We start from the raw sequence: 54,116 nt of genomic DNA, 5'->3' as shown, positions 1-54,116 counted from the left end.
CAAAGGCACATTTCTGTCTCTTCTGGAAGCCTTGTGTGAAATGTCAGTAATTTAAAGCCAGAAGAAAGATGAGGAAAACCCAAGAGATCTCACCCTATATTCTGCTTCGAAAACAACAATCACTCTGGTTTAATATAGCCCTTTCAAGAGTTCCAAGCCAAAGATAGACTGGAAAGGGCTTGAGGAGCTGAGGAAATGTTCTCTTTGTCTCTCCACTCCACTTGCCTTTACTTGAAAGGCTGGCAGCAGCAAGAAGCTGGATACCAGCCCAAGAGTGTGCAAGGGACATTCTTCCTGTTGCCTGGGCCAACAGCTCTCAGGCTGACCAAGAAGGATGGCTTCTTGCGATGGAACAAAATCAAGCCCAACCTAAATATAATCAGATGCTTGTGGAAGAGCTGCACCATGGGACTTATGGCCATTTCATTCATCCCAAAGTGGTAAACTTTGTCTTGCTAGCCAGCAAGATAAAAAAGGTAAAGGACCCCTGGACGGTTAAGTCCAGTTAATAGGGTTGCGCTGCTCATCTCACTTTCAGGCCAAGGGAGTCGGTGTTTGTCCACAGACAGCTTTCCGGGTCATGTGGACAGCATGACTAAATCGCTTCTGGCGCAACGGAGCACCATGACGGAAACGAGAGCGTACGGAAACGCCGTTTACCATCCCGCCACAGTGGTACCTCTTTATCTACTTGCACCGGTATGCTTTCAAATTACTAGGTTGGCAGGAGCTGGGACAGAGCAACGGGAGCTCACTTCATTGCAGGGATTCAAACTGCCAACCTTCTGATCAGCAAGCCCAAGAGGCTCAGTGGTATAGACCGCAACGCCACCTGCTGTGCCAGCAGACACACCCAAGTCAGGCTCCCTAGTGAGCATTTTTGTATGAAGCTGTAGCCTGAAAAGGCAGAGGGATTATCCATTGCGCTGAATTTTCAAGTCTGGGACATGGAGAAATGGTTTGCCATAGTGGGAGTTGCATTCCCCTGGAAAAAGCAGTTCTGTATATCCTGGGTTGAACCTTGTCCTTGGAGGATCAGGTGGCCTTGATGGCAAGGAGAGGTTTTTCCCCCAGCTCCAGCTGTTCCACCAGTTTTGGCCTTTTTGGACAGAGGTGACTTGGTCACAAGGGCTGCCCTTGAGGACAACGTGGAAACTTCAACTGGTCCAATATGCAGAGGCCAGTTTACCAGCTGGGGTTCCCTTTAGAACTCATATCACCCATTTTATTTTTTAAAAGTCATGTTGGCTGCTATTTTGTTTCTGGATCCAGTTCAAGGTACTCACACTAGTGTTTAAATCCCTAAATGTCCTAGGTCCCAAATAAATAAGAGGTGGCATCCTTCCTTACAGACCCTCTTGGGTGTTGTGATCAGCGGTGAGTGGGTGAGCTCTTGTTGGTTCCACTATCTTCAGAGATTTACATGGGTGACCCCTAACCTTTGGAATTCCCTCTCCACAGAGGTGCATCCACCGCCTTCATTGGACAGCTATTGTTGTATGCTGAAGATACACCTCTTTGTCATGACCTTTGGCTACACACACACACACACACACACACGGAGCCATTCTAGATACATTTGTAATTTTATTGCTGTAACCCACCCTGGGAACTTCTGACAAAGGACAGGTAATAAATATCATTCTTATTCTTATTCTTATTCTTTGATAGCCAGCCCACCCCTCCCCAAAGCTGCAACCCAGACAGAACTAGGTTCCCTGCTCCTCCTATCTCTCCCATCTACCCAGCTCTCTTCCTACTCACCCTTGCTCCTTCCTGGTAACAGACCCTGGGTTTGCCACCTGGTGTGCTTTCACTCCAGGCTCCCTGACTGGTACACTAGCACGGCCCAAGCTTTTTCAAATACCTGCTTGCCATGTTCATTTTGCATTTTTAAAAGCTACACTTAACACATCCTCACTACATCTAAAACCACATGGTTACTGCTGCCTCTCCCCACGATATGGCTGCCTGTGGCATTCTCCAGCTTCGCCTTTGCAAATCTAGCCAGCCACTCTGCCAGGGCCAACAAACAAGGGAGAGCATGTCATGGTTACTAAGCAACCATAGGAGATGCTCCTCAGTCACCTATGCGGCTGGAAAGCACATCCTGGTGTTGCCTAGCAACCGCAACACATAGTCCTCCATTTTCTGGAGTCATCAAAATGGTCACCAAATAAGGCAGCGGTGACGGTGTCAGCCCTGGCCATGCCAACAGAACCCCAAAAAGGGCTAATGTTAGAAAAGCAACAGGATGCCAGTCAGATTGGCTGGGGTTTTTTGTTTGTTTGTTTGTTTTACTGCTTTCCAAATCTGTACCCTAGAACATCTGGGGAGACACCCTATTAGACTGATCTGTAGTGGGTCATCTCTAGCAATTGCAAAGGGATTGTTTGCATTTGTGGAATTTAAACAACTCCAGGTGATGGATTTAGAGTCTTGAAGGTTCTTCCCCTGCAGCCAAATAACACTGATGTTGGGTTTTTAACATACCTTGAAAACCACAGGCTTGTACTGCATTAGGGACTTACAGTTTAGCATGTTTTGCCAACAAATAAATCAATAAGCAACACTTGGGATGAAGAATCTAAGGAGGGTGCAGGTTTTTCTTACATCAGCGTCTAGCCGGTCTGTCGATTTTTTATTTCATTGGCCCCAAACTGAGACAGTGGCATTTCATCAATAGTACTGTGCAGTTTCCTTCAACAGCCTTTGAGAACACGTTTGAGCAATGAAACGGCAAATGTCAAATGTAATTCATATTGGCTCTTACAGCATGGACGTTAATTGCATGCAAAGGTTCCTGGTGGATGACTGAGATGTTCTTACAGAATGAGCTATCCAAGTGATGTTGGTGTATCCCATCCCGTCAAGCCCCACCCACCAATGTGGATGAGAATCATCATGTTTCAAGATGCATAAAATGGAACAAGCTCATGTGTGGATGATGGCACATAAGCACACACCAATTGATCCAGGTGTGTGCTTAAATGCTCTGGTGTGGACACGACCTTTGTATGAAATCACCAAGTGCATCGAAGCCTTGGGAACCACAGAAATCCATACTCTAAATAAGATAAATGCAAAATTCAGGGTCATTGCTAGTGTCAGCTTCTTCTGATTCATCCCCTGAACATGGTAAAAAGTGCTGAGTGTCAGCCACCACACTGGGAGCATCCCACCGACCACAAATAGCTGACTCATCCATCAGCAACTCAAGATGTTGCTTTATTATTTGCTTAGGATTGCAGAAGCAGGATTTCTGAAGTACCTGGCAGGGCGCAATAGAATAACAAAATTGCAGAAGGCATCCCCAAAGGTCATCTAGCCCAGCCCCCCTGCAGTGCAGCCATCACAGCTAAAGAATCCCCTGACAGATTACCCCCTAACCTCCGTTCAAAAACCTTCAATGATGGAGAGTCCACCGCCTTCCAAGGGAGTCCATTCCACTGTCATATAGCTCTCAGCAGCAGCAAGTTCTTCCAAATGTTCAGAATCTCTTCTTGTATTTTATTTTTTATTAATACAGTGGTACCTCGGGTTACATATGCTTCAGGTTACAGACTCCGCTAACCCAGAAATATTGCCTTGGGTTAAGAACTTTGCTTCAGGATGACAACAGAAATCGTAATCCGGCGGCGCGGCGGCAGCAGGAGGCCCCATTAGCTAAAGTGGTGCTTCAGGTTAAGAACAGACCTGTGGAACGAATTAAGTACTTAACCCGAGGTACCACTGTAACTTATTTACAACGTAGTCCACAACAACTCATACATACAAACAAACCCACCACCACTGACAATTTAATTATCAAAATTACACTCCTATCCCCTTACATAAAGAAAACCTAACATAAAAATAAAAGACTTCCTTTATCCTGTAAATGGCCTCCTTATTTACTTCTTGTATGCTTTTTTATATATATGTGATTATTACAATTTTTCCTAGTTATGACTTTTAAAAAACCGCAAAGTCTCCTGTAGAAATTAATCGAAACAAGTCCAGGTATATATTTTGGGGCACTGTTTGGTAAAGTATTCTCTGCCTTTCCCCCATTCTTTTTGAAATTCTTGTCTGGGTTGTCCCCTAATTGTCTCTGTTAATCTTGTATTTTAGACCCCACCCTCTGGAGCAACAGAAAACAAGCTTGCTCCCTCTTTTGTGTGACAGCCCTTCAGATATTTGAAGATGTCTATCATGTCACCTCTGTGTCTTCTCTTCTGGCAGTCTGCACTCAGTTCAAAAGATCACAAGGTATTCAGATCTGATGCAGAAAAAACCACAGAAGTTAAAATGAACTTTGAGAGTAGAGCTGTTATTCTAGGTTAACTGACTGCATCCAAATATGTGCTGTACTGATGAGAGCCCACAGCTCCCAGACAATCAAATGCAGGGCCGCTTCTTCCCATTTAACAGTGCATGCATCTAAAAGTGTAATTGACTGATGAAACAAAAGGGTGTTGAAAGGACAATGCATTAAGGCCGCAAATATGTGTTTGCAGACACATCGTAGCACATGACAAAATGAGTGGTAGCCTCCTGCTTTGTGCAAACTCAGCAGCACACCTGGGTTAGTGGCCTAAAGTTTAGCCTGGGGAGGGGAAGCATGCAGTATTTGGTGGGAGGGGAGCAGATCTCCTACCCCTGGGATGGGGAAAAGTGCTTAGAGCTGGGTGTGAACCTCTGAGAGGTGAGCTGGGCCAAAAGACAGATTGGAAATGTTTGGCAAGGCTGTTCTGTTTTTGCAGCAAAACAGTCTCCCACACATTGGGCCTGGGACTGAGGTTTAATAGACAACCCCGGAGCGTCCAGCCAATATTGATATAGCATTATATTGCACACACTTGTTCAGCACAGGGTTCATTCCAGATTAATAAGCCTCGTGCTGAGTGTCCCTGTTGGAAGTGCGTAGGCAGAGCCCTAGTTTGGGTTGGAGGAAAGCTTGCCTCTCCAGTATTGCAAAGCAACAGACCACAAGAGGTTGCTCAAAGTTTACACATCTGGAATAAACCTGGCTCTCAGCATGTTTGCAACCCAAATACCAAGGATGTACACTTACGGGCCAGGCCAATGGTTTTACAGTTCATTCCTTTTTCTGAACAGCCTGTAAACACAGCAACCACACAACCCTCCAACTTTCGGAGCGGGCTGAGGATCATTAGGGCTACCCCGGCTGCTCACGCCCATAGAAAATCTTGGATGTCTGAAAATGAGAGCAGGCCTTTGCACAGACAGAAGGCTCCAGTGGTCTCTGGATGACTCTGCTCTGAACATAAGGTTGGTCCAGTGTCACCTGGTGCCTGTTGGACTGGTGGGGTGGAAGGCTGGAGGCCCAACAGTGGGTGGCGCCAGAGCCAATGACAGGCAAAGCCAACAAATTCTAGTTTTGTCTCCATCCTCCTCCTTGCTGTTCCCTACAATGAAAACCATGAAGCTAAGAAGGAAGAAGAAGCTAGCAGGCAGGCAGGGCCACCTCCTGGGCTGGTTCTAAAAAAGAAGGCAGACAGGTGGCAGCGGACTGGGGTATGGGGGCAGCACCACACTATACCGCCCAACATTTGAAGACCTAAAACTGGGACAAACGTCTTCCAAGATGAGCTTCTGTGTGAGTCATGTGATTCAAGTGTCGCTCTCGCCCCCCAAAAACCACTTTTTCAGGGCAAAAGTGCAGAGCAAGAGTGTGCGAGATGACAACACCCAAAATGGCCACAAAAAAATGGATGTGCCACTTTTTCCAGGGCCCTTAGCACACGTGCCCCACGTGCCCTAATGGACCAGCCTTAACTGGGTTTGTCAGAGGTGATCAAGGAATGTGCAGCAGTACTACAACCAGAACACACATCTCCTATATTTTACGATGAGGATTGGCAGCTGACAGCCCTGGGGCTTAATCTGTTCCATGACCTAGCATAGACACCTCTGATCTCAAGGAGAATCCCTTATTTTGGACATCAGCTGCCTGCTAAGAGTAACAAGAATGTGGAGAAAAGTAGTCCAGTAACCATTGTATAACTGGCCCTTTAAACCAGATTTTGACAAGATCCTTCATCAAAGGCTCCTGAGTAACTTAGCAAACAGGGATAAGAGGATGAGTTCTCCTAAAGATTCCTGTCTAGTTAAACAACAAGAAGCAGAGAATAGGAGTAAACAAGTCTTGAAATAGAAGGAAGTAAGGAGTGGGGTCTGTGTTGGTTATTGGTGCTTTTTAACTTGTTCATTTGGAATAAAGTGTGAGCCATGAGACAGCCAGATTTGTGGATGACACCCAATTATTCAAGATGGTGAAAGCCTAAACAGACTGTGAACTTTCCAGATTGGATGAATAGGGCCCCCCAAAAAAACAAGTGGTAAAAGATGCACATTGCGACAATAATAACAACAATTCTGATTTCGCAACACTGATGGGGTTTGAACTGTTAGGGAATATGCAAGGCAATTGGTGACATTTTGACTGCAATTTTTAACCTTGTTGTTTTGATCGTAATAGGGCTTGCACAGCATTTATTTAGGGAAGTGTGCTGTTACACATGTGCAGAATGTCTTTGTCTCCTGGCTGAACAAAATATATTTTTCTTTGCACATCTATGGGCAGGTGAAGAACTTCCATATAAGAGAATCCAATAAAGATTTTCACGAAAAGATTGACTCCATACCTCTTATTTTTAAATTAGGCCATACCATGTGACCTAAGTTTTTGAATTCATGTTGATTCCACCTACACATCCGTTGCATTAAAACTAAGCCTACAAAAACGCACAATGTCAGGGACATTTGCTCCTAGTTGGATGCAGTTTTCTTCCCCTCCCCCCCAAAATCAATTTAATACTTCCTTATCCAAAACATTCTTTTCTCTAAACTGACAAAAAAAGTATTCCAACCAACAGACCAAAAAAAAGTAGAAGTTTATAAAACAGTGCACAGTGTGGAGATAGATGGAAATAACTTTTTTCCTCTTGCTTTCACAATGCAAAAACTCTGGGCTCATCTGATACACTCACACAGTGGCAGGGATAGCAGGCAGGAAAAAAAGACAGCACTTCTGTGCACATTACATAATTCAGTTATAGCAGGAGTGGAGAATTGCATCCAGCCAGTCAGATCCATAACTGGTCCACCTTCTGTGGGCCATTTTTGACAGGTGGGCATCTGCAGGTAGGTATGGAAGTGAGAGATGGACCATAAAGAAGGCTGATCGCCGAAGAATTGATGCTTTTGAATTATGGTGCTGGAGGAGACTCTTGAGAGTCCTATGGACTGCAAGAAGATCAAACGTCTCCATTCTGAAGGAAATCAGCCCTGAGTGCTTGCTGGAAGGACAGATCCTGAAGCTGAGGCTCCAATACTTTGGCCACCTCAAGAGAAGACTCCCTGGAAAGACCCTGATGTTGGGAAAGATGGAGGACACAAGGAGAAGGGGACGACAGAGGACGAGATGGTGGGACAGTGTTCTCGAAGCTACTAACATGAGTTTGACCAAACTGCGGAAGGCAGTGGAAGACAGAAGTGCCTGGCGTGCTCTGGTCCATGGGGTCACGAAGAGTCGGACACAACTAAATGACTAAACAACAACAACAACTGGGAGGGACCCCTGTTGAAGATCCACTGGTGGTCAGTATATGCTGTGCTAGATGGACCTATGGTCTAGCTTGGGATAAGGCAGCTTCCTATGTTGACCATGGAACCAACTCCCTAAGAAGGAGGCGCTTTGCAGGGCGGTTGGACTTTGGGTCCCTTCTGTACAATTCTCCGAGGTGGGCTCTCCTTCGCTGGAGGAATTTTTCGCCAATGTTGGGTGGTCATTCTGCAGGGATGCTGTCATTCCAAGGTTCCTGGGATAATCTCCGAGGACGCTTCCCAACTCTGATAATCTGTGTCCTTTACACTTGCACACATTAGCCTAGGCAGGGCAAAGGGAGAAGCATCCACTTCGCTGCGTTAACAGTGCAAACGTTTGACAGTTTTCATCCCTTTTGCGTTTCAACTTTCGGCTTTGTTGCGGAAGCTGAACCAGTGGTGAATGAGGGGGCAGTAGCCGAGGGCCACGATAACTGGAAGACTCTTCCAAAGCATGTGGCTGTGCCCACCAGGAAGGAGGAGGTTAAACAGCCCTTTTGCTTGTCTCTCCTGAGTGTGAGTCACTGGGCTAAGCAGGTGTTGCTGTGGTCCTCTTCATTTCAAAGACCCTCTTAAAAATTAGTTGCAGTTGTAAGTCGAGGGATCCCACCAGGATTTCCTTTTTCAAAGGAACATCAAACCACATTCTACTAAACTAGAATAAAACAAGAGTGCCCCCTGGTGTTTACTTAAATATAAGTTTATTGACTAATTTATTCTTATTATTATTGTTATGACCCACCTTTCCTGCAAGGAGCGCAAGGTGGATTACCCAGTTCTCTCCCTACAACAAGGCTGCAATGTGGGTTAGGCTAAGGCAGTGTGGACCAAGCCCATGAGCTTGAGGGCCAGGTTGGGGATTTGAGCCCTGGTCTCTCCCAAGTCTTAGTCCAACCCCATAACCACTGCACTACACTGGCTCTGTTAATTGTGCAATTAAGGCTGAACCTCTATGCACACTCATTTAAGGAGTCAGCACCATCAAACACAGCGGGTCTTACTTCAACAGAGACTTGCATAGGTTGTCCTACGAGTTGCTTTAAGGTCACATCTCTGTATCTGCAGCAAAGCAAGTGAGAGCAAGGAGAAACACCCCAGCTGTTACAACTGGGGAGAGTGCTGCGTTGCATATCTGCAATTCGGCTCACCATGAGAAATTAAAATTCTGGGTGTTTGCATGCCATTCTCCTACCCCCTGCCCCATTCCTAGCAAAATGTCCATCTTTGTGGCAGGTTGGGTCCCTGGAGAGCTGCTACTCCATCAGTTAGAGCCAGAGCACACTACCTGTTGCAGTGGGGTGGGGGGCCATGTTCTGCTCTTCTTTTATATTTTATATTTTATATATTTTATATTTTATATTTTATATTTTATATTTTATATTTTTTATATTTTATATTTTTTATATTTTATATTTTATATTTTATATTTTATATTTTATATTTTATATTTTATATTTTATATTTTAACAAAACTTAGATGCTGCTTGATTGTAGTAAAACCTCTAAGCAGTTTACAAGAAATACTACAATTATCAACAAAGCAGTTAAAAACAATAAAGATAGTAAGATAATTCAGATTAACAGTATATATATATATATATATATATATATATATATATATATATATATATATATATATATATATATATATATAAAGAATCAGATCAACATCTGCATGTTTGGATACACTCACCAAAGCAAAAAATGTATTAAGCGGGCACTGAAAAAACAACAGCAAAGGCGCCTGCCTCATGTTAATAGGCAGGGAGTTCCAAAGTGTAGGTGCTGCCACACTAAAAGGCTGATTTCTTACAACTGTGAAGCAAACCTTACATGGCCCCCATAACACCATCAGTTCTGCAGATCGGCTGTGGGCACATGTGCTACACCTACATTTCACAACAAAACAGAGAGACAACACTGACATCTGGTGGTGGCTTTATGAAAGGGCAACAACACATGGGCTCTGTTATCAACGGGCGAAGTTGTTTAAAAATAAAAAAAAATTGTAACAGTCACTGGACAGGGAAGGGATTAAGTTAAGGTCTTAAAATCTGGGTGTTTTAGGAACTGTCTTGCCAGAACATTTGGCAGGCTTCTGTGACAGGGGAGAGCTGTTCTGTTCCTACTGACATTTGCATTCCAGGCTGAGAGTGCCATCAATACAGGAACAGCCAACTTCCTGCGACTGGGGATTTCAGACATCTGTGTGCATGTTCAATGTATCTCAGCCGCTTTGCGAGTGCAGGTCCTGGATGACTTTGTGCACCTGGAAGGAAAAGAGCTCACATGGTAATAAGCTAATGAGACTCTAAGCCAGCTAGTTTGGACTCATTTGAGAAAGAGGTGAATGTAAGGAGAGACCCACAGTGGAGCAGGCCAAATACACATCTAGTCCACTGTTTTTGCAGTAGCTGCTCAGATGCCTCCAGGAAGTCCACAAAGAGGATCTCAGTGCAGTAGTGTTATCCCATCAGTAACCTCCAACAACGTATACAGAGACATATTGCTTCTGGTATTGATGATAATATAGCCATCATGTATCCTCCCTGAAGGGGACACGGATGGTGCTGTGGGTTAAACCACAGAGCCTAGGACTTGCTGATCAGAAGGTCAACAGTTTGAATCCCCGCGACGGGGTGAGCTCCCGTTGCTCGGTCCCTGCTCCTGCCAACCTAGCAGTTCGAAAGCACATAAAAGTGCAAGTAGATAAATAGGAACCGCTCCGGCGGGAAGGTAAACGGTGTTTCCGTGTGTTGCTCTGGTTCACCAGAAGCGGCTTAGTCATGCTGGCCACATGACCTGGAAGCTGTACGCCCGCTCTCTAGGACATTAAATCAATATGAGCGCCGCAACCCCAGAGTCGATCACGACTGGACCTAATGGTCAGGGGTCCCTATACCTATCCTCCCTGAATGTGGCTAATCCCCATTTATTGCTGTCCAAGATGGCAGCTGTCATTCAACTTTGTGCCAGCAAAATCCATAGTTTAGCTGTGCGGTACATGAAGAAGTATTTCTTTTTGTCTGTCCTGAATCTCCCACTGTTCAGTGTCCTTGGTGAATAAGGCAATGTCTATGGGGAGAAAGCCCATCTGGCCTGAAGGTTTCTCGTTCTCAATTCCACTCTATGGGGATATGGCACATCTTCTCATCTACTGCTACAGACTGGGGTTGTTTTCATTTCCCAGTGCTACAAAACTTCTTTTTTTAAATAATAATAATGGTCTTATATTTTTAAGTTCTGCATTAACAGAAATAACTTAGTGACAATTACTAACAGTCATTTGGAGTACATGGAAGACCTTTACAAAAAATAAAAACATGAGTTCCAACATCAAAGGGATACATTTTGGGCAAAATGCAGATATTGTCATTCTCAAGTGTATTACTTTTCTATTTTGTTTTTGCAAAAAGGTTTGTAGAATGTACTTTGTACACAGGGCTCCGTAGAAAGCAACCAGAATGTTATCACAAAGATCCTGCAAGCTGATGTCTTAATGAGAGCTTCCTGTGCAACTACTAATGGTATCCCTGTTTTCATATTGAAATGCAATGGCCTAATGTCTGGTTCCCAAGTTACATTAGGGTATGATTTTTTGCGTGAGGGAGGCAGCTTGTGTGCTGGCAGATAGCAGCTGCCAGAAGCATCAACTTTTAGCATGGGTTGTTTGTTTGTTCAGAGACTCATATCATTCAGTATGTCAAAGTTGACATTTGCGAGAACCTGGCCACCTTGCTTCTTGCTTCCATGGGTGCGGGTGCAGGAGAATGGCACCAATGTGTGCAAAATCCCATTGCAGAAAAATGTGGGAACTAACCTCAGAAGCAACGTTCAGTGTAGCATAGATTAACCCAAGGATGGTTGTGCTGCATTCTACAAAATGCAAAGCAGTGAATCAATGCGCACAGGGCACTTTGTGTGAATCACTTCCTGTGATTTCAGGAGCATAACAGGGATAGGATATTTGAAAGAGCAGGAAGGACAGTGTGGTGTAGTGGTTAAGAGCAGTGGACTCGTAATCTGGTGAACCAGGTTCAATTCCTTCTCCTCCACCTGCAGCTGCTGGGTGACCTTGGGCTAGTCACACTTCTCTGAAGTTTCTCAGCCCCACTCACCTCACGGAGTGTTTGTTGTGGGGGAGGAAGGGAAAGGAGAATGTTAGTCGCTTTGAGACTCCTTCGGGTAGTGATAAAGCGGGATATCAAATCCAAACTCTTCTTCTTCCAGAAGGGGCAAGTCAATTTGCCCTTCCAGTTCAGCTTATCTCAACAAGGATCTGCAGGGGCAAGGCGAAACGAGTGGTTTTCTGAACACAGTGGGGAGACCATGAGTTCTTCAGGGTTAGACTTAAATTAACTTACATTAGCTAGGACCCTTTTAAAATATGATCTCTAATGATGACAGGTGAAGGTAGACTAGACCCAACCCTTACACCCTTGGAACATTTCCCATTCACGTCTTCTGCTCTTCTGATTAAAGGAGATCCTGGAAAGGTGGAAATCTTCATTGCCTGGGATGCCTTAACATAATTCTTCCAAACTTGCTTTAATAAGCCCTTGGAAGGCTGGCTGAAGCTACCAGAAATTCCAGGTTTCCTTTTATTCAACCAGGAACACTTAATGAAAACCAGGACGACCTAGAATCAACAACTACCAAAAAGTGTCTTTCTTCTAAGGTCAAAGGTAAAGGGAAGGCATGGGAATGAAGTGTGTCTCATTCCAAAGCATTGTCTTTGGACTATTACAGGCAGCATTCTGTACTTGGTGATGCTTTCAAGAGCCAACAAACTGATTTACTTACTTGCAAATAGTCCAGTGGCTGCAGAATCTGTACAGGCAAATCTCAGCCTTGGCAAGTCACAGCAATAGCACTGCTGCTGTTACGGCAGGGAAAGGGGTTCAATCCAGCAGACAGAGGCTTCCCATCTGGTGCTTAGGACAGTCCTCAGTCCCAAGGACCTCTCCCTTATTTATGTACCTCTACCACATCTTTCTGCAAAAGGTGGTGCAGACAAAGGAGTCTGAAAGAGGTTCTGGTAGAACCCTTTGCCTTGCAGATAAGTGAGTATTGTTGACCCTTCAGCACTTGCAAAGTTCATGATACAGCTCCACTGAAAATGAGTGGCCATCTAGAAACTGATGGTTCTGTACCAAAGGAAAGCTGTTTCTATTCTACCTAAGAGTTTTGCAGAGAGGCTAGTGTTCCTCAAGAGAAAGTTCCCCCATTTCTGCAATAAGAAGAGGCCAGTTCACTGTAGTAGAAAGAAAGGCTCTGCCACCTTGCTAGATCTATGATCCTTATATTTAGACCTCAATGGCAACATCACCATTAGGTTGGTCACTGTGAGAATGCTGGACTAGATGGGTCTTTGGCTTGATCCACCAGGCTCTTCCCATGTCCATAAGTGCTTAAAAAGAGGTTACAAGGAGCACAGCATTCGCTGCTGCGGAATTCCACACCTAAGACCTCTGCAGAGTAGCTGCTTTGGGTTTTAGGAAGACAGGAAAGGTAACAAATCCCATAGCTGTGCTAGGTTGCTTTGACACTCGCCCATTTATCTGGAACCGCCATGCTTGCTCCATTCTTATTTTACAGACAATGCCCAATTGTTAGGTTTCCTCATTGCAGGTTCCACCCATTTTATTTCCTGTTCAGAATGTCTGGGGCAGTGTGGGGTGTAATGAATTGGTGCCTGGACTAGTAAGCTTACGTTTCTGGTGGAGGGGTTGGGGTGGGCTCTAATTGCTGGCTTCCTTGCATAAGTTAAAACTGTCTCCTCCCAGAGCAGATGCTGACTTAACTAAGGGGAAATTCATCACTAACCTCCAGCAAATCCAAACAGGGAGTGATAGCGCAGCCAGAACCTGCAAAAAGGAAACTTGCAATTAACATTGCAGGGGGCTTAGGGGTAAGTATTATTACTGCCTTCAAAGGAGACCAGGGCAGTTTTATGTTTTCGACTGAGACTGAATTCTATGTAAAAACTGTAGGAGGATCTTGGCTGTAGGGAAGGGCACTGCTGAACTGTATAGCACTATATTAAATGCTGTGTGTAACTGCTGTTTTAATTCAATCCCAGGCATCTGCAGGTAGGATTGGGAGACACCTCTGCCTGAAATCCTGGGCAGCCACTTCCAGTCAGTGTAGACAATGCTAAGCTGGATGGACCAATAGTCTGACTCAAGTATAAGACAGCTTCCTATGCTCCTTTGTTAAGTACCAGTCGCTTCACTTTGCAAACTGAACATCTGATAGGACTGAGCAAGGACCTTTGCTGCCCTATGAACAGCAATCAGAATTTCCACAAATCCTCTTGTTCAAAACACCAGCAGAGGGCCTCTTTCCCTGGCATCATCAGACCACAAACCAGCTTCAGGACTGGTTCTCTCTAACCTCTGCTGGTTCAGCTCCCAGTTCAATCCTCCTGGCCCCCTCCCTACATAAATGGCTCTTCACTAAGTGATCTGCTCCTGATTCAGCCCAGAACTCCTGCTCTGTCCATTCAGATCTTCTGCCTGTCTCCAATCCTATTCTCTTTCCCTTTACCAAAAGACCATCTCTGGCCATCAACCGGTTTTTCTCTGCAACAGTTTATGCTGGGCTGCTGACTGTCACACCCCATGGATCTTATCCTGCCATCACTTATTGCATCACTGGAGCCTCCGCTGACAGCATATTTGATATAGGACTGTTTAGAACATGCATCAGCGAATGCTCATCACGCTTCATTTCTTTACAGTCAAAAGAATCACACTTTATAAAAAGAAATTCGGTAATCAGAAACTTTGCCCACCCCCCAACCCCGGAAAAGATGCAGTTATTTAGAGACACAACTAGTGTGTGTCTGAGTAGAAGGAGGTGGCTTTTCAACAGAGCCAAGCAGATGTAAATAATCCCCCTCAAACGGACGCACAGATATTTGTCCAGAGTAAACAGCCTTTAAACACTGACCCTCGTCCTCAATCATTTAACATAAAGCTGATTTCCCAGGTTCCCGGGAGGAAGGTATCTGGAACCTCAAAACACTGCTTATATTATCCTTTCAAATAGTTTGAGGATTAAAGCTTTCGGACAGCACGTTTTAAGGGGGAGGAAAGGGGATTCCTCTGTGGCGCTTTGAGAAAAAGGAAATTACTCTGATCCCTGATAACCTACAACTCCCCTAAGAACTAATGGGGCAGCTGTGGGTCCCTTTCCACCATACAAAATGCATCACTTTGGGTGTGTGGGACTTGGACAAGGCTTGGCAGAATTCCATTGTGGAAGTTACTTCCAGTGTGCATGGCATATGGACCTTTTAAAAAGATTTCTCCTTTCTCCACAATTAGCTGTTCCTTATTCAAATATTTTTCTCCATTATCAATCGGTTCCTTTTGCTCAAGCACAATGGGATTTCCAGAATCTAGACCAATCATGGTGAAAGTAATGCATCATATGTCCTCTACAGTTAAGAAGAGATACCAGCTCAAATGTTTCCAAACTGTCTGCATCCATACGTATAAGCCTGCCCAGTTTAAGCTGGGCTTCAGAGGCCCTTGTTCTCTGTTTGTGCTGCTGTCATGATCTATTATATTGACAGTTATCACAGACAGGGACTTTTTAGTGATGGCCCCACATCATTGGACTTCTCTCCCCTAGGGAATAATAGGCACGGCCCCATCAATATTGGCTTTTAAAAGAACCCTGTACTTGGCTAAGGTGCTAATTCTTGAACTTGCTTTGTTGTTGCTGCTCATTAATTAGAGGATAGTTTAGAAAGTTTGTTTTATGTGATTTTTATAAACAAGTTCATTGTAAACTGCCTTGAGGGGCCTATGCATGGGGAAGTTCAGAAAGTTTTTTTTGGGGGGGGGGGTTGAAGAATATTTACTAAAATGAAATGAAGGGATGGAGGATTATACACACGACTATTTCATTCTGCCCAGAGCTGAAGTGTTTGGAATGTGGAGAGCTATGTAGAGCAGCAAAAGTCCACTGAATGAAATGGAAGGCCACTTTTGGTGTTCTGCAGTGTCATGATGTATACAGGAAGCGAGGCTGCTTAAAATAAAGCGTATCTAGCAGCTACATTAGCAATACACCAGAATAAAAAATGGATATTTTTGTGCAGTGGGTGGTTTGTGAGTAATAAAAGACATGTTGTAAATAAAGACAGTCATAAGACAAAAAATGGTTTATGTTTGGGGTGCTTGTTTTTTGTTTTTAAAAAACCAAATAAGCACAAAATCCATTCTCTATGTTTCCTTTTATTTTTCCTTTCCAAGTTTATCACATACTTGGAGAAGGGGGACGGAGCTGAATTCTGATTAAAACATTCCTTTTTTTAAAAAAAAAGGAAAGAAAACATGACCAGCTATACTTGTGTGGAAGAACTGAATGCATTGCTTTTCTAATTTTCCAAATGGCCCTGTTAATGCTTTCAATTAGGAAACCTCCCTATGCTTCCTTCTGTATCCTCTGAAGAACATTCTCAGATGAGACGCCCAACTCCCTGGCACAATGATAAGATTCCTGATTTTAGATAGCAGCAGCTCCTTTAGGGATGATGAAGATCTCGTTTGGGAGGACCCGGATGTATGCTAGCATCTGATAAAATGGAGTTTTATCTCTTTAGGATTTGGAACTTTTTCCCATGGCAGACTTATTCCCCTTCCCCAAGAGCCCCGGAAAAAGGAAGGAACAAGTGGAAGTCCTCCTCTTCTTCTTTTACCCCGTACAGTGCAGAATTAATGCAAATGATGACAAATCTCTTGGAATGCAGCCTTTTCAAAGTAAATTTTAAAAAGAATGTCTGATTGCCAAAGGGTGATCAAAGTCCTGGAAAGAGTTAACACAAAGAGAATAAGAAGGGGGGGGGATGTTTGAGTTGACACTTAAACAAGAGAGGCGTGTCCTCCTAGCTCCTGATTGGCTTCAAGTTCTATCCAAAAACCTCCCCTCCCCCCCCCCTTTTCATTCCTCCTCCTCCTCCTCCTGCTCTCTAGGTCCCAGGGGAGAATGTGGAATAGTGAGAGAGATCAAAAATAAACCTCTTATGTCAAAGCAAGGGGGGAAGAAAAGTATAAATACCGAGGACTCTGCAGCCAGATTTGGTGCTTCAAAGGCTTGGGAAGAAGCAGCCCAGGGAGAGAGCGGAGCAGCCCAGGGAGAGAGCTAGAGGGCTTCTTAGGAAGGGAAGGGAGGGAAACTCAGAGAGGCAGAGAGAGAGAGAGAAATCAGGATTCCAACACCCACCCAGCCCCAGCCTCTTTCAACTCGACACACTTTTTTCCAAGTGGACAGCCCGCTTTGCTGCTGCATCTTTTGCCCGGAAAGGTGCAAGAGCTACTTTGGAAGCTGGTAACAGAAGGAACCCCACAAAGCAGCCTTTGGGGAGAAAAAGGATTTTCCCGGGGCCCCCCTCAATTCTCCCTCTACGCTGGGCAAGTTGCTGCTAACTAAACCTGGCATTAAAACCCCAAATTTGTTCACTCCTCTCCTATCAATTTCAAGCCACAAGTTTTTCCCTGGGGATCGCGGCTTGCCAATTTGCAGCATACACAGCTGGGGACTTTGCTGTTTCTTCAACCGAGCCTGCTCTTCCCATCCCGTCACTGGCTCCCCGATAGCATCAATGCCCCTTTCTCTGCAACCACCGCAGCCCTCGGCTGGCAGGCTGGCCGCTGCCCGCACGCTCTTCTTCCCTCTGCTGCTGGTCTTGCGACTGCTGGGCAATTCCTGGGCACTGCCCACCCAGGACAGCGACTCCCAGGGGGTGGTGCCAGTCTGGATGGTCCCTCCGGGAGGCGAAGGGCAGGTTTCCTTCTCCATCCGTGCCTTCAGGAAGGAGTTTGTCCTGCAGTTGGAGCCAGATGCCAGCTTCTTGGCACCTGGGCTGAAGATCCAGCACGTGGGTAGGAAGGAGCTCCTTGCTAAGGAGGACGTGGGGCTCCGGAGCTGCTTCTACTCTGGGACTGTGAACTCCCAGCCAGACTCCCTGGTGGCTGTTAGCCTGTGCCAGGGCATCCGTGGCTCCTTCTTGGTGGATGGAGACAAATATGTCATCCACCCACAAGGTCATGAGAATGGGGATCCTCTGCTGCAGGCCCACCAGCTCCAGAAGAGGGGGTGGGCAAAAGAAGCTGGAGAGGACATCCCAGAAGAGGAATCCCGGGTAGCAGAGTCCAACAGCACCGGCAGAACCAAGAGGTTCATCTCAGAAGCCCGCTATGTGGAGACCCTGCTGGTGGCTGATGCCTCCATGCTCCAGTTCTATGGGGAAGACCTGACGGTAAGCAGCACTTCAACTCTCCTTCTCTTCCTTTTAGATGCTCAGAGCAGGTGCAGGTTGGGCGGTGCATGCCAATATGCGTGGAATCTTAAGTGGGAATCTTTGAGCTGTGGGTGGGGTGGTAGATCTGGGGTGATGCAGTCAGGGGCAGGTCATGGTAAAAGCATGAACCCTGAGCAGTACTTCTCCAAATCTCCCTTGCCTTCAACTTCTGGCTGCGTACACACCACACATTTAATGCACATTAACTCCTGGTTGTGTTCACGCAACACATACAAAGCACATTTAAAGCACACACATACCCTAAGAATTCTGAGAACTGTAGTTCACCCCACACAGCTACAATCCCCAGCAAACTACCATTCCCATAATTCTTGCGGGGGTGTGTGTGATGTGCTTTAAATGTGTGGTTTGTTCATTGCTGTCTTTCAGCCTCCTGTCTGTAATTTTATGGGGTAAGGGCCATAATAATTCTGGTCCACTTTGCAGGGCTCCTTACTGTGAATAACACTTGTGAAGCACTGTGAACACTTTAAGGCACATGATAGCAAAAATGATCATAGTGGAAAACATCTGGGGGAATGCAGGGGTGTGCACGGGGTCGTTGTGGGACAACGCACTTCTTTGAGACTGCTCACTGTTGAAGGGCAGATTTGTTAACAAGGAACTTCCGCTAAACAGCATCTCTGGGTAGAGTTGTCCCCTGCTTGCCACCCCACCCCCATAACACACAATTAACACATCCCTCACAATGTGATGTCATCACGTTCTGCATTTCCCCGCCCCAGCTTCACATCATCGAATATTGCACAGTGTGATGAAGTCATATATCTGATGGATGTCCCTAGATGTTATGGGGTGGGGGTGGGGAGCTCGACACCCAGATGACATTTCTGGCAGCTGCCTGAGTCTTCAGTAACATGTAGTTGCACCTTGTCTGGTGGAGATGAAACATCTGTATTTTAACTCATTGTTTTCTTTGTACCTGGTAAAGTGCGCTGCAGAACTTGAAAGCTGGTATTTTTCAAAGCATAATTTTGTCCAGAGAATGGCAAAATTGGACTACGTATTCTGTGGTTTTTTAAAAAAAAATATTGTGGGAAAGGAGCACAGCATCTTTTGCCTATGCTAAGCTGATGACATGAGAACTGTAAAGCAATTTGATATTAAAGTCATTAAGCTAATCTGTGTTCCTTATTATTGTAAGGTCTGCCTCTTTGGTATACTGATATACTACTTTTGGAGACTAATGGGGGGGGGGGAGTTGGGGCTTTGTTTAGTAGGAGAAGGGGAAGAGGCACAGTCTCTATTAGTAGCCACATAAGATTAGTAAAAGTTCTAGAAGTCGTGTTTTGATGGGAGCCTCCCTCTCTCTTGGGCTGAATCCCCACCCCCACCCCCAAGCCGTGGTTGAAGAGAACCACTTGAACCAGGAGACCCACAGACTTCACAAGTACCATTTACATGAGTAAATTTATGTTCGCCGTGTTAAAGTCTTACTCAGCTTTGTTAGCTCTAAAAGGGAAGTTTCTATCCTGGAAATTGTATGCAAGGAAAATCCTAACTTCTGCTAGGACAGCGGCTTTCACAGTGGTGAAATTAAGCAAGAATTATATTAAGGACATTCTATTAAAAGGAGAGGGGAACAGAGGTGCAAGGGGTTCTGCTAACTGAGTATTTGGGGGGGCCATGTTCATCTTCAGTCACTGCTTTTCTAGTGGGGAAGTTACAGTATTTTATTTGAGGTGCTAATAGCAGAAATGGGCTCAGTACAAGTCAGGATTATTCGGGAGACCTCTTTCTTTCAGCACATAGCAGGTGGAACTTCAGAAATGTTAAATGTGAATATTTATTACCCAATAAGATGTATGAAACATTTCCATGATAGGCAGGGTGCATGTGGAATCACACTTTGGTCTCTTCCAGACTTTTGCTCTTTTGGGGTGGGATTCAACCACATGCCAGCAAACTCAGATTGCACAAATAAAGCTGGTTATTGTTTTGTGCAACAAACCACTCTCCCCCCCCCCACCTCAAAATCAGATGTTTTGTGATGAGGGAAATGATTGGGAAACGCACCCTTGGAAAGCGAGGGATAATAGTTGCTTGGCACAGGCCGATATACCCTTCCAACAAACAAATCTGAATGTGTACTCAATGAACAGCTGGCAGAAATGACATGGAACTGCTGAACTAAGGAAACCTCGACTCTTAGGGCAGGAAGAGAGAAAAGTTTGTAACAGTTAGAGACTTTTGCTTCCTATGGTGTCCACACGCGCGCGCGCACACACACACACACACACACACACACACGGCATACGTACAAGTGTAACTTTCCTTTATCCCACTTTTGCTCTCAATCAAACAGATTTTGCAGATTTTTAAAACAATGAAAAACAACTTTCCAGCTCTATTTACCTGAGGTGAAAACCGCATGGCTGTACATATGCCACAAGCAGCTATCACTTTTTCAAAACGATTTCAATAAAAATAACACTCTAGTCCTTTGTCTCGAGAAAGACTAGAGCTGAGTCAATTACATCCATCATCTCCCTATAGAAAGGATTTATTTCAAGCCTTTGGCTTAACCCTTTAATCCTTATCCCCAATTGCAAAGAAGGCTATGTACACAGAACTGCATTTTCTTCTTCCCCTTCTCCATCCTTTTCCCTCTGCTGTGTCCTCCATTATTGGAGTTAAAATTGCAGGATCCTTAAGGGTAGGGACCTATATTATTATTATTATTATTATTATTATTATTATTATTACTACTACTACTACTACTACTACTACTTTTTACTCATGTAATCGCTTTACATGATCACTGTGCCCACTCGACAGTTTCAGTCTGTAGAACTGGCAGTCTTACGCACAATACCCATTCCAAACATTTCAGAAATTCTTCCTTTAGCTTGCCATAACTTGCACTTTGGAACTCCCTGCCTATTGATATTAGGCAGGGACTTCTACTATTTTTTGTTTGTTCGTGTGCCCGCTTAACACATTTTTTATTAGGCCTATCGAGATGTGTATATGTTGCTGTGCTTTTAATCAGTTATTAGTTAACTGCTGGTTTGATTTTTTTGATGTTTTACTTATTTTATCTGTTTTTCATTGTTTATTTTAATATTTTATGTCAACCGCGTAGAGGTTTCGTGACAAACAAAAGTGGTATATTAATTTTGTAAAGTAAGTACCTAAATAAATAAATATATGAAATTGCCATGTCGCTTTGAAAAATGGTAGACATTGGATGGTGCTATACAAATACATAATGCTTCAGTAGACAACTCACTAGGCTGAACTCTGGCTCAGACGATAGACACCCTGCTACAGTGCCAAACCTCTGTAATACTAATAACCCCCTTATATCCAGACGTCATGCGGATCTGGGAATCTCGCCAACAGCAGTAGAATGTCTAAACTGGGTAAAATATGAATCGTAAATCTGTACAGTAGTCAAGAAATACAATGGATTTCCCAAAATAGGAAGATATTGAACGACAATTGTTGTTTTCCCTAGAAGTGATTTATTTTGGATAGTTGTTTGTCTGTTTGCTATGCCTTTAGACACCTCTTAAGATATTATAACCATATTTGGATGATGACTGCTGAGAACAAGCATCAGGTTTTTCTCTCTGTTTGGCATTTTGAATCAAGATGGCGGGCTGAACTTTTCAAAGCTGCACTGATTTAAACTTCTGGTTTCGAAACTGCACTTGTGTTTGGTTGTTTTTTGGTTTTTCTTTTGTTTCTTAGAATCCCTGAGCAGGGCTGGGCACAAGTGTGCTGATTTCTTAACAGTATTGCCTTCATAGCTGTCAACTTTTCCCTTTTCTTGCGAGGAATCCTATTCGGGAAAAAAGGGAAACATTGACAGCTATGATTGCCTTTCAGAGCAGCACACATCACGTCCCATGCAGCCGCACATCCAAACAGTGGCCAAACCTATGCACTTCACAGTATTCCTAGCCTGGGATTCTGATCTCAAAGCAACAAATGGGAACAGTATGTCCATCTGGAAGCTCCCCCCACCCTTACAGTCCTTCAGTCCATACATAGTCATAGGAATCCTCTGCACACTGGGAATTTTGGATCTTGCTCAGGTGTGTTTCCCCCTGTTGGACCTTAAAGACTTGGGATGATGTTAGAGACAGCCTTGGGGCAGATCTACATCACACACTTAAAGACACACATTTAAAACACATGACTTCCCCCAATGAATCCTGGGAACTATAGTTTGTTAAGGGTGCTGGGAATTGTAGCCCTGTGAGGTTGGAATAGCAGCTCCCAGGATTCTTTGGAGGAAGTCATGTGTTTTAAATGTGCATTGGATCTCGGGCACCTGGGGCGGTGTGCCCAGGGGTGGTGAGAACCATCCATAGGAGCAGGGTGAACCACCCATAGGGACAGCATGGCCTGTGCCTTCCCTATGGGCACCACGTGCCCTGTCCCTATGGGTGCCACGCAGCATCCATCGGGACGGCACAGAGCGTGGGGTGCCCTTAGGGAGGGACTGGGCATGCTGTGGGGCCTCAGCCACCCTACAGATGGGGGGTGTTAAGTTGTGGGTGAACATATCAGACTACACAGCGATTCTTCAAACAGCTCTTATTTATTCACAGGCCAGAACTGAACTGAAGGGTTCAGCCAGCCTGCTTATATAGAGCTCCACTACAACGCAACTGTAACAACTTTCTGTAACTATCCAATCACTGTACGTCACTTTCAATCCCTTATTTGCATATGTGGACTTGAGTGAAAACTATCTACAGTATCCCCCTGCTGGCCCAGGGTGAGAACTTCAGTACATAACAGGGGGAAGCAGCCAGTAGACAGTGCGGAGCCTGCAGGTGCCAACACACATGGCTCATGCGCGCTGCAGGCCCCGTGGTGAGTGCCACTGGCCATTTTGTCACCCCCCCAACAGGGTAGCACCCGGGGCATACTGCACCCCCCCTTCCTACACCCCTGCACTGAATGTGCTTTAACTTAATAGTGTGGATTGGTTAGGCATTTGCAACAGGTGCTGGGTACCTGTCCCCAGTCTTGCTCCCTCTACCACCCAACTGACACTCAAAAACTGTGCTAAGCAGCTGACCTATGGAGTGCAGGTCTGCAGGGCCTGATGCTCTCCAGATGCCTGGGACTATTACTCTCATCAGCCGCTGCTGGGTGGCATCTGGAAAGTATCAGGTCAGGGAAGGCTGTTCCAGGCTACAGATGTCTAATGGAGAATGCTTATCTCTCTCTCAAACTACAATTTCCAAGATTGCTTTCTGGAGAAGTCATGACAGATGAGAACGCAATGCTGTGTAGATCCCCATCAGGCTGTGGAGGGCTAGCCTACAATAGCTAGGTAAAGGTAAAGGGACCCCTGACCATTAGGTCCAGTCGTGACCGACTCTGGGGTTGCATTGCTCATCTCGCTTTATTGGCCGAGGGAGCTGGCATACAGCTTCCGGGTCATGTGGCCAGCATGACTAAGCCACTTCTGGCGAACCAGAGCAGCGCACGAAAAGGTCGTTTACCTTCCCGCCGGAGCAGTACCCATTTATCTACTTGCACTTTGATGTGCTTTTGAACTGCTAGGTTGGCAGGAACAGGGACCAAGCAATGGGAGCTCACCCTGTTGCGGGTATTCGAACCGCTGACCTTCTGATCGGCAAGTCCTAGGCTCTGTGGTTTAACCCACAGCGCCACCCACGTCTCAGCCTACAATAGTTACAGAGCTCTATTTCCCAGACTTCCATGAAGGGAATCCATGATAGCTAAGCTCATTTAAAGCTAAGCAGGAATAGCCAAGGCTGTGCCCTTCAGATGTTGGGCTCTATCTCTCATCAGCCCCAGCCGACATGGCCGGTGGTCAGGGATGAGGGGAGCTGAAATGCAGCAAACATCTGAAAGGCTCCAAGTTGGCTTCCCCTAGTCTATAGTGTTCAATGAAAGCCCTTTGCCATCTTCCTCACATTTCAGAAGGCCTACATTAGCAGCAGTACATCGTTCCAATCTCCTGTGGAAGACTAACCAAACAAAAGCATCCATGTATATCACTTGCCCACAGCTGTTTCTGAAGGCACTAGTGGTGGGGTTAGATGGAGGGGAAATACGTGTGTGTCGGTCTGGTCTGCCTGAAAAGGTACACACATGTCGCAGAAACATTGAGTCAGAACGGTCCATGTTTACTTGGCTTCCTTACAATCCTTGCAGCCACATTTTCATCACTAAACATTAAAAGGTCAGGCGCGTCCTTTGCAAGTTGTTTTCCGACATTAATTGTGGTAGAGGAGGCCCCCGAAATAGCTCAGATTCACACAGATGGACAAAGAGGGAGTGGCTTCTGTTTTACCTCCCAAACAACCATCACAAGATACCATATTTTTCCCTCCTAAAAAGTAAGGGGAAATGTGTGTGCGTCCTATGGAGCGAATGCAGGCTGTGCAGCTATCCCAGAAGCCAGAACAGCAAGAGGGATCGCTGCTTTTGCTGCGCAGCGATCCCTCTTGCTGTTCTGGCTTCTGGGATTCAGAATATTTTTTTTTCTTGTTTTCCTCCTCCAAAAACTAGGTGCGTCTTATGGTCTGGTGCGTCTTATAGAGCGAAAAATACGGTGTCTTCCTGCTCTGTATCGTTGCCTAGGCTGCTCTGTCCCCTGCTCTGGATAGAGTGAGTCATACGCTAGCTACACTCAGAGAGGACCCAATAATCCATTGCACAAAGGGAAAACGTATGTTTGTCATTGCCCCCACTTTGGCTTCTGGCCCTGCCCACCACTGACATGTGGCTCCCAGAGGGGTCAAGCTGCTTAGACAGATAATGGGGAGGGGCACAATCTGCAAGGCTCAGCTCAGGCCACATCTGGAGTCTGACTACATCCTTGGAAGAAACCCAAAGGATAAGCAAAATGAGGGTCTAGTTCCATTTGGTCAGGGGTGGGGAACCTTTTCCGAACCACTCCCTCCTGGGCAACCTTCTGCCATCATCAAGGTGCCAGGAGTGGGCAGAACAATGAATATACATTTCTCCTTTGTGCAGTAGGCTGCTTTCTACACACACCCCTCTCTGTCCCAGTCTGGCAAGAAAGAGGCATCATCAGAGTTCAAGGACAGCGGCAGAAACACTCCAGGAAGGAAACGGAAGGAAGAAACAGGGGAAGAGAGTGTGACCTGAGGAGAGTCCCAAGGGCCAAACAGAGAAGTCAGGCGGCACATTTTGCCCCTAGGCCTCAAGTTCTGCAATTCTGATTTAGGTATTTGCCCTTCTCTCTTCCAAAGCACCTGACTAGATGTGTGCTCTCATGCAAAGCAGCTTGAACTGTGTTTGGTATCTGCTTGGAGCCATAAGCCTGAGGAGTTAATATGCAGATTCTGAAACGTATCTCCACACAAAAGCTGTAGGGCTCTTTCCAAGTCTGCAACACACACACACACACACACACACACAGTGGACTGCAGGATTCTTCTCCACTTCCTCCTCTACCTTCTATGTAATGCTAAACAGCTGCCACAGTCCTCCTCTAGAGCAAACATTGGCAAAACAACTGCTGATTATGAAGCACTCTGGTATGAAAAACGCGCCACACAAGTGAACATTGTTATTCTGGAGGCGATGGCTGAGGACCCAGCGTGAGTAGCTTCTGAGGGCTGGGAGGAAAGCAGGCCAGCCCTGGAATAGTATTATGGTTATCAGGTTGTCAAACAATTGCTCATGTCCCACGCTGAAAAGAAACAGGTGACGTTGCTTCAGAATTCATTGTGAAATGTCCCCTGTGTGTCAGTGTTTCCTAAGACTTTGATGGAGGACACACTCTCCTCCCCCCAACTCCCATAAAAATTGAACCTCTCAAAAAGGATACTCAAAAAGGGGGCAGGAAAAGGGGAACTGAGATTATCAAGGAGGCTGCAGTGTCTTGGCCTATGAGGAGAGGCTACGGTAATTGGGACATTTTAGTTCAGAAAAAGAAAGGTAAGCAGCAGGTGATGTAATCAATCTAGTAGAATTATGCATGTGTTTAAGAGAGCTTTTTCTCATTCTGCCATCATACCAGAACTCAGGCGGTTCAGGTACGTTCAATGAGGAGGTACGTCCAACTAAACACAATTATGGAACTCCCTGCCATCCATTAGTTTGAAAAAGTGATCAGACAAATTCATAGAAGGTGAGTCCAGCCATGGCAGCTCTAGTCAGCCTCCAGGAGTACACCAGTTGTTGGAAGTGGGGATACTGCTTTCCGTTTTACTTGTGGGTTTCCCAGCGACTTCTGGTTGGCCATTGTGGGGGAAAGATGCTGGATGTAAACCGACCTTTGGTTTGATGCATGAAGGTGCTTCATAAGGTCTAATGATGCATGCCTCATTCTCACCCCAAAACGGCATACGAGTAAGGGCTCATCCAGACTTCCTTTTGCACTGTGCTTTCAGGACACAGTTCGGTGCCTGACTCATGCATATACACACAGCACACAGCCCCATCTGGGGCTATCTGATATTATTTCGAGTGACTGAATACACCAGTCTCCTCCTAGTGGGACAGAATTGCCAGCTCCCAACAAATGGCAGGAGGCAAATCCCAAGCAACGGATAGTGCAGAGATAAATCAGGCAGCCGCCCTGAGGGGAAGAGGGTTGTACTTTTTTACGCCATACTAGCAACTGGATGGCATCCAGCTTACAAATAGCTGGTCTACATATTTTAAATGGACAGAGTCAGGGACTCCAGCATTCTGCTTGTGGCAGGAAACATGATCTAGAGGAAGGATGCCTAAGTGGAGGGTCAGAACAGAATCCCCAAATGAGTTATGGGGAGCAGCTTCTGTGTGTGGCTCACGGGATATGGCAAAAGTCCACTAGACCATGTTGCATACAATGCAGATAGGCAAATAAGGGTAGAGTCCAGATTTAGGTCAGGGAGAATGATGGACGGGTATGCCCCAGTTTCTGAAGACTCGCTGGTGATTTCCAGCGAGATTTTTTGAGGAACCAGAGAACCATCGTTGCAGCAAAAAGTTTTGGAACTGGTCCTCCTCTCGCCTGCTCAGCGGGAGATTTTTGCCAAGATATGCTTCCCATTTTGTGCCTCCCTTTATTCCTGCTGTAATAAGATAGCTTTAAATTCCCTTATAGGACTCTGGGCCAAGCTCAGAAGGAGAACTGCAGAAGGAAAACACGTAACGTTCTCCCAACACTTTTTTTAAACAATGAAATGCAGTCGCAGGGGACAGACACCGGAAATGGAAAAGCAGCCGTAGGGAGGGATGCCACTTTCCTCCCACAAGTGGGGAATTGGATTATGGGGAGGTCAATGTTTGAGCCAAAATACTACAAGATGGGGAACTTCCGGGTTAGCGCCATCGACTAATGGCGGATTCCCTCCGAGCTCCGGAGGGAATCGGCTCTGCAGGATTTGGGTCTTGCCGCTGCGGCGACGCAGGGACCCTCAGAAATCACAGGCGCTGAAGCCTGTGAACCTGGTGACTCGGCGGGCACCATTTGCGCCCCCGACCCGCGAAGGAGCCTTTTTAAAGGCTTCGGAACGGGGGATGGGGCGAGCGGCGCGGTGCTGAGAGTCGACTGCTTCTCCTGCGGAGTGAAGCCGCATGCCATGGTCGGAGAGCGCTGACTACTTCTTGTGAACAATTGGGTTTTAAAAGCAACAACCCGTGAGTAGTACGGAAATTGGATTTGCAAAGAAAAAATTTTTTTGAATTAGGCACGATCGGGGAAGGCGCAAACAGGAAGTCCGTCTCCCCGTCTTGTAAATAATTTAAAGCAAGGACTAGTTAACTAAGGTCGAGAGAACTTCTTCTTCTTTATTGGGTAAAAGACATTAATTTCACGATTTGGCAGTATAAGTAATTTTACTGGAGGATAAGAGTTAATTTTGAGAGCTGAAGTGCCACCCCCCCCGGACCCGGGAGTGATCCGCGAGAGAGCCTGTTGAGGAGATATAGAAGAGTTTGACAGCTGTCAAATTAGCTGTCAAGAAGGAAAAAGAGAACTTTGTTTCTGCTGTCTCTGCTGGATATATTTGTTACAATTTGGTTATATTTTGTTGAAAACAAGGAAGAACTGATACAAACTAACTTGATTTTTGGATTTGAACTGGAAGGAAGATTAAGTAACCAAAATCCCTCTAGAGGGGGTTTTGGGACATTACAAGAATGGCTGAAGGAGGAAAAATTCAAGCTAAATTGGACAGAGTGTTTCTTCTCTTGGGAAAGTTACAAGGCCAAATTGATGTTTTGGCTACCAATGTTGCAACTCTGGACTTAACAGTAAACAAATTCATTGAATTTGATAAGGATTTGACTCAGGAAGTTCATGCAGCTGGACAAGAAGAGAAACTTGAGAGATTTGAGAGTGTGGAGAAAGAGATATATGTTGTTTCTGAGGAAAAGAAAGGAGGAGATGTAATGTTGCAGATGACAAAGGAGAGCCAGAGGCCTGACATGATGGTTACAAAGGAAAATAAGTACTGGATGATGAAAATCTGGTCTGAATTGGAGATTGAAGAATGGAGAGATCTCCTTATGTGGAGATCTGAAGACCTATGGATTACAAATTTGATTAAGGTGAAAGTTGGAGCTTTCGGGACATTTGGACTTAAAAGGAGTAAGAAACAAGATTCGGGCTCCACTTTTAAGTATGGAGGTCTGGCTGGAAGAAACATGGACCCTACTGGGACAGAGCTTCTCCGAGATCTGGTGTTTAATACTAAGGACTACCAAAAAAAACCGGCAGAGAGGAATTGAGAGAGAATTAAGAGCCTCGGACGTGAGGTCTCCAGGCTGATAGTAGACTAAGACTAATGGACATTTGTTGGGGATCGAAACCGGGAAAGGGGGGGGTTGGGAATCCAAAGGGTGTACAATTATAATCTGTTTTTTTTATTTTGTTTTGTTATTAGTATGAAAATTGGGGAATTCGTGGAAGGGAATTTGGGTCAACTTTAGAAAAAAGTTTTAAGAATGAGCACTGATGTACAAATATTGATGTTTATAAGTTAAAATTGGTTTTTCTAAAATGAATTAAATATAAAAAGGTCAAAAATTGGGGATAAGAACTTGTTGAACTAACAATTTGAATTGGAATATAAGAAGGGGAGATGTGGGGAAGTCAGGGAAATATGTTATTGAAAATACGGATTGTAAACTTTGTGTTTTTAACTTTTTTGTTTTTTCTTTTTTGATTTTTTAATGTATTAAGGTGGAAAATCTCAATAAATATCTTTAAAAAAAAAAATACTACAAGATGGAATGAGGGCTCAATCCATACTCTTGTTTGACACCTGAGACGTTTTCAGGACCCACCCTATTCCTGTCACCCGTTTTAACTGTTTTTAATTCTAAATTTTAAATTGCTAAAAGCCATGGTGAAGGGCAGGCGTTAAATTTAATTATCTGATTGCTTTCCTCCCCCACAAACAAAGTCTCAAAGTGACACACAGAAAAGAAGATTTATATGAGACTACTGAAGCAACTTAGAATCAATTAAGTTTTTGTTCAGCTATTAACTTAAAAATACTTACTCGGTGATTGCAGACAAGCCACCCTCCCTCGGTCTTACTCCCCTTGCCCAATCTGCAACCTGAGAGATAACAATGCTGACGTATTCTACAGGGGGGTTGTTCGGATTACAACTGGACATTGGCCACATTCATGGCATGCATTTAAAGCACTGTGATACCAAATCAAAACAAAATTACAAAAAAAAAACAATTATCAAAACTAAATGCAGCAAATGCTCCTAGACATCCATTACTTTCCTGCAACTGAACTTTGAACGTATCAAAGTTCTTCAGGTAGGACTGGGAGAGAGACTCCTTGTCTTAAATCCTGCAGCACCACTGCCAGTCGGTGTAGACCAGGGATAGTCAACCTTTTTATACCTTCCGCCCACTAATGCATCTTTCTGGATGGTAAAATCCAGAAATATATATAAAATACTGGACCTTGCTAAATCTTACCTTTTCTCCCTCCACTTCTTTCTTCCTAGTAACTTGTCATGGAAAGCTGATTCCGTGCTTCCAGGCACTTGCCCAGGGTTCAGTTTCCTTGGAATGAGGGACAGTGGGGACTTAGGGTAAATGGCTTATTTACACATATATACAACCTGAGCCCAAGATGGAGGGGCTCACAGCATTAGCACCCTAGAAGGTTCAGTATTGCTTCTTCCATAGTTACAGCCTTGGCTTCAAGCAGAAATCAAGCATTACTCTCATTCTCAGGCTTCTGCCTGCAGCCTGCTGTCATGGTCCAGTCTACGGGTGATCAAAGTCCCGGCTGAGGACGTCGGGACCAGGGGCAAGATGGCGGGGTGGGAGCAGGAACGAGAGTCCAGAAGCCAGGGGTCCGAGGGTCAGGAAGCAGGGAGTCACGAAGTCAAGGGTCCGAGGGTCGAGAAGCAAGGAAGCAAGGAGTCAAGGAGCCAAGGTCCGATGATCAGGAAGCAAGGAGCCAAACACAGCAAGGCAGGAAACGTGTTGCTGTGGCAAAGAGCCAAAGGGAAATGCTGACCTTATATCACTTCCCGGCTCTTGCCACCAGGTGCAGTGAGTTACCAAGTGGACTCACCTGTGCAGCCACACCTTGCCTCTCCAGAACAAACTTAGGAAGGCCCCAGTCCTGCGAAGCCCTACTGGTCACAGGGCCTGGCTCCTGCACGCACTCCTGACACCTGCTTAGAGCCCAGCTCTCTCTCTCACACACTGGCTATTGACCTTCTCACTACCAGCCAAGAGAGGGAAAGGGCCCATTTAAACCCTTTTGATTTTAACCTTTGCAGGACCCAGGAATTAGAAGGGACTTGGACATTGTACAGCCTAATCTACAGCCCAAACTCACAACAATGGGAATCTATCTTATACCATGTAAGACCAGTGGTCCATCTAGCTCAGCACTGTCTACACCAGGGGTTGTCAACCTGGTCCCTACCACCCACTAGTGGGCGTTTCAGGATTCTAGGTGGGCGGTAGGGGGTTCTAGGGCACAAGCTGAATCCTTCTTTCATCGAGCACTGGTGGGCAGTAAGGAAATTTTACCATCCAGAAAGATGCATTAGTGGGCGGAAGGTATAAAAAGGTTGACTATCCCTGGTCTACACCGACTGGCAGTGGTGCTGCAGGATTTAAGACAAGGAGTCTCTCTCCCAGTCCTACCTGAAGAAGCCAAGGACTGAACCTAGGACCTTTTGCATGCAAAGCTACAGCCCCTCAGTGCAGGTCTGAAATGATCAAAGTTGTAAAGATGAAATGAGAAGGTGAAAGAATGCAGGAGAGAAAGGGAGAAGGGATTTGTTTTAAGAGGCAAGACAAAGAGGTAGAGAAAGATCTTAGGGAAATGAAATGTGGGTGCAGTCCCAATGGGGGAGAAGGGAAGGAAGAAGCCAAGGAGTGGGGTGATTCAGCCCCTCTCCAACTATCCGATGCCCAAACACTGCCTGCAGCATCCTTTGACTGCCACTTGGCTTTGTGCAAGGAAATTCCTGGCTCGCACTTTAAACCGCCAACGGAGGTGCTATATTTGAGATGGGAGCCAAGGCCCTTGCAGAAACTACCAGGAATTCTGCTGATAGTCTGGTAAACAGCACAGGCTGCCGGCTTCGCTCCCCTTTCCCCAAGGCAAATGATTCCCAACAACCTGACTCTTATTAGCTTTGCACCACTAGCTCCAGGACGGTGCCTCTTGAGTCTGTTCTGTGTGGCCAGCTACTGTGGTCAGGCCTTCCCTCAGACACAATCTGACCTGATAGTGTCTCCACCGCAAGGCACCAGCGGAGCGTTGATTCTTGCTCCTTGGAGCTGATTCTTCTAACTTTGCTTTTCTTATTTGTGCGCTTACAGTGCATTTGTTGTACATTCCAAAAATGCAATGTGTAGCACAATACACTCATTGGGGAGCCAGGATTGGCTGCAGTTCCCAATTGAGCGTGCACCTGATGGCAAACCTGGATTTGATACTGTGGAAGTTGTGAAATGGTTCTGAGTGTACACACAATGGAGCTGCAGCCAGTTCGGACTCCCTAGTGAGCTTAGATAGGTTTGAAAATATGTTGACGCAGCCACACTTTGGAAGTGTACACTGAACATGCTTGACGTGTACCGGCACAAGCATGCGTTTTCAATCAAGGGGACACTCAACTGGGTTTCTCCTACTAGGTTTGGTTCAATTTCTTCTTTCCCCTTTCTCTTCTTCCTTGAGAAACTACTCTAGAGAATCGGGCGTGGGGAGAGATGGCTCCATGACATCAGAAAAAATAATCAGTCAGCATATGCTGGCTCCATGATGTCACAAAAGCTAGCCAATGTGTGTTGTGTCATAAAGTCCAGCCAATCAGTTCTGCAGGATGGAAATTAATAGAACCAATTTCCTCCTCAGCTTTATCCAGGATTGACACCTCTGATTATGTATGTCTGTACACACCAACAAAAGTGTTTCCTAGCTCTGCTTCTTCCCTAGCTACTTTAGACTCTCTAATTAGAGTTATCAGAGGCTGAACCTGGCACCTTATTCATGCTAAATATTTGCCCTCTGACTGGACTATAACAATAGACATATTTAACTGAATATTTCAACCAAGAGTCATCAGCAAGCTCTAAGCTACACAGAAGTGCCAAGTGGATTATTTCCACTCTGTTTTACACAGGGGTCCAAGTGAATGCCAAGGATATGAATACAGTTCAGTGAGTCATGTTTTGTGGAGAATCTCTGCACTGTAGATTGTTAATCAGGTGCAACTGAGTCACTATAATAGTTCCGTTATTATTGTTACAAGTGGAATTCTGTTAAAAGACTCAAATGGTGATATTTTAAATTAGACTCTGACCCAAAGTTCGAGGTCAAACACAGCTCAAACACTCTTTGGGTGGTCCTGAGGAAGCTGCAATCCCTTTACCTCCATCATCTTTTAAGTGGTTTCAGTGAAGAGCTGCAATTGTTTGAACACATGGGAAGCTGAGGGACAACCGAGGAAGGAAAGCGGTAAAACATATGCTTTTCAGGTAGGAAGTCACAGGTTCAAATTCTGGAACCTCCAACTAAAAGCAGCAGGTGGTGGCAAAAAGCTCTACTCCATCAGTCAAACCAGACAATAGTTGCCTAGATAGGTTCCCCACCCACAATATTTCTCATCCTGAAAGCCATACTCCCTTCTGGGCAACTTTCCTGGGCCCACATGCCAGTGGTTGGGGGGGCAGAAGCAAAGTCTATGCACACTCACACACCCCTCTATGTCCTCCATACAGGGAAGCAAGAGTTTGAGGATACATTCTAGGCAGGAAAAACACTTAAGGGTGTGTGGCTTGGGAAGAGAGACAGGGGCCTCATCCAGACTTCCATTTGTGCCATGATTTATAAGCATAGGTCCATGCTTTCCAGACACAGGTCTGAGCAGGGTTTCTTGTTTTTGTTTTGTTGTTGTTCTGCCAAACACTGCCACTGTTTACCGCTGAATTGGAACAAACACTGATCCACAGAAAAACTGATTGACGTTTGTTCTGATTCAACAGTGAACAGCAGGTTTTCCTGAGGAGACCAAAAAACAAAAACCCCACTCAGACCTGTGCCTGGAAATCACGGACTTGTGCTTACAAATCATGACACAAATCAAAGTTTGGATGAGCCCATAGATGTTTGCCTGCAGGCCTGAACAACTACCTTAAATCCTGTCAGGATCAACCTGGAGGTCTATGAATCTGGAAAAGTCAGCTCAAAAGGGTTGGGAAGAAGGATGCAGTAAGGAGGTTGGGAAGCTGCCAGGCAGGCAGGGAAGTGGTAAGGAGCAAGACAAATGAAGAATACCTGGAACAAAACTAGCAAGCAGAATGACAACCTGGCTGATGTCATGACCATTAATAACCAGCTTTGGAGAAGTTGCTGGAGACAGAGTTAGGGCTTGTCTACACTGCCCCTTGTCCTATGCCTAGAAAGCATGGGGGCTGAGCAGTTTTCTGCTTGACCCATGCTTTCTAGGCACGGGTCCAAGCTGTTTTCCCCTCACCCTGCTCCTTTCCCAAGGGAGAACCCACTCTTTAGCTCTAAATCGGAACAAATGGCAATCCACAGAAAACCCTATTGCCGTCTGCTCCAACTGAGTGCTAAAGAGTGGCTTTCCCCTGTGGAAAGCAAGAGGATTTCTGCCTGCCTTTGGTGAAGCTCAAAGCCTGTGCAACAGATCTGTCTTCAGTTGAGAAAACAGGGCCAACCTGTCTTGAATCCAACTCCTCAAGAGTCCAGCCTAGTGAAATGTCCCTTCCATCACCAGCCCAAGGGGCTTCTTTACCCAGGTGGCTGTTGTTTACCCCAGAGCAGCCAGGTTCTCTCACTCTGGGGCCAGCCGAACTTCTTTGTTCCCCTCCTGAAAGAGAAAAGAGCTGAGGGAAAGGGTGTAAATAGACACCAGATGGTGGAACAAGTGAACCTGACCTCATAATCTTCATCAAATAGCTGTTTGCTCAGTTTAGTTTACATCTTTGCTTTCCAGCTTTTTTATTTGTTTGTGGATTCAAGGCAGGGATAAGGAGCCAGAGCATTTGTATGCAGGGCTGCTGGATGGGTGGAGGACAGGGGATAAGAAGAGGAGGAGGAAAAAAATTAAGGGATCTGTGCTGAGAAAAGCGGCCTCAGCTTATGTGACCAGACATCAGTGATGTGATTGCTATCCACTGTCAGCCTGGAAAGAGCAGGAAGGACATAACCAGCAACCACACCAGTGGCTTGTGTGGACACTTGCCCTTTCTCTACTGCTGTGCACACACCATACATTTAAAGCACATGACTTCCCCCAAATAATCCTGTCTGCCATAGTTTATCTCTTACATAGCTACAATTCCCAGCATCCCTAACAAATTAAGAGTCCCCATAATTATTTGGGATAAGACATGTGATTTAAATGTACGGTGTGTACACAGCCTGAGTAAATGTTGTATTTCTTCTGCTCCATACATTAGGGGCCTTGGGCCAGCTTCATACAATATTAGGGGTGGGTTCTGGTTGCTTATGGGAAATCAAACCATGCAGCTGCTAAATTGGCTTTTCGTGTGTAGCAAGAGCCATACAATTCAGGTCCATTTTAACGATGCAAAGTTTCATAGGCATAGTCAGCATTGCACAAGCAGCCCATCCCATGGAGAGGCCCTACATGGTCTGGGTTCCTCCAGATGGTATCCACATTCAGACTGCCATAACCTCTGAAAAGGGCCACAGACCATAATCCTCTTGACCTGGCAAACCAGGGCTAATCTGTTGCCATGTGGTGATGTCAAGTTCTCAGACTTCCTGCCTTCCCTTCATCTGGGTATGATGTCACTGAGGGAGGCTGCCAGGGCCTTCCTCTGAACACCTTCAGCTTGCCTGCTTGCCACCTGACCTAAAGACCCAGCTGCACTTGAACTTCAGAGGAGTAAAAGGCATTCATCCACAGTCCACATCAGGGCTGGCTAACCTTTGGCTCTCCAACTCCTTGTTAGATTTCTGTTATGCCACTGTGCAGTTTTTGGAGTCACAAGACTCTGTTGACATTCCAGACTGTTGGAAGTCTCACGGGAGACGGATGTTGAAGTTACTGGTTTCCTGTTTCTTTGTTCCTGTTGTTCACTGTCTCTCACAGAGAACAGATGCATATTCTTTTCTGTCCTGCGTAGATAGAAATAAATGTAGCAATGTAGCACATATTTCCTGGCTCCGTCTGCTGTCCGGGTACTCTGCGTAATGGGGAGCGTGCCTGAAGCCTCATTAAAGGCTTAGGTTGTTAATCACTGTCAGAGCAGAGGTTGATGGATTCCAAAGATACGACGAGGAGGAGAGCTATTACAGCTCGGTTGTATGGAAGCTCCGACACTCCTATCATCTCTGACTGTTGGCTGTGCTGATGGGAGTCCAACAACAGCTGAATGGCCACAGGTTCCCCATCCCTGGCCTACACAATCATAATCCACTGACTGGTAGCAGATACCATTCATTCAAAAGCAAGGCTGGCTATTTAAGAACTGGGCCCAATGTTCTAATCTCTTCTGTATTGGTGTTAACTTCCCTGGCTTCAGTTGGCAGAGAAGGTGCATGGAGTAGGGAGTAGAACACAGTCTGCACAGTTGCTTCTAAGTATTATTGGTGTGCTTTAATTGAACAATTATGGTGAAGTCACAAAGGCAAGAAGCTGACACAGGGAAGCACGTCTGGGAATGCAGGGGCCGTTTGCTGTTTCTCAATAGCCGCGTCGTTGTGTAATGCCTGCATTTTTCTGTCATGAAGACGGTTCCGTGAGCCAGTGCCAAAAGAAGCCAGAATTCTGATAAGATGTTAACATCTGACTTAAACATAGCTGGAGTGTCTGATATATGAGGTCATCTCCCCACTGTCTCGTTTACCCGAGCAGGAGGTGCTGCAGGGTGAAGGCTCAAGAGCATACGCAAATGGTCTGTGTAGGAAGACATCCCATTCACAAATGTGTCATTGGTGTGTATCGCCTACATCTCACAAAGGCAAGGCTTGCCATAGTACTCATTGGAGTCAGCCTTGCTGGGCCTCTTTGAAAAGGTTGCAGAACAAAAGATCTGACTAAAGGTCCATCTGATCCATTGGCCAACCAGATAGGAGCATAGGAAGCTGCCTTATAGATGGTCCTTCTAGATAAGTATTGCCACTCTATACAAAGATGTGCTCTCCCATGCCTACATTCCCAGCATGTTTGCACTCCTGTCTCAGTGACCTCTACACTGGCTTGGTCATGTCCTCGGAATGGAATATGGCAGGATCCCCAGGGACATGCCCTTATGAGAACTGGCTTCAGGCACCAGGCCCATTGGCAGACCAACTCTATGTTACAAAGATGTCTGCAAACATAACATGAAGGCTGGCAACATCAACCCCGCCATGTGGGAATCCCTTGCACACGACTGCAGTGCCTGGAGACAGGCAGTCAGGTTGAGCATCCATAGCAGTGACCAGAGGAGGAATGACCGCTGGGAGGAGCGCAGAGAGAAGAAATGCTGTGGTGCATCTGCAGCCACACAACCGAACAGCTTCATCTGTCCCAGGTGCAACAAAACGTATCTCTCCCATATCAGTCTCTACCAGGGGTCGGCAAGCTTTTTGGGGGGTGGGCCGGTTCACCGCACCACAAACCTCCTGGTGAGCCAGAGTGTGTGTGTGGGTGCGCACATGCACATGGCAGAGGGGGCTTCTCTCTCCACCCCTCCAGTCCCTCCCATCCCCCTGCCTACCTAGGGTGCTGCTGAGAGGCAGAGGCTGGTGGCAGCAGCAGCGGAGGAAGAACAAGCAGCCCCAAAGGGCTGCTTTGGCGCTGCTCATTCCTCCTCCTCCACCAACGACAGTGGCAGAAGTGGCGGAGAAGGAATGAGCAGCCCAAAAGGACTGCTTTCGGGCTGCTTATTCCTCCTCTGACAGCCTCTGCCGCTCGCAAGGGCAGAGCAGCAGTGGCACAGGCGGCGGCAGCAAACAGCTTGCTCCAATGAGGGGCTGCTGGAAATGCACTCGGCCAGCTCAGCCCAGCCCCCTTCCTCCTCTTGGCCACGCTCAGGCGCCGCTCACCCATTGGCCAGGGTCTCAAACCTTAGCAGGCAACTGGCCAGCGATTTGCTACACTGGGAGGAGGGGGAGGTTCCGCCGCAGTGAGGGAGAGCGGGGAAAATGTCAGCGGGGGGAGCAGTGCCCGTGCCATGAAAAAAAAAACCACGGATTCCCCTTGTATCCAGCCCATGGGCCTTAGGTTGCCGACCTCTGGTCTCTACAGCCACAGCAGACGCTGTGACCTTCCAACAGTTTGGTTTCACCCCCAAAGGCACACACCTCCATTGTCTCCCAAGACAAATGGATGCCAACCAACACCATGGGTAGCCAACATGGTGTCCTCCAGATGGACTACAATGCCCATCAGCCCCAGCCACCATGGCCAGTGGGCAGGAATGATGGGAATTGTAGACTGTGATGTCTTCAGAACACGTGGGCAATCCCTGGTCTATACTGCCTGACAACAAGTCTCCAGAGGTTCAGGCAGGGTTCTCTCCCAACCCTACCTTGAGATTCCAAGGACTGAACTAGGGAGCTTCTGCATGCTAAGCTGATGCTCTGCCCCTGGTGCCTCTGGAAAACTCACAAGCAGGGTATGAAGGCAACAGCCCTCTTCTGCTGTGCTGTGATTATTCCTTGGCAAGTGAGGCTTGTATTTCTCACTGTTTAAGTTTGGCACCAAAGGCAATCCTGCTGAGATTGCTTCCACTTGGGAGCTCTTGAGTGGAGCCTGTCCCTGCTGAATGTGGGGCTTTAAGTCAGCACCAATCAAGCCCCATTTTTGGCAGAGATCAGCTACGCTCCAGAGTTCCTGACTGGAAACTCTGGAGTGTAGCTAATCGCATGCTGGCTTGAAGTCAACACCAATCAATTAGAGCCCCTCCCACACAATGAAATTAGACTCGAATGAAGCATTCTATTGCATCCAATAGAACAGGTTGCAGTGTGTGTGTGTTTGTATGGGTGTGTGGTGCCCTCAACAGTTTCCCAGCTTTGCAAATGTGTCCACAGCCCCCCAATTTTGGCAACCCTTATAACCATCTCTCTTTTTTAACTGCTTCTGATCTCTTACTTGTGGTACATTGCAGTTCAGACAGTAGAATTATCAGTATCAGGAGGGATTAGGGGTGTCAATTATCTTTTGATGCCTTCCATTTCTCTTGCTGTGTTCAACTGTATTTGCCAAGGTAGGGAAAACCATGTCACTAGTAGCTAGAGATGAGGGAGGAATTCAATTCAGTTCACATGCAAGACTCACCTGAAACAATGTGTGGACCGACCCAACACACAGACATTCTTCAAAGTTTGCACTTCTGAATTTTGCAATGCAGTTCTCCAGCCAAGCAGCATATATTTGAGTAAAATGTGCATTAAATGTACAAATTAGTGAAGATATTGTACCGAAATGCATATTAGGGAGAATGGCTTGGCAAAAATACAGTTAGACAAAATTGCATTGAAAATGTGTATATTCAGAGAAAGTTGCACCTAAATAGATTAATTTTCAGGAGGATATTATTATTATTATTATTATTATTATTATTATTATTATTATTACCATCATTATTATTATCATGGCAAACCAACATAAAAATGTGGAGAACTAAGCTTAAGTTTGGAAAAATGAGAACTGAAATTGCCAGATTCTCCCATCGCAACTAGTATCAGACACAAAGTTTTAGGGATGTGGGTGGCGCTGTGGTCTAAACCACTGAGCCTCTTGGGCTTGCCAATTGGAAGGTTGGTGGTTTGAATCTGTGTGAGCTCCTATTGCTCTGTCCCAGCTTCTGCCAACCTAGCACTTCAAAAGCACACCAGTGCAAGTAGATAAATAGGTAGCACTATGGCGGGAAGGTAAATGGTGTTTCCGTGTGCTCTGGCATTCATCACAGCCCTCTGTGTGCCAGTAGCTGTTTAGTCATGCAGGTCACGACCCAGAAAGCTGTCTGTGGACAAACGCCAGCTCCCTCGGCCAGAAAAGTGAGATGAGTGCCACACCCCATAGTCGCCTTTGACAGGACTTATCCATTCAGGGATCCTTTACCTAATGAAGTTTCAACAGGTTATCTTAGGCTAGACAATGCATCCTGTTGAGTCATTAAAGAAGAGAGCATCTTGCTGGGGGGTCGCCATACAAAGGCTTCTGGAAAGTGAATAGTCCTCTTTACTGAAGGCAAATTGATCCTGTAAGGCAAACATTTACTGTAGGTGCCTCTGCAAAGCAAACAATCCTATCCGGATTGTTTTGGAGGAGTGTACCAGCTCACGGCTTCCAAACCAAACCCTCAAAATAGATCCCTCTGTTGTTAAGAAACCAGAAGCCTTTTTGCTTGGAATAATAGGATTGGAATTGCCCAAAAAAGATGTTAGATTGTTTTTGTATGCCACTACAGCAGCAAGACTGCTATTAGCTAAAAATTGGAAATCTCAAGAAATACCAACAGTAGAAGAATGGCAGATGAAGATGTTGGACTTTTTGGAGCTAGCCGACCTGACTGGAAGAATCCACGACCAGAAAGAAGAGGAGTATCAAGAAGATTGGAAGAAATTTAAAGACTATTTAGCCAAATATTTTAATATAAGATAATTTGAAGTCACTTGGAAATATTAAATAGGTTTAGGAATAAAATAAGAATGATTTGTTAAGCATTATGGATTTTGAACATCAAGAAAAGACTAGAAGATAGTAAACTGAGAGTTAATTTTATTTTTAGAAAGAAGAGGGGAGCTGTTACAAGGGGATATAATGAAATTCAGTTAGGGGGGATTCGAGGAAATTAAAATGAACTTTAGGGTTGGTATGTAATGAATGATGCTTTACAGGGTTAAAGGGGGGGAAATGGTGTTGTTTTTTTAAAAAAAGTAGAAAGATGGATGTAATCTAACCAGACACAACAATATAGTAAGAGTAAAATTTCTGAGGTCTTAGAACAAAGGAAGGAAGTCAATATGTGTATATGTACGTAATGATATGGTTTTTTTCTGTAGATGTGTGCTTTTTCGTTTTTGTTTAGTGTTGTTTTGTTTCCTTTGCTTTTTTTTTGCTTTTTTCTGTTGTTTTTTTTTGTATGTTCCGTTCTTTTTTGTTTGTATGGTATTATTTTGGATTCAATGTTTGTAATTTTTGTTATGATTATGCATTGAAAATAAAATAAAATAAAAAAATGAACTTTAGAAGGAATATGTGTTTATATTTTTATTTCTTTTTTCTTTCCTTTTTCTTTTTTAGTATTGTAATGTGTTTTATATATATATATATGTTATATTTGTCAAAATCAATAAAAAAATTGAAACAAAACAAAACAAAATAGATCCCTCTGTAGAATGCAGCGTATCACCCCCTGAATGAAGAATGAGATATCATCCCCTGCCTTGACCCCCTTGGCTGCTTCTGTGTTTCAGAATCACATCCTTACCTTGATGTCTGTGGCTGCTCAGATCTACAAGCACCCCAGCCTGAAGAACTCCATCAGTTTGGTGGTGGTGAAGGTGGTGGTGGTGGAAGATGAGAAGGTTGGGCCAGAAGTGTCTGACAACGGAGGGCTCATGCTACGGAACTTCTGCGAGTGGCAGCAGCAGTTCAACCCTGCAAGTGACCGCCTCCCGGAGCACTATGACACGGCAGTCTTGTTGACGAGACAGGTGTGTAGACGCTTGCAGTCAGGTGTGTAGACAGAATTGCTCAGAGGCCAACGTTGTCTAATCTCCCTGCAAACAAACCAGGGTGAAGGTTCAATAAAGAGGTCATCTGGGATCACCCTTTCTTACATTGCAATTTTTCCTCTTTGCAACAGGCAACCAGAAAAATGACTGTTAGAAGTCTGAACTGTATGCAGAGTGGGAAACAGCATCTGCATTCATATCAAAATGTTTGAGATAAGAGTACACTTGCAGTAAATATCTACAGTCATACCTTGGATTGAATATGCTTCAGGTTGAGCGTTTTCAGGTGACGCTCCGCAATGACCCGGAAGTAACAGAACGTGTTACTTCCGGGTTTCACTGCTTGCGCATGCGCAGATGCTCAAAATGACATCATGTGCATGCGTGGAAGCAACGAATCGCGACATGCGCAGACGCAGGTTGCGTTCGCTTCAGGATGCGAACGGGGCTCCAAAACGGATCCCGTTTGCATCCAGAGGTACCACTGTATTAGGGATGACACACACACACCTCAAATACATAAGGCAGGCATCCCCAAACTCAGCCCTCCAGCTGTTTTGGGACTACAACTCCCATCATCCCCAGCTAACAGGACCAGTGGTCAGGGATGATGGGAATTGTAGTCCCAAAACAGCTGGAGGGCCGAGTTTGGGGATCCCTGACACATGGGTTTGTTTAGAAGGCTGGACTAACAGGAAGATTGAAAACAATACCATTTGATAAAATAATATAGCAAAGCCAGCAACCGAAACACACAACAAATCGCTAAGAGAGGAAGGGAGAGAGTGGTGGACTCTCCTTCACTGGAGGCTATCTGCTAGGAACTCTTGAGCTGTGATTCCTGCATTCCAGGCAGTTGCACTCGATGAGCCTTGGGGGTACTGTCCAAATCTAAAATACTACAATTCTGTGAAAAAACCCTCACAGTGGCTTAAAAGAATTAACAAATTCCAAGAAGTTCCAAAAGCCCTTGGAGAATGTTGAGGTCTTTCCCTGGCACTGAAAAGATAACAGAATAGCTATTAGGTGGGCCTCATCACTATTTGCTTTTAAAAAACAGGATTTGTATACCGCTTAATTGGTGTGGTGTTATTTTTAAAAAAAAACTCTCAGTGGTTTACATAAAATATACATTAAATTTATTGGTAAAAACCAGAAGTTAAAAAAACAAGTTGACCTAAGAAAAACCTCAGGGCTATAAATTTTTTAAAAATCCCAAGCTGGGATTCAAGACAACTTACAATTTTAAAAACAATTTTAAAACACAAAGTAATAAAAACAAAGTAGTTAAAAACAATAGTTACAATACAATAAAACACATTTAGAACCAGCATTAAAATACTGATTGCCTTGATGTCAAGGGGAAGGCAGTTCCAGAAGGCAGCTGCTGCCCCACTGAAACATCAGTTCCTTTCAAGTGTGGAACAATCTGTTCATTTACATTGTTGTGTGAGAGGTCCATTGGGGGTGATGGTGGCTCCGTTTCCTTTGCGTACTAGTTTCTGTTTCATTTTCTCACTCACAGGATTTCTGTGGACACCAGGGCTGCAGGACCCTCGGAGTGGCTGAGACAGGCACCATGTGCAACCCAAACAAGAGCTGTTCTGTGATCGAAGATGAGGGTCTCCAGGCAGCCTACACCTTGGCCCATGAACTAGGTAGTTACCATGCCCATATTGATGTGCACAGCAGGCGGGAGGAAGCCCATCATAGTGCCATTATTTTTTAAAAAAAACCACCACCCTTTTCTAGCCCTCATAGTTGGAAATATAAGCTTGCATATATTTAAACAATGACTGCTGAAATTTAGGAAGCCAATGGAATCTCAGAAGCTGTCTTTTACGGAGTCCTAACACTGGTCATCTGCTTCAATATTGTCTGCACTGACTGGCAGTGGCTGCCAAAAAACTTTCTCAGTCCTGTGATAAGAATTGAACCTGAATTGAACATGTCTGCCTGCATGACATGTTCTCAATCTTTGAGCTACAGTCGTTTCCCAAGTAGTTACTGAACAAGTTTTTCATTGCCATGTGCACTGTTGTATAATTAACTAGCAAAAGCAGAATAAACTATGCAGTATGCAAATGTTGCAGAAGAGTGCTGCAAAAATAGAAAACCTGCAGCTTTGCAAAATGCAGGTTTCAAAATTCAGCTTTTCTTATTGCGTAATGGGGATAATAGGGACGCGGGTGGCGCTGTGGGTTAAACAACAGAGGCTAGGACTTGCCAATCAGAAGGTCGGCGGTTCGAATCCCCGCGACGGGGTGTTGCTCGGTCCCTGCTCCTGCCAACCTAGCAGTTCAAAAGCACGTCAAAGTGCAAGTAGATAAATAGGTACCACTCCGGCGGGAAGGTAAACGGCGTTTCCGTGCGCTGCTCTGGTTCGCCAGAAGTGGCTTAGTCATGCTGGCCACATGACCTGGAAGCTGTACGCTGGCTCCCTCGGCCAATAAAGGGAGATGAGTGCCACAACCCCAGAGTCGGTCATGACTGGACCTAATGGTCAGGGGTCCATTTACCATTTAATGGGGATCATGGCACTGAAAATCGAAGCTTTGTTTTAGGGTAACTTTTTATTTTCAGTGGCTTTTTTGTACACGGTGAGTACAGCTTTCAGACGGCAGACTTGGAAAGAAGTTTACTAGGGTATTACAGCACTTTGTTTGGGGATGAGAGAGACAGTTGCAAAGGAATTTAGGGCAATGAAGCCATCTCCAAGGACAATTATCAGTTCAGCAAGGCAGGAATAGCTCATTCACCTCCTGTTTCTATGCTCTTTCATTCCAGGGCATGTACTCAGCATGCCTCATGACGATTCCAAGGCCTGTGAGAAGAACTTTGGGACCTTAGGGAAGCATCACATGATGGCCCCTCTGTTCATCCACTTAAACAAGACTCTGCCATGGTCCCCTTGCAGTGCCATGCACATCACAGAATTTCTGGATGGAGGGCACGGTAGGTATCAAACTTGCTATCCTTTTCAGATGTCTGCTGGGACAGTCCCATTGATGCCCATCCATCTTTTGAGAATGGCTATTAGAAACTCCTTGGTAATGTCAAGATTACATCTCAGGGTACACCCTCCTCTGGCAATATTGTGGTTTCTCCCTCTTCAGTTGCACAAGGCATTTATTTAGTCAATGCCAAACTCAAGATCGGCCATGTGTCAGAATCTGAACACTTTTGCAACTTTTCATGTGCTACAGTTTTGTGGTTTTAGGACAGGTAAAGCAAAGTACTTCTTCATGCAGTGCATAGGTAAACAGTGAAGGTTGCTCCCACAGGAGGTAGAGATGGCCTCCAGCTTGGATGGCTTTAAAAGACAATTGGGCATTTCCCGCCCCCCGCCCCCATCAATAAAAAAAATCCCATCAATAAAAGAATGGCAAAATAAACTTTGTGAATATATAAATTTGGCAAGATTCACAGCATTCTTAAGGGGACAATTGGACCAAAAATTAGCAAGAGAATGGGATTGTGTTAAAGAATATATGAAAAAAACATTGTTCTGGAGTAAGTATATCGGTAACGAATTAAGCTTTGCAGGGTTAAAGAAACTGAAAAACGGTGCAAAGGGTATAAAGATAGAGGTAATTTACATTAGACACAACAATTCAGAAAGATTAAAAATTTTGAGGTCTCAAAACAGAGGAAGGAAGTCAATATGTGCATATGTACGTAAAGACTATGATGATGACATGATTTTCTTTGTAGGTGTTTTTTATGTGTTTTTTGGTTTCTGTTTATTTTGCTTTGTTTTTGTTTGTTTTTTTCTGGATTTTATGTTTGTAATTTTTGTTATAATTTTGCATTGAAAATTAAAAATTAAAAAAGAGGATTGGGCAGATTTATGGAGGAGAGTAGGTGGCTATTAGTCATTATGGATGGAGGCATCAATGCTTCTGAACACAGTTGCTGGAAACCACAGGAGGGGAAAGTGCCCTTGTGCTCAAGTCCTGCTAGTGAGTTTCCCACAGGCATCTATCTACTTGGCCACTGTGAGAAGAGAGTGCTGGACTCATTGGGTCATTGGCCTGATCCAACATGTTGTTCTTATGCAAGGAAATCCTTAGCTTCTCTAGATTTGGTGATATTTCCATTTGGAATACAGACTTCTTTTGTTATGTATACAATTTGACCTTGGCTGTGCAGTAGCTGGGAAGCTGATTCAGTACACATTTAAAGCCATACCTCCCTGATTCACACTTTCCTAAACAATATGCAAGGCAAAATACAACCATCCTTTGAAATCCTTATTATTCATTATTGAAATGAATAAAAAGCAGCCTTTGGTGTGACCTTCTTTACCTCTCTCCCTCACCAGGTGACTGCCTGCTTGACAAACCTGCCGAACCCATTGCCCTCCCCACAGACCTTCCAGGCCAAGTCCCCCTATACAACCTTGATCATCAGTGCCAGCAGATCTTTGGCAAGGAGTTTCGACACTGCCCAAACACCACGCAGGAGGACATCTGTTCCCAGCTCTGGTGTAAGCTGGAGGCAGGGGAGCGCCTGTGCCACACCAGGAATGGCAGCTTGCCCTGGGCAGATGGGACACCCTGTGGGGCAGAGAAGATGTGTTTGGATGGACACTGTGTGGCCCAAGACACAGTGATGCCTGAGGTAATCATCTAGTGAGAAGCAGGCAGCCCACCTCTTACTAAAGGCCAAATGACACTTGAATAACACAGTTTCTATGACCTCTCCTCCAAACAGGGTGTGTACCCCTTTCTCTTCCTGCCATTTCAAAATTATAAACACAGGAACACCTTCCCACTCACATGGAAAAATATACAGGGATCGTGTATCTTCCCTTCATGCCTGATATTATCATCATCATCATCATCTTATATTTAACTAAAGCATGCAAAAATTTCTAATTGCTATACAAATCCAGTAGACATGATACAAAAGGAAAGAGGACCAGGGAGGGAAGAAGGAAAGCCAGCATTGGAGCAACTTCCCCACTGCTGGCCAATGGATGGGGGCAAGCTGGTCTTCTGTCTGCCATGATGATGGGGGCTGGGGCAGCCTCCCAATGGCAAATCAGCTGGGATCAGGGCCTTAACTCTGGGATTTGTATTTTGCAGCCGGCAGTGGATGGAAACTGGGGGCCCTGGAGCCCATGGAGGCCATGTTCCAGGACATGTGGTGGAGGAGTGCATTTCTCCGAAAGAGGGTGTGACAACCCTACACCCAAGAATGGAGGCAAATACTGCGAAGGCCAAAGAGTCAAGTATGAATCATGCCACACTGAGGAATGCCCACCGAATGGTAATCAGCTGTTTCCCGGCAAACCTTAATTCCCACTGACTCCAGAAGGAAGAAGCAGACCTGACCCCACCCCAACCAAAGGGAAATAGCTTGTGACAAGAATGCAACCATTGTAAGGATGGGCAGGAAGCCGTTAAGATATCAGCTAATATATTGTAAGGGTTAACTACACTGCAGACATTTGTCCGTTTTATATTGCTTTATCTGTCATCCATCCTGGGATTTTTAGTCTAGTCAGGATGCAGAGAATGACCTGTTAGAGATCATTAATATTGCCCCCCCCAAAAAACTACAATACTTGGGGTCCCTGGAATGACAGAATGACTATTAACTTAGTTTAAGGCCAAATTCACACAATACAATTAAAGCAGTATGGTATCACTTTAAACAATCATGGTTTCTCCCAAAGAATTCTGGGAGCTGTAGTCTGCCATTGACTGTTAAGAGTTGCTAGGAGATCCCTATTGCCCTCCCAGAACTACAGTTCCCAAAGTTCCCTGGGAGGAGGGATTGCTTTTTAAGCCACTCTGAGGATTGTAGCTCTGGGAGGAGGAGTCTCCGAATAACACTCAACACACTTAACCAACTGCAGCTCCCAGAATTCCTTGGGGGAAACTGCGACTGTCCAACACAGAGCTTTCCAAACTGTGTGTAGCGATGCATTAGTGTGTTGGCTGCAGTGTGAAGGTGTGTCGGGCAAGCGCTCCCCATCCTCCTCCTGGGGCTGGAAAGGGGTTAGTTTAAGCTCTGGTTTGCTAGTAAAACTGAATTACTGTGTCGTGAAATGATGCATGTCTAAAATGTGTGTCACCAACATGAAAAGTTTGGAAAGCTCTGGTCTAACGTGATAGCATAGCGCTTCCAATGTATGATGTGAACATGACCGATGGCTGCAGTCTAGCTATGCCCTTTAACACGAACAAGATCAGGACTTGCTACAGAAGCATGTCACAGAGAACCCTAGATGGCTTTAAAAGAGGATTAGGAAAATTCATGGAGGAGAAGGCTATCAATGGCTACTAGCCAGGATGGCTATGGCTGTTTTTCTGGGCTTCCATGTCTTCATGTGCAATCAGATGCCTTTCCTTTCCTTTGCAGGCAAGAGTTTTCGAGAGCAACAGTGTGAAAAGTATGACAGTTACAACTATACAGACACAAACGGGAATCTGCTGGAGTGGGTCCCCATGTACACAGGCGTGTCACCTCGAGACCGCTGCAAGCTGTTCTGCCGGGCTAAAGGGGGAACCCGTCAATTCAAAGTGTTTGAGTCCAAAGTAAGACTTGCTCTTTGCTCTGAAAGTAACCTCAAAATCCCTTCGAGCAGTTACAGCACTTTAAAAAAAAATTATTAGATTTTCCACAATTATAACAAAAAACACAAAGCAGAATGACACACAAAAACAGGGAAAAAACAGAAAAAAAGAAAAATACATCAATGAACAAAAAAAGCAAAAAGGAACAATAAACAAATAAACAATAACAACAAACTTAATTCTTTACAAATCCAACCTTTTAAACATCTTGGTTGACTTCCTCTAGTCCCTCCCTTCTGAGTTTCCTTGTAGTTGAAAGTAACAGCTTTCCAATATCATTATTAAACTAAAACAATTTCCAATTATAATCCATTTTATTCACTTTTCTTAATATTCTAGTTACAGCACATTTGAGCTTCTTTTTGCAACTAAACGAAGAAGCAAAAAAATGAATTATGTGCAAACTGTATGTACATTTCAGCAGACTGGGATTATCCTAAATCAGGCATCACCAAACTCGGCCCTCCAGATGTTTTGGGACTACAACTCCCATCATCCCTAGCTAACAGGACCAGTGGTCAGGGATTATGGGAGTTGCAGTCCCAAAATGTCTGGAGGGCCGAGTTTGGGGATGCCTGTCCTAAATCATGGTATCACAGAGAAGGGCAACGGAAACTCACTTTGCTCTCGCTTTGTTTTTGTTTCAGGTAGCTGATGGGACCCTCTGTGCACCTGACACCCTCTCTGTTTGTGTGAGTGGGCAGTGCATCAAGGCTGGCTGTGACCACATCATTGGTTCGCCCAAGAAGTTAGACAAGTGTGGGATTTGCGGTGGCAACGGCTCAACTTGCAAGAAAATATCTGGCTCACTCAACAAATCTAAGTACGAGGCAGACCAGGGCAACCTGAGCCAATCCAATCCTAGTATTGCGAAGGAGGGAGATGGTTGGGTGAGGGCAGGGTAGACCAGAGGAAGACTGCATAGGAGGCGATGGCTGACCTGATTCCTTGTTTAATATGGTTCTGGAGCTGGATTTAAAGATGGTGCTGCAGAAGCACAAAAATCATAGATCAAAGGGGAAACCTCGTAGCTTTGCATGTAGAAGGCCCTAGTTTCAGTTCCTGGCATTTTCTGGCCCAGTTAGGAATGTTCCCTGTCTGTATCCCTCAAGAGGCACTGCCCATCAGTGCAAACAGTAATAAGATAGATCAACCAATGTATAAAGCAGTTTCCCTGCTGAGGACAGGGGAGGGTCTCTTTGCAGAAGGGGCCATGGTCCTTTATGGAATATCAATTTTGTAGCTGAAGAAATTTGTTGTGCTGTTTCTGGAGTTTGTAGGAATGGTGTTATTGTTTTGAGAGCTTATGTATTATTCCACTTTTATTTTGTATGCTATTTTGATGGCTTTCTGTTGTGAAGTAATAATAACAGCAGCAGAAACAGCAGCTCAGTGACAGAGCATCTGCTTTGCATGCAGAAGATTTCAGGTTCACTTCCCAGCTTCTCCAGGTAGGGCTGGGAGAGAACCCTACCTAAAGCCCAGAAGAGCTGCTGCCATTCAGTGTATGTTCCTACCAGTGGGGCATGGGCTGTCTAACTGAGCTGGGGAATCCACAAACAGCTCTGATGTGCAAGCAAGAACAAGGATCTGCCAGCTACCATTGTTAAGAATATGTCAGCCTAGTTCTCCAACAACCCTCAAGTGAGATACACACCTTGAAGTTCAGGCAGATAGCAATATTCTTTCAATACTTCATCCAGGCATTTGTGATAGGAATATATACAGTGGTACCTCAGGTTAAGTACTAGATTCGTTTCGGAGGTCTGTTCTTAACCTGAAACTGTTCTTAACCTGAAGTACCACTTTAGCTAATGGGGCCTCCTGCTGCCACCGTACCACCAGAGCGCAATTTTCTATGCTCATCCTGAAGCAAAGTTCTTAACCTGAACTATTTCTGGGTTAGCAGAGTCTGTAACCTGGAGCATATGTAACCTGAGGTACCACTGTAAAGGAATTGTAAAAAAAAAAAATTTAAATTGCATTTCTGATCAAAACTCATTGTTTTTGCCCTATCCAATTCCCTCTTTTCTTGGGAAATGAAGTGTCTCTCTGGCTTCTGCCACATTTCTAGGATGCTGCACCTGATGCAGCAACAGCCCTAACGGTTTTGAATTATCACCCCTCTCTCCCCCACCTCCAAGAATCCTGGGACTTACAGGTTTGGTGAGGGTGCTAGGCATTCCCTTAGCGGTCCTTTGTCCCCTGACATAGCCACAGTTCCTAAGGGTAGCTTGGGAGAGATGACAACTTAAGCCAATTTCATTCTGTGGTAGATAGAATACATATTAATGATTTATTTTATTATTTATTTGGAAATATTTATTTCATGCCACTTAATTTTTAAAAGCATTTGCATAAAATGGTATGAAATAATTATTTGAAATTTGAAATAAAAACAAGTCTTTAAAAACCACGGACGTAACAAAATTATCTGACCATGGAGGAATGAATAAATGAATTTTTTTATTGTTTAAAGCCAGAGGCCACCACAGTATTAATACAACAAACAAACATGTCTCTTTGGTCTCCACAGATTTGGATACAACGACATTGTCACAATCCCCGCAGGAGCAACCAATATTGACATCAAGCAACACGGTCGCCGAGGGGTGTGGCCTGACCAAAACTATTTAGCCCTGAAAACCCTGGATGGCAAATACCTCTTGAATGGAAACCTTGCCATTTCAGCTATGGAAGAAGACATTTTCATCAAGGGGACTGTACTGAGATACAGTGGCTCTCTTACCACCCTGGAACGCATCCAAAGTTTCCAGAAGCTCCCGGAGCCACTTACTGTCCAGGTGTTGACCGTTTCCGCTGAGCTGTTCCCCCCAAGGGTGAGATACACCTTCTTTATCCCCAAGGACGTCCACTTCAGCAAACAGAAGAGCAAGGAGAAGAACTTGGCCAACGTAATCAAGCCCATGCTAACGTCACAGTGGGTCCTGGGAGACTGGTCCGAGTGCTCGAAATCGTGCGGCTCTGGCTGGCAGAGACGAGCGGTGGAGTGTCTGGATGTGGAAGGGCAGGTCTCCTCAGCCTGCAACAAATCCCTCAAGCCTGAGGACATCAAGCCCTGCAGTGACTTCCCGTGCCCCATCTGGCAGATGGGGCCTTGGTCCCCCTGTTCTCAAACGTGTGGAGAGGGAATGCGGACACGAAGCCCCTTGTGCGTTGACTACACAGGGAAACCTATCGCCTCAGAGAAATGTGGTTCGCCGCGGCCGCCAGCAGCTACCACCGCCTGCATGCTTCAAGAGTGCTGAGGGCAAAGGGATGGCCGACACATGATCAGAGGCATGTGTAACATAGGCTACTAACCTGACCCGAACCAGGCTTGGCATGGCCAAGCAAGGATGTAGGTTTAAAGGCAAATGTGCACTATTTGACCTGAGCAGGCCCTGCTGGGTAGACCTGTTTGAAAGAATAGCAGGCATTGAATACCAACCACTTTCTTTCTCTCTCTCTCTTGCATTGTCTTCCTCCAAATTGGCATCTACCTCAGGGGCGCGAGCGCGGAATAGCATGGGATTTTGGATGAATAATGGTAATTATTTTTTTAAAAATATTCTTTTTTTTTCCAGGCCACTATTTTACACCTAGGAGAATTTATAAACCGGTCCTAAGCTGGACCTGAATTTTCCTCACACTTTCCCCAAACTTTTTTGTGGGTCTTATCACAGAAATGGCATCTAAGAACCTATCACTCTTCAAATACAGGGATACCCTCAATCAGTTTTTCAGTAGTATGCAGCTCCTATAATCAGTATAGCAACTATCTACTGTGGGCCCCTAACCCAGCCCCCATGTTGAATATCTGTATATGAATGAGCAGGCCACTTAATCCCACGCTGGCCATGATACTCGTAGCTCCTAATCAGAAGGATTCTGCTGGAGTAACTGACTTTCCGACGGTTGTCTCAGCTGCAAAACAAGGTACACAATTCAAACCTGTTCTGCAGGCTTTCGTCAGGATTAGTCGAAGGCTTATTATATACAGTGTTTATTATATGGTGATGCTTTTCTTGCAGTGATTTGTTGGCCATGGTCTACAATAGACTGGTTCTCCATTAGATCAAAATTCTGCAGCTGACTGATCTGATACCTGCACTCTCGTGTCATTGGGAACAGCAGCATGAGGGACATAGAAACCCTGGGAAGAGTTGTAGCTCAGTGGTAGAACATCTCCTTTGCATGCAAGAGGCCCCAGGCTCAATCAAATGCAAGCTTATCTGAAACCCTGGAGGGCCAGTCGGTGTGGATAAGACTCAGCTAGATGGCTCAAGGATCTAGCTCAGTATAAGGCAGCTTCTTTCGCCTCTCTTTTCACCTGCTCTCTGACTAGAGCATCCTGTCATGGTTAAAAGCAGCGTGAGCAGAATGACACAGACATGCAGCATTCAATCCTCACCCCTGGCTTTTAGGGATTGAAAATGGCAGGTGTGGCTCATCCTCCTTTTCGTTGCCATGCAACAACATCTGCCAATTCGGAAGCTTTGTTAAGCTTAATAATAATGCTGTGAGCCAAAGAAAGATGATATAGGTTTAACTCTATGAAAGGTATACCACCACCCCTTATTTTAGGGAAGGGAGACACAATTGGGCTTCACTGAAGTGCTAGTCCTATTCAAAGCAGACCCATTGAAGTTCAAGGACATGACTAACTTGGGTTAATTAATTTCAACTGATCTACTCTGAGTATTGTCCTTGAAAACGGTTCCTTGGTGATGTCACCAAGCAATGTCCCGCCATGGCCTGAAAATAAAACTCCCTTCCCAGTTGGATCCAGGCTTAGTAAATCAGGAAGTGAGTTCAGCAAACAAACTCTATAAACCGAGACACAACAAAATACGTTGAAAATTGACACAGGCTCATTGATCCAAAACATTTGGATGCCTTTGCTCAGTTGCGTAATACAGTCTAAGAAAGGAACCTCAGCCGTCTCTTGGGTTAGCATTTCCTTTTCTATGGAAACCTTTGTTGCTTCCAGGCCATTATGTGATTGTCAGCTACATGTTTGGATAAGGCGATTATTCAGAATAAGAAACCAGAATACCTACTGTGTATTTCATTACTTGTAAATAGTTGGCTCAGTTTCAGTGTATATAATAATATGGATGTGATTATATTTACGCATATTTCCCCAGTACTTCTCCCCACCCAACAGCTTGCTTTACTTGTGGATTTATTATACGTACCATGTCTTCATACTGGCTTTCATGCTAAGGTGACTCAAGGTTCATGCACATGAAACAGGGAAACAGTGATTAAATATCACATTACAGCTATTGGATCAAGGAACTAGGCATCAAAGCTAAAGCAATTTCTACTGTCTCTGCTTTAAGTGTATGGCATCATGCTCATAGACAGTGTTAACATTCCCAAAGCTGATAAGGTCATATCCACACCACACATTTAAAGCATTATGAGACCACTTTAACAATCATAACTTCCCCCAGAGGAACCTGGGAACCTTAGTTTGTTAAAGATGCTGAACTCATAGAGCTACAATTCCCAAACCCCTTAACAACTACAGTTTCCAGGATTGTCCATGACAGTTAAAAGTGGTATGTGAGTGCTTTAAACGTATGGTATGAATGTATAATCTATATATTCTAGAAAAATATTGGTGACTTTCACATGCTTTGGCTACTCACAGTTTCTATAAGCACTTTTGGAAAAGCTGAAGAACATCTCCCCTATGGTATTTTTTTGGCATTCCTTGTGAAAAAAGAATGCAAAAATATTGATGGGCCTTTGGTTTGATTCAGCAGGGCCTCTTCTTATGTTCCATTTGCACTTCCTCTCTTAGTTGCCATCAATCTGATTGGATACATGACATTCTAGTGCCATCCTCTTCACCATGTGATCCCTTAAAAACCAAGAAAGGAGAAGTAGCAACTCGGAGAGTGGGGAGGACAGGAATGGTGCTGAAGCTATAGCAGCCAGGGAAAATAATGGCAGTATGTAGAACTTCAGAAAATATTTCCGCTGAATCAAAATTGCAACTTTCCATCCCAAAAAACTAAGAGAATATCCAGCAGATGTTGTTATTTTGCTAAATCTTTCATATCACCCTTGTATTCCAATTCTACCCAAGACTTTGTGCTTAGGATTGTAGCTCTAATTACTGTGCACCAATTAAAAGCCCTACATTCTTCATAATGGCTTATCCATCCTTAAAGTTCAAATCACTATATAGTTTATAAAAAGCACTGGAGAGGCCTCAAGCTTAGGCCCCAGTGCTATTGTTGCCACTGGGACGCATGGAAAATGGAGTTCCCAGTCCTTGCTTGTCTCAGTGAACTGAACTGGAATGCATCGTAAGCAATATTTCCCAGGCTCCCTGGCAGCAAAGGAGATGCTCGAGAACATAGATTGCTGCCAAAAGCAAGAGGAATCTAGTTCCCCATGCTACCTGGTAGTAAAAGGTGAGCACCCAAGCCTTAAGCTTGACA

At 45.0% G+C, this 54,116-nt stretch overlaps 1 protein-coding gene across 1 annotated transcript; it reads left to right on the top strand.

The window, feature by feature from the left end:
• Positions 1-16,593: 16,593 nt before the first annotated feature.
• ADAMTS8 (ADAM metallopeptidase with thrombospondin type 1 motif 8) lies at positions 16,594-52,822 on the top strand. Its single transcript, XM_053366926.1, has 9 exons — positions 16,594-17,884; positions 40,808-41,047; positions 42,594-42,726; positions 43,856-44,023; positions 45,393-45,691; positions 46,159-46,342; positions 47,441-47,616; positions 48,303-48,478; positions 50,192-52,822. Exons 1-9 carry the CDS (start codon positions 17,228-17,230, stop codon positions 50,922-50,924), a joined length of 2,766 nt encoding a protein of 921 aa, XP_053222901.1. The 5' UTR covers positions 16,594-17,227; the 3' UTR covers positions 50,925-52,822.
• The last annotated feature ends 1,294 nt before the right edge of the window (positions 52,823-54,116 follow it).

This window comes from Podarcis raffonei, chromosome 15 (genome assembly GCF_027172205.1).
Source record: "Podarcis raffonei isolate rPodRaf1 chromosome 15, rPodRaf1.pri, whole genome shotgun sequence".
In the NCBI taxonomy this organism is placed as follows: Eukaryota; Metazoa; Chordata; class Lepidosauria; order Squamata; family Lacertidae; genus Podarcis; species Podarcis raffonei.
Note: the sequence above shows the minus strand (reverse complement) of the source record. Positions and strands in the feature narration are given on the sequence as shown.

Excerpts from the sequence above, each read along its gene's own strand:
- ADAMTS8 (XM_053366926.1), top strand. The coding sequence starts at position 17,228 with ATGCCCCTTTCTCTGCAACCACCGCAGCCCTCGGCTGGCAGGCTGGCC. Across the intron at positions 41,048-42,593 it reads CAGTCTTGTTGACGAGACAG|GATTTCTGTGGACACCAGGG; the intron begins GTGTGTAGACGC and ends TCTCACTCACAG. Across the intron at positions 42,727-43,855 it reads CACCTTGGCCCATGAACTAG|GGCATGTACTCAGCATGCCT; the intron begins GTAGTTACCATG and ends CTTTCATTCCAG.